The 72,089-nt window shown below is 38.1% G+C and overlaps 2 pseudogenes; one reads left to right on the forward strand and one right to left on the reverse strand.

Annotated features, from left to right (window-relative positions):
- The first annotated feature begins 14,130 nt into the window (after positions 1-14,130).
- Positions 14,131-15,371, forward strand: LOC112923435 (dnaJ homolog subfamily A member 1 pseudogene; annotated as a pseudogene).
- A 10,941-nt stretch (positions 15,372-26,312) lies between these two features.
- On the reverse strand, positions 26,313-27,349 carry LOC112923424 (uncharacterized; annotated as a pseudogene).
- Between the last annotated feature and the right edge of the window lie 44,740 nt (positions 27,350-72,089).

Genomic DNA, 72,089 nt, shown 5'->3' on the forward strand with positions numbered 1-72,089 from the left:
GGATTTTAGGCAGGGAGAATGGAAAGGGAGAGATTTTAAAAAGGTACAATGTCTGTTGAGTTGGATCTTACCACCAAGCCCTACTCAATGGTTTATTTTGATACTTTATGGCCAAGAACTTTGTCCCTTGGCATCTCTATATGTAAAGAATACTAATAAATGTAGTTTTTTTAACTGGGAACTTGACTATCAGAAACAAATTCAGGGTTCTTTTAGATAGAAGAAAGAGGGGGAATGGAAACCAAGTAGACAACTAGAATTGTTGCTACATTATGTTCTTTGCCAAGGGCCCTGATTTACTAAGGTATTTGAATGAGCATCCAATTAAACAGCCTAGTGTCTGGAGGAAGCAACTGGAGCTGGTGATTTTCAGGAGAGACTGTCAAGGATCACAAAAATGTATTTCCAGATTTCCAAACACCTTAAAAAGCTGTAGGGTCAACTGTTGGGAAAGCTATTAGTGGTGGGACAAAAGTGTGCATATTCCCAGATGCTTTCGATTCAGAGTAAGGAGGCAAAAAGACTGTCATGGCTGAGAGTATGTAGGAATGTTTCTGAGAATGTAGTGAAATATTGAAGATAGCACAAAATGGTTAAATTTGGAATAGGTTTCCATTTTATTTATTGTTAAATTCATATTCTAATATCCTTAGTAGCTTTATAGTCTATAAAGGTTATCAGTACTTGGGGAAGTAGTTCTATAAATTAGTTTTATTTACAAAAACACTCCTGGCATTTAAAAGAAATCCAGAGGATTCCTCAATAATCTTTGTCAAAAGATACCTTTTGCAAGAGGGCTCTGAAACTTGTAGTGCCATCTAGTGGTGATTATCTTGATCTGTAGACACCAGATCCTTGGGATTGGGAAATCTGGTGGTGACAGAGTCCATGTTAATATCCACAAAGGGTGCAGTTGCAAGGATCCCAAGCAGGGTTGGTTTTCTTTTTTCCTTCCCCTGATCCTTTTTCTTCCTTATGCTCCCCAATTATGGACTTTTTTTTTTTTTTTAAAGAAGCGTAATTGTTTGCTCTTCCTTCTTTCTCAATGACTGTATCTTTCACATTTGGCTTCTTGATGGGTATGCCATCTAGGAAATACAGGAGTTGAAAGGTTACTTTCTAAGACCACTTACAAAAGTTAAAATCTCATGATTTTTATTATTATGACTTCACAATTTTTATATATCTGGGCCTGTTATCATTACTGAATTCTGATCCCAAATTTCCAAATTTCTAGTAGGTAGGTCCGCTTGAGGGTTCTGTGGTTATAAATACCAGTCCCAAAGATGAGCTTAACCCAAAGACTAATAAAAAGTCTTTGTTATTTATGTTAGTGTTGTTCATGTCTTTCTTTCTATCCAATTAAAATTAGTCTCCAAATCCTCATGATTCCTCTTTTGTATTGTCTCTTAACGTTAACTGGAAAGAGCATGGGCATTGCAACCAGCCTGATGAATATTTGAATACTGGCTTTGCCAATGTATGATCTTGGGAAATACTCTTGACTGGAATAAGAAACTACCATATAACAAAGTGAAAATGCAAAAAACAGATAACTTAGTATCTCATAAGCAAAACAAAACAAAATTCATAAGAACACAGAATGCAAGTTATTCCCTCCTGGACTTCATGAGCAGCTTTGCAATTTAAATTTAGAAGCTTGGCAAGGATAAAGGAATGACATAGAGAGGAGAGATGATAGGTTGGATGAGGGGACTATCATGAATGAAGCTCTGGAGATAGAGGACTTTATACAAAATAGGAGGGAACAATGAGCCCCGATGGCTAAACTGCAAGAAATTATCTTGAAATATCATTGGAAATTTGAGTTGTCTTAGATTATAAAGAGCCTCAAACTCCAGGCTCAGATCCTTGCATCTTGATTTAAAGTTGAGGATTCAGGACGCCTGGGTGGCTCAGTGGTTGAGCATCTGCCTTTGGCTCAGGGCATGGTCCCAGTTTGGGGACCCAGTCCCATGTCGGGCTCCCTGCAGGGTGCCTGCTTCTCTCTCTGCCTGTGTCTCTGCTTTTCTGTGTGTCTCTCATGAATAAAAAACAAAATCTTTAAATAAATAAATAAATAAATAAATAAATAAATAAATAAATAAAGTTGAGGATTCTGGGTAACAGAATAACATGACAAATGCAATGTATTATTACACATGCATGATGGCTGGGTAAAAGTCTTTTGTGATTAAAAAAATGTAAAGGAGAAATTGAAAGCAAAAGCTGGAGAGAATGGGATGCAAAAGAAAGTGAGAGGAACAGAACAATGGAAAGTGACTAGAAAGCGGGAATAAGAAAAGTAGAAGAATCCTGTAAAAATAGAAGATTTGAATTACATTGAGCTAGTTTAGACTGGGAGTCACTAACTTAACTAATTCAGAACTATTTTATGCCCTGAGAAGGGTAATAACTAATGGGCTGTCTATATGTGGACTGCAGGGATGTGATGATAAAGTTCAATAAGCCATTGTTGATTTAAATGAATGGGCTATTCAGGCCACAATCAAATCCAATCAAGCTGAGCTCAGCAATGTGCTGAATACGCATCCCCATACACCCAAAAGGTAGTTAATATGACACTTTAAAAACAAAGTTTTGAAGAGTGAGTTAGCAAAATAAAACGAGTACACCCACTGAGAAGTGGTCCGCAAGTGGAAAACAGAAATAATGGCAGAAAGACTTTATCAGGTTATACAAATCATCAAAATCAGGAAAGTTTGGGAGAAGGCAGCTTGCTTCTAGAAGCCTTAGGGAGACTTGACTTCTCTAAGAATGACTGGGGCCATCTGCTTCAGTAATCTTTAAAAAATTTCCATGAAACATTAATACATTATGATTCCATTTTGCTTTGCTTTTCAAATCAGGAAAGATCTGAGCTATATCCAGTTTAGTACCTTACCACAATGTGATTTCTCAGTAAACACTTAAACTGACATTTGATAAGAACTTGAAGAGAGCTTGGCAATCAGCTAGTCCACCTTGAGGAAACCTAAACTGAGAAAACTATGAGACTCAGTGATGTATTGGGTGTTAAGATCTATCCGCTAAACAACGCTCTCCCTGAAGAGATTTGTTGGCTATTTATCTTACATTTGAATGATTCAGCACATTTATAACAAGTTACTTATTTTCCCTACAACATTTTCCATAATATTACAATCCACACGATTGTAGGAATCTTGAGTGCAGGAACCATGATTGCAGAAGGCCTTTCAATAAGTTTTTGTTGAATGAAGTTCTCATTGAATGAACACTCTTTTTAATTTATAGATGCAAAGACTCAAATGAAGCAGTGCTAAGAAGTATTCATAAAGTAGATCATGGAATCTTTGCTGCTTGGAAACTGTTTGTCCATATATTACATCCCCTTCTAAATGGCAAATGGCTTTTGCAATTGATTACTTAGCCTATTTTCTTAAATACCCAGTGACTCAGATGATGAAATTAATGAGATTTAATGATTATATGTACATTTACCAAGCTCTTATCAGAAGGCAAACTCTTTTGGGTTATTAAGCTAAAAACATTCCTGTGCCTTTGGAATTTAAAGTTGTTTATCATTTTCCTTCTGGAACAATAAAGGCCATTTTTACTAACTCAAGGATGAATCATCTTTAGGGTTACTATCCGTCTTTACTTTGCCATGTTTCAAGAATTTCAGAAGAATTCTGATTCTTGCCCTAACATGGAAGGTAGGTGAGCTTTTTCCTTCCCGGACAGAGAGGGGATTAGATATGGCTGTTACTGATCTTTCAAGGAAGGCCTTTCCATGCTCCATGCCGCTGAATGAGCTTCTTCCTGAAGATTTAGGAGATAATGCATCTGGAATAACATGAGCTCATCCAGGTTTGTGATTTATCTGAAAATCAAATCCCAGTAATCCCATATTCTATCTAGCTGCACATACATTTGGGTAAAGTTTGAATATCCCTACGGTGCCACAGGGCGAATGAGTTTCAAAACAGGAGGGGAAAGGAAAGTCCCATTTTTTAAGTTGAGGCGAAACATTTCTTTGCCTTTGGTGGTATGTTTTTCTTCCAGCAGCCCAGAGAGCGTTGTTGGCAGAAGCCTCTTCAGTGTGTTTGTTTCTCCCGTGGTCATGTGTACTCAGCAGGTCCTTGGAAGCATGAACAGAACCCAGACATAGCCTGTGCCCTGGCTGAAGCAAAAATGTAAAAGGTGTGAAAACATGAATCTACAGATTGAGTAGATTAGCCTTTCAACATTCTTCTAGAAAGAGCATCTTTGTCCTGGTTATGAGCCAGTTTGTGGAAAAGCCGAAGAGAGTGGTAGAGCAAGATCCTTGGTATTTGGTTAATGGGTAGTTATCAGAAGGAGACAGAAGCAGGCAGTTTAGTACTAGTTAAGAGCTTGGAGTTTGAAGTAAAACAGATCATGGTTCAAGGTCAGGCTTTGATATGTGGTATATGTGTGACATTAAGCAGGCGGTTTACCCTCTCACATCTTAGAGCCTGGGGATGAGGACAGGGTATATGACATGGGGTTCTTGTCTGTATCACATGCAGTGATGTATATGAAGTAAATGGGCAACATAAATGGACAACTCTATCAAAACATAAACATGCAATAAATAACTATTGATCAAATTTAATTGACAGCCTATTCTCTTGAGAAGATATTTCTCAAGCTTTTGTAGGTTTCTTACTGAACATACAGATTTTTAAAAAGCCCTATGTGGACCAAAATGCATTCCCAGACATTGCTGATGAGCATGAAAATTGGTGCAGTGCCACATTTCTGAAGGACGATTTGTCAAAAGGATTCAAAAGCCTTAAGCAAGTGCATATACTTTACCTGAAAATTCAAATTTTTATACTTATCCTTAGGAGACAATTAGGAGTATAAATAAAGATTAAATGTAAAGTACCTGTACAATGTGTTTTCCCATTACATGGTATTATTTTATAATCGCGAAAATCTAAAAAACAAAGTCCAACACAGTATGATGGATTTCCTACATAAACGGAATAGCTTTTGGTTATTAGAAGTTCTAATTCAGAAGAATCTTTTGCGATAAGGCAGAGTACTTTTGATACATCATTAAATTACAAGGAGCACAAACTCTTAACAGAAGCATATACTTCACGAAAGCAATAGCTTTAAAATCCAGAAAAACATATACCAAAATGGCAGTTCTCTGGGTGGTGGGGTTACAAGTTATTTCTATCTTCTTTGTTTGTCTTTTTAAAAGAGTTAGCAAATTCTATATAGAGGCCCTTTAAAATGGAACATAAAAAATATTATTTTTTAATTTTGAAGGTTTAATCACCTTCCTAACTCCCACCTTCTACTCCCCCACACACACCCCTACTCACAGAAAATTAAGTTACGACATGAACAGTTTTTGAAATAGCTACATTAAAATATAAAAATACAGAATTCTTCACAGCTGGGTTACCTAGTTCATGGTACAGTTGTTGAAATGACAAAAAATAATAATTATTACAAAGCTCTCAATTTTGTTTTTCAGTTTTGTAATGAACAGCTTGGATTTATATTTCAGCTAAATGAAATCTCATAGAGGCACCAAGTTCAACACAGATAAAGTCTTGGCAAGTATCTTAAAAATGTTTCCAGAAATATGAATGATCAAAAAAACATTCCACAGGATATTCTGGGACTTTTCCTGGTACTTGAAAGGAACTTCCAGCAGCCAGATCCTTTAGTTAGTATGAAGTAAAATGGACATCTGATAATTTTCTCATTTAGGTAATTGTATTCTTCATGTTATCTGTGGTAAGTATTATAATGCCCAAAATTGCTTTCTAGGATTTTATTTTTTTCACTAAAAGTCACAAACAATTTAACAGGGAAATATAAAAGCCATAATAATCTGATTCTTTAACCATGAGTTAGAAATTAGATTTTCATGAATTTATGAAAGGTGATGATTTATTAGTTTTATATAACCAGAAGGTAAATTATTTGGTTTTAGTATAGAATAGGAGAAACCAAAAATGAAAACCTCTTAATCTTCTCTCTCACCCCAATACAACATTAAAATGAAATGAAACAAATCATTTTCAGTCAAGAATTACAGAAAGTAATCCTGTGCCTTCAGTGGCCTATCTATGTATGTGTTAAATATTTATTTCTTCTAGTATTGGCTCAGGTTTTTAAAAATGAGGCTCTGAGGCTTGGTCACCCCAGTAGAGGCTCTCAATTGGTTGTTTATTATGTTTTTTGGCCAATTAGCAAAGAAATACTTGCTGGGTGTGCAGAATAACCTTTAATTAAGTTTCAACCACAGTATAGAATCCCATGCAGCTAAAATATAAACAAACACAAGTGCTAAGATTCTGTGTACTGCAGTCTATATCACACTCCACCAGCTGGGGCAAAAAAGATAAAAGGGAATGGTAAAGTCCAAATGATCACAAAACATTTGTATACCTACAGGACAGCAAAGGGCTGCTGTTTTTCAGGTACAACACGGACAATACAATGTGATAAATGGACTGTGTCACCTTTTGCTGATGTTATGGTCAAGTCTCACTAGTGCTCAGCAAGTAAACTACAACCCATTAAATGTAGGCTACTTTCTATAATTGTAGAGATTTTGTGACTCTAGACAGATTCAAGTGCCTGATCTCAACCATCTCTTCCAGTTAACATTGCATTCATTTGGTGCAGATTTCACTTCTAATGCTGTAACAATGCCCAGCTTCAATTCCAGAGTATTCAAGATCTAAACTGCTCTAGGTTTGCCTGGTCTGTTTCTGGGTTACATAGTGATGCCCTTGATGCTCTACAGAGACACACTGTGGGCTCGTCTTTAGGAGATTAGTTTGATTTGGGAGATTTTGTATAGTTTCTCACCTTGTTGACCTTAGTGAGGTTAGAGCAGATTTGGGACTCTGAGCAGGGTTTGAACTCCTGACCTTGCCACACTGCTTTCCTACATCAAGTGCTGCCTTATCACAATATAAATACATAAGCTGTCTAGTGCAATGCATGAGGTGTAGACCACAGAAATCCTGACTCCAAAGAGGAATACAAATGCTATGGAACATTAGAAGGTTATTTATCTAACGCAACCGCATGACCTGAAATCTTAAGTGTTGAAGGAAACAAGTCTAGACATCATCTTACAGGCACAAATCGGAAGAGAATCAATGCTGGTACATGCAAATGTACAACATTTGAGCATCCTGTGAACATCTGAGACACCATTCAATCTGCACGCACACCTAGGGACCATATGTTTGTGCTTGGTGGGTGAGTTGCATGCATGTCAGGAGTCAATTTTCTGGGACCCTCTCCTTTGGGGATACAATGTGATCATCACTAGTTCACAGAGCTTGTACTCCATTCTGTAGTCCTGTTGGCCTTTAAAAGCCTGGCATCTCTGCCATAAAGTGGGAGAGCTGGCATTCTTTAGGACCTGGGGGAGTAGTTGTGTTCCACTGGAATGTGTTGAATGGCTTGTAAATTAGAGTCCCTAATGAAAACTCGCTGGTGTCCAACTGCAGCAATCATCTGGTTAAAATCAGGCAGTAATTCCACTAATTTTACTGCCCTTCTCCCAGCCCTCAACGCCTCATTTAGGAAAAAATGTTTATGTTCTCCTCAAAACACCTGCGTTTTAACTTCAGTGCCCAAAGCAATTATGGTTTTTATTTTATTTTATTTTATTTTATTTTATTTTATTTTATTTTATTTTATTTTATTTTACTTTATTTCATATTTCATTTCTCTCTCTCTCTCTCTCTTTTTGGGGGGGTCCCTCTGTTATGAATGAAGCATTCCTTCCTTTTATAAAATATAAGCAAAAAAGCCAACCCAGAAACCTTTAACTCTGGGCATTCTAAGTAGTCATTTTTTTTTTTTTTTTGGTGTGTGCAAAGAGACCAGTTTTGCAGCTGTTGCCCAGACTCCTTTAGATATTTTTCAGAAAACAACAGAGAAGTTTACATTGTGACTAAAAATGAGCTCAGTTTTGAAGACAAGAATGGTGTGACTGCCACTTATCCAATTAAAAACCTTCCAAGCAGACTGTCACTTTTAGAAAAATTTAGTCCCACTGAGACCCTCCACACTTTAGCATCACTAATGAAAAAGAAAAAGAAGAAAGAAAGAAAGAAAGAAAGAAAGAAAGAAAGAAAGAAAGAAAGAGAAAAAAAGAAAAAAGGAAAGAAAGAAAGAAAGAAAGAAAGAAGAAAGAAAGAAAGAAAGAAAGAAAGAAAGAAAGAAAGAAAGAAAGAAAGAAAAAGAAAGAAAGAGGAAAAAAAGGTGCTTTGATCTCCAAGGAAAAAAGAATTCTACAGCAAATATTGAAATGTGTTATCCTCTCTTCTTTTATCTTTATAAATTAAGAGACCATTACCTGGTGGTTAGTTTTTCTGGTTTCCATTTGTTTAAATTTCCTGAAAATAAGGTGAGAATTTTCTTTCAAAGCTAGGTAAAAACTCATAACTTTGTATTACATTTTTGTTTCTTGATACAAAACAGAGGGAAAAGAATTTTGAGTAACATATACACAAATCTCTCTGTTTGTTTCCAAACCATCACCTTTCCCCCCTCTCTCCTTCCACCCCACGTCTGGGAAACATCTGTGGGCTGGGTAGGCATTCTGGGTAATGACATGCAAATGAGCCCGCCAGTTAACAGAATTTCCTTGTCCAATAATGGAATTGGACCAACATGTAGGTTTTTAAATTGGAGCCAGGCTTGCCCAGGCCAGATGTGCAAACAAGAGCACGTGTTCCTGGTTTTAGGGACCCGAGCAGCAATGCCCCATGGGGGAGGGGAGGAAGACAGAACCATGTGACAGGCTATGAAGTGAAGAACAAGAAATGGCTGGAAAGGCAATCTTGGAATGCCTGCCTACCAGACATGTTTAGGCATTCGTCAATATCTACTAACTGGGGAACTTTGTCCATGATGTGCCTCAAGCCTGCCAGCTTGACTGGCTCCTGGTGGCTGCCCTAGCTCTGGCCATAAGCTTGTCTGCTTCTCAGGGTCCTGATTGATGCACTCACTTTGAGATGCAATCTGAGGGTTCTCAAGTAATTCAAAAGGTTCCTCTTTGCCCTCATTTACCCTAAGTATTAGTCCTCCTGAGTTTAAAAGAAAAATGGACTCCCACATCCTACACTCAGAGAGAGGTGGTTGCCTCCACCAGGAGTGACAGCCTCAAATCACAACTGTAGCCCCTACTACATGAGAGGCAAGCCCATGCCCGGAGCTTCCTCCTTAGAAAACAAAATTGATACATTAATTCTGTAACAGCAAAAACTAAAGTGGCTGTTGAAAGAATCTTAAGAAATTGAACGAGAGAAAGCAAAGGAGCATAAGTCAAATTTTGGAAAATGACTTGAAGGAAGATTTCAGAAAGCTTTCTTTCTTTCTTTCTTTCTTTCTTTCTTTCTTTCTTTCTTTCTTTCTTTCTTTCTTTCTGAAGTGAAAAGATCTACCTTACCATTCTTTCTAAAAATGAAAGCCACAAAGTATTACATTTGAGATGTCACAATTAATAATCATCATGTGACCAAGGCTCACTGAGGATCAGAAAATGAGCAAACATTTGGATACACTTCTCAAGGATGATGGATATACTTAAGTGATGGCTATTGAATTTATCAGGGTCAGTTAGCATAATGAAAACATATTTTATGAGGCTGTTAAAGGGATAAATTGTTTTCATATTTATTCATCTGTTCCCAAGGCTAATTTTGGGGTTTTTAAAACATGCTTTTCATGTTCCTAAAATGAACAGCTAAATAAATAAAGCATTAGTTTCAGAACAGAAGTATCTACCATAGATATAACATCGTATTTCTCAGTACCGGCCTCAGTAATGATTTTCTGATTTCATGTTCATCAGTCACAGTAAACAGTCACCAGAATTCCCAAGCTAAGAACAAATAAATAAAAGAAGAACTACACATCAGTAAGAAAAAAAAAAAAAAAGGCCAACAACGGAGATCAGGTTGATGTTTGTTAAATGAAACACAAAACCAATATAATTATATTTCTTCTTTAGGCTGAGAATGCTGTTGCTTCAATTCATTGCCAAGCACATTCTCAAGGACTGAATAACATGGACGGGCTGGAAAGTCCCCACTTAAATTTGCTTATTTAAAAAGCAGCAACCATCCCAATTTAAACGGGAACTTTTAAATACTGACTCCCGAAGCCTGTTTTGGGCTACAGTAGCTTTCAGAGAGGAAAAAACTGTTAGAAGAGGTAAATGCTCTCATTGCTGTTTAGCTGTGGAATCTGCACACTCATTTGCAGCCGGTGCTCCCATCCCTCAGCTGGCAAGTTCACTCTTTGGATGTTAGACCAACCATCTTGCCCCGATTTTCTCTTTAATTAGTTTCTTCTCTGATTCAAACACTGGTACCCCTTCTTCCCACCCCAGCTTCTTAAGTGCTGGTGGTTTTGATGGTTCTGTTTCCAGTTCTGCTCCTCTTGCACTGTCTTTATAGGCCATTCCAATAACTCCTTTTTTTTTTTTTTAAAGATATTATTTGTTTTTTTCATGAGAGACACACAGAGAGAGACATAGGCAGAGGGAGAGGCAGGCTCCCTATAGGGAGCCCGATGTGGGACTTGATCCTTGGGACCCAGGATCATACCCGAGCCAAAGGCAGGCACTCAACCACCGGGTTACTCAGATGCCCCCAGTAACTCTTTTTTTTTTTTTTTTTAAGATTTTATTTGTTTGAGAGCGAGCAAGAGAATGAGATTAGCATGAGTGGGAGGAGAGGCAGAGGGAGAGAGAGAAAAGCAGATTCCCTGCTGAGAAGGCTCCATCCTAGGACCCTGAGAAGCAGATGCTTAGCCACTGAGCCACCCAGGCACCCCCACCATTTGCCCCCTGCAATAACTCTTGATGGTCACCAAACGTTTTTCTTCAGCCCTGACTCTACTATGTCAAACTAGGCTGTATTTTCAACCATCCACAGGCATCTTGTCTTGGAGGATCCTTAAGTATTGCAGATTCATTGTAACTCAAATAAAATTTGGATACTGTTTGGCAACATCTGTTCTTTTTCTTGTCCTCCTTTGGTGAGGGAAGTCATTATCCATTCCCTTTAATCCCTTCTCTATTGTCCTTCATAGGAACAGAATGCTAAGTACCAGCATCCCTTTGCCTCAGAAATGTTACCAAAATCAGGCCCCTCCTTTCCATTCACATGCTTCCAGTACCTTGAACTAGGTCATATCATCGCTTGTTCTGGTGGTTGCAACAGCTTTCCTCTCTTCCCTGGTTAATTTTCTGCAATACCATCAGAACTTGATATTTTTTTCTTCTTAAAAAAACGAGTGGGTAATATCTCTTGACAAAAATTTCCATTGATTCCTTCCTGCTGCTTACTGGATGAAATCCAAATTCTTAGTGCCTAAGAGCCATCGTAATTGGAACATAATCTTCCTTTTTAGCTCATCTCCTGCCGCTCCTTATCCTACACAGTCATTTACCACAGTGACCTCCTCGTCATTCTCCGTGCACACTGGGCCCGAGCAGCTGTGCCTTGGCACATGTTCCTCTTTCTTTCTTGAGTTCAGAATAACTCAACCACTTCTTTGATAGAAAGCTCTCAGAAGGCAGGGATGGAAGTTCATTTAGTACGTAATTACAGTCAGTTATACCTTAACAATTTGAGGATGACACAGTAAGATAGAATGATCATTGCCGGCGGGGAAATGTTGCCTAGATTATCCTTCATGCTGTATAGTGGGAAGGAAAAGAAGGAAATTTTGATGCAAAGTAAGTTGGCTTGGAGGTCTTGAGCATAGAGGCGTTCTCTTCTATGCCAAGAAAAATGCATGCAAATTAGCATGGGAAATGTACACAATTGGCCAAAGAACAAAACTGGATAAGAAACTGAAGAGGAAAGTGATGGATAAGAGAAGAGTTTGTCAACATACAAGGATGCGGAAGTTGATCTCCGGCACATCTAGGCTATTACAGAACCTGGAGTCTCTCTCCACACTCTGGTAGTAACAATCTAGGCCGCAATTTACATTTTACATTTGTGTTAGTGCTTGGAATTGGGTAGTGGAAGTGTTAGGGGCGGTAGATCAGAGAGAAACAGACCGAGCACCAGCAGTAGAGGAACAGGCAGGCATGCAAAATGTGCAACAAAGGGCAGATAGAAGCATTTCCTTCAGCTTTAAACCAATGTGTGTGTAATTAACAGCTCCAATTCATGATTTAATTTCCCCAACATATTACTCTTTATTGCAAACCCTTCATGGAACATTGTGAATCGGCTGTGAATCAGAAAGATGCTTCGAGATGGGCCTGACATAGTTTCCTTTGGTTTCTTGGGACTAAATTTGGTGCTAGTGATAGACAGCACCCCAAGAGCAAAGACTGAATCCCCTCTTTGCCTCAGCAGTAGGTATAGAGAGGAAATTAGCTGAACAACCCAGTGCATTCTTGTTATGATGACGCTGCTCAGGGACTGGCAGGTCCACTTTGGGAATTGTGACTTCTTTCCTATTCAATTATTAGTCTCTCTACCAAGACCACCTAAAATTGACAATTAGCAGGAGTTGTAAAGGGATTCATGGTAAGTGGATTGGATATCTATTTGGCTTCACTTTTCTAGTCTTAAGTTCAGACTTTCACATGGTAACAGCTTCCAGTCCCTTCAAAAGAAACTAGATGTGAAAAAGAAAGAATCATTAAATTCTCCATTTCTCAGAAGGAAAACAAGAAGCATACATACCAAATCCCCAAATTCTGAGTTTTAAAAAATTCCATCAGTTTGGTTGCACAGAATACGATGCAGGCTGAGAGAGAATATACCACGTGGAGGGAAGAATAAAAATATTGGGTTATTATGAAATTCATTGAATGAGCCTTCCTTTTTCACAGGTTGTAGGTTCAGGTTCTATAATCATCTGTAAAGTACATATGAGCAAAGGAAGAAAACTTGGTCATAAGGAAACATGAATTATTTAAAAGATAACTCAACCCACACAAAAATGAAATTAACAGCACACATTTCTCTTAATAATTCAAACAAAATTCTCCACTTTCCCTTAATCAATTATATGTTTTAAATAAAGTATTTTTCTGCCTGAGATATTCAAGTGATTTCTTCAAATGTCCATTTTGTGTGCACACAGGCAGAGTGTACACATTTGAGTATGTTCCATAATTAATTTTGAAATGAAAGAACAATGTGCCGACAAGTAAAGTAGTGAGTCCATTATCTGAACAATTGGAACCTCGCTTACAAATGTGGGTAAACTATTTTCCCCTCTTCTTAAACACACATATATTGTGTCAGCAGAAAAAGATATTTCCATTTGTAAAAGAACTTTTTTTCATTTTGTACATCTGCAGACACAAAAGAAGCCATACTCAACCACAAATTAGGTCAGGGAGCTGAAATAAGCTCAGATTATAACAGGCCACAGGTCTGTGAAAAATATACTGTCATTTGGGGTTGGATTTTTTTTAACATAAAGCAAAGGAAAAGTCATTTTATGATAAAATATCATACCATCTGTTCTCATATGTAAGAAAATTTGGCTGAACTGATCCAATTTACAACAAAGTTAAAATGAGTAGGTCTGGAATTCCTTTATCCTTAACCTTCAGTGGTTCAGTGTTGTAAGAAAAATACAGTTAGGGAAAGAGGAGAAAACATAGCAATTCTATGTTAAATTCTTGGCCCAATTTCTACCATCTTGTGTCACGGACTTGGTATGTTTTGGGGAAATTGGGGAAACCTCCTATGTTTGCATGCTTCTAAAAGAAATCACCTTGTATTTCAAATTAAGTGGATACTGAAGCCAAATGGTACAAAGATACCTTAATTTTGAATCTAGAAAGTAAGTCTGACCTGGAAATACTTACAAGCACAACTTTGAAATGGCAAAGGGTTGTCCAAAGTTCCAAATAATTGTGATTCTAAAATTGAATAGTGCTTTTTTAAGATCGTAGGAAATCATACTTTTATTTTGCACAAGATAAATATTGGTTATAGTGTCTTCCCACCTTTGATTATAGCTCTACTCAATTCTTGAAGGATACCGGGAACTTTCCAGAAAGCTCGGTGAGAAGCAGAGTGGCAGCTGCCCGAGCTGTGCCCAGCAATGCGCTCCTTCCTGCTCCCCCACACCGGCCTTGGCCCTCTCACCGGCTGTAGAAAATGGTGAAAGAAACCACTTACTATGATGTTTTGGGGGTCAAACCCAATGCCAACCAGGAGGAATTGAAAAAGGCTTACAGGAAACTGGTCTTGAAGTACCACCCTGATAAGAATCCAAATGAAGGAGAGAAGTTTAAACAGATTTCTCAAGCTTATGGAGTGCTCTCTGATGCAAAGAAAAGGGAATTATTTGACAAAGGAGGAGAACAGGCAATTAAAGAAGGTGGAGCTGGTGGTGGTTTTGGCTCCCCCATGGACATCTTTGATATGTTTTCTGGAGAAGGCAGGATGCAGAGAGAACGGAGAGGTAAAAATGTTGTACATCAGCTCTCAGTAACCTTAGAAGATTTATATAATGGCGCAACAAGAAAACTAGCTCTGCAAAAGAAATGTGTTTTGTGATAAATGTGAAGGCCGAGGTGGTAAGAAAGGAACAGTCGAATGTTGTCCCAATTGCAGAGGTACTGGAATGCAAATAAGAATTCATCAGATAGGACCTGGAATGGTTCAGCAAATTCAATCTGTGTGCATGGAGTGCCAGGGCCATGGGGAACGGATCAGTCCTAAAGATAGATGTAAAAGCTGCAAGGAAGGAAGATAGTTCGAGAGAAGAAGATTCTAGAAGTGCATATTGACAAAGACATGAAAGATGGCCAGAAGATAACATTCCATGGTGAGGGGACCAAGAACCAGGACTGGAATCAGGAGATATTATCATTGTTTTAGGTCAGAAGGACCATGCTGTTTTTACTCAGAGAAGATGATCTTTTCATGTGTATGGATATACAGCTGGTTGAAGTCCTGTGTGGCTTTCAAAAGCCAATATCTACTCTTGACAACTGAATCATCATCATCACCTCTCATCCAGGTCAGATTGTCAAGCATGGGGATATCAAGTGTGTGCTAAAGGAAGGCATGCCAATTTATCGTAGACCACATGAGAAGGGTTGCCTAATCATCAAATTTAAGGTTAACTTCCCTGAGAATGGCTTTCTGTCTCCTGATAAACTTTCTTTGCTGGAAAAACTCCTACCTGAGAGGAAGGAAGTAGAAGAGACTGATGAAATGGACCAGGTAGAACTGGTGGACTTTGATCCCAATCAGGAAAGATGGCGCCATTACAATGGGGAAGCATATGAGGATGATGAACATCATCCTAGGAGTGGTGTTCAGTGTCAGACCTCTTAATGGGGCCAGTGAATAACACTGCTGCTGGCATTTTATATGCAGTAGTGAATGAGTGAAGGACTATAATCATAGTTCACTACTTGCTATGGTTTTTGTTTTAATATTCAACTATAGTAGTGTTTTAAAAGTTAAATGAATAAACTCAAATATAAAAGCTCAAAAAAATTCTTGAAGGATACCATATATATGAAATCCCCACTGTATTTATGCATGTATTTTGATATTATGCCACAAGTTTTTCAGTTCAAGGGAATATTAACATCCATGTATATGTTACTTTTATATTAAATATAGTATATACCAATAATGAGAAAAATATCTAAACCATTAAAGATTTTAGTGGGAGAATATGGGAGTGATGATGAGTCTATAGAGAATTATTTAAATTTTTATAGCTTTAGAACTACTTTGTTTTTTCTCTTCTATAGTTGTATTATGACACTTAGCTTTAAAAGAAACCTCAACTTTGCAAAGTCATCCAAAATAGAAGATTCTGCTTATATTTTAGGTGGATGCCCCTTCATTCTTATATGTGCACACATCTACCCCAATTTTTCAGTATAACTACAAAACACATTTCACTAAAGTTTTCAGTTTTTTTTTAGAATCCTGAAATAATCCTACATCTAAACCTACAGAAAGTCCTTTGGTTCAAAGCCCTGAAATATCTGATGTTGCATATCACTCACCAAGGCCACTGATCTAGTTTTTAAAACTAGAAAACTTTGTTTTACCTCCTTCCAACTCCAAGATGGGACAGGCCAGGCAGAGCATACACTACCACTTTTATGGCAAGCAGGTTGTCCTGATGCAGATAAAACCCCATGCATAAAGGCAAATGGAAGTGGGAATATCCTTTTAATGTTGGGATAATTTGAAAGATAATGTGAATAATTTAGATCTGAATTATCTGGTTGGGCTGTAATGCCAATTAAGGTAACCAAATAAATTATCCTAGGCTGATAATTTACAGTGAAGTAAAAGAAGCCAGGAATTAAGATAAATACCTGAAGGATTCATTTATAAACTCAGTTAATAATGTTTTCAGTCCTAATTACTGAGTTTGGCTATATAAATAGTTGATCTATTTGCTGTATAATTATATAACTGCTTAATTCTCCATTCTGGGTGTTGAAAGAAATAAATGAAATTATATATAAATGGTTTTAAAGATTTATTTATTTATTTTAGCAAGGGAAGGGCAGAAGGAGAAGGAGAGAGGGAATCTCAAGCCAATTCCTTGCTGAGCATGGAGCCTGATGTGGGGCTCAATCCCAGGACCATGAGATCACAACCCAAATGGAATCAAAAGTCAGATGCCCAACTGACTGAGCCACCCAGGCAACCCTGAAACAGGATATTTAAGAATTTAGTAGTATTTGCTCCACATATTTACCTTTTTCCCCCAACATTGCATCCTAACCATGACCCACTAGTAGGTGGGCAGGTCTCCTGTAGGAAAAAAACAAACAAACAAGCAAGTTGCATCACAGCATTACCCAACATTATGTCATTTTATTCCATGCAAATTACGCTATAATTAATTTGGTCACAGACAATTCCACAGATACAGCTACAGGCCAGAACTACATCTGGAAAACCAAAGCTGGACAATGAGCTTCTGAAACATCAATGAGTTAAAATATTTGGAACAGCATTTAACCAAGGGGCTAACATTTTATGGATGTATTGCATTGTGTGGTCTAATTTAATCCTCATAAGAATCTTCTAAGATTAAATGCACAGTTTCATGGAAGACACAAAGTTTCAGTGAGGTGAAATAACATGCTCAAAGTCACAAAACTGTTCAGTGGTAGAAACAGATACTAACCCAGGCTTTTCTTGTCTCAAAGCCTTTATTCTTTCCAGTAAAGCTGTGCTTTCTTCAGATGCATTGCTATTCACCAAGGGGGCAAAGCATACATTTTAACAGATAAAATACATGTCATGAAGGAAGATATATATCTGGCTACATTTTACAGGTTGGCTTACTTTGAATTTTTGTGACAGCAACAAAAGATGCCATTAGCCCGCATTTTTCATGTTGGCCTTTAAATTAGATAATTTGCTTTTCTGAGTTTGAAAAAAAATACTGATCAGTGAATTTAGAGCTTTAAATTTCTACAGAAAGGTGGGTCAGCCTCAGATTAATTGTTTGCTGTGGCATATCCAGTCAGGTCCCACATTAGTCTAGTGGTCCTCTGGGGGAGACTCACAGGATCCTGTGTGATTGTGGGGAGGACCAGTGGGAGTCCTACAGAGAAGACTGGAGGGGAGTGAGAAAGAGGATTTAGTGCAGTTATTCCACATTTGAATCCCAATGAGAACTTTCTTGGTTTTAAGGGATAGAAAAGTAGGTTTAAATTTCTTTTTTTTCTTTAGTTTTTATTTTATTTTTTTTAATTCATGAGAGGCACACAGAGAGAGGCAGAGACATAGGCAGAGGGAGAAGCAGGCTCCTCACGAGGAACCTGATGCAGGACTTGGTCCCAGGACCCCAGAATCATGACCTGAGCCAAAGGCAGATGCTCAACCACTGAGCCACCCAGATACCCCAAATTTCAACAGCAATCTTCGTTAAGTATGTCTGTCACCTCTCTTAATTTGGTTTCATCATCAAGAAAACCAAAGCAGCTCAGTGTACCAGGCTCGTGATGAGGATAGAATGGAAGGATATATATGAAATTTCCCTGAAACATAAAATAAGAAAACACTGTACAAAAGTGAGGATTATTAGCGCCTGTCTGTTCCATTCCTGTTGCCAGGCAAAATCCTTGGCCTCCTGCCCTGACCACAACATCCTCCAAGACAGGCATGGTGCAGGGCAGAAACCGGAAACAGGCCACTTTCACATTATTTTAAAATTTGTTATGAAATTTTGCCAAAACTTTATAAATACCAGCCAGGGCAATGGGGTGTTGTACAGCATTCTTTCCACCTCATGAACCATTGTTTTTTGTTCTCAACGCGTAAGTTAAAATGCATTGAGTTGCAGTTGCTTAGCTGGGTCAGCTAGTGAAATGCCTGCTATGTAATGCTTGATTCTAGCCAATTATCTTTAGTTCCTCTCGTTTATTAGTGTTAAATTTGAATTACAAGGGGAAGGGTGGGAGTGGAGTGTGGACTATGCTTTAAATCTTGAAGACAGTGAATTCACTTATATTATTTTATTGTCCCTCTCTGTAACTACCATTGGTGTGAGGCCGTTGGTGACACTTTTGGCTGACTTGGAACCCATCCTTCTCTTTCTTGTGATCTACATTGTTTCCTAACAGCAGAAGATGAGCTTTCCTATTGCAAAGTTTGAAAGGAAAGAAGAAAAAAACGCCACAACAATCTAAAACTTGTAGTTAACAAAATAAACTGCAGATAAAACCCCCGAAGGTCTTGGCAGCAAATGTTTCCCACTAAAATGGGACTCTGCGCTCCTAGTCTGAAACAAATTATGAAGGAGGGGGGAAAATCAACAGCTCTGGGGTGAAACTGGGGTTGGTGCTGCCTCATCATTTTTTAACCAAAAATAAAACAAGCAAATTTTGTTTAACTGCAGGTCAGAATAAAAAAAAATTAAAAAGTCCCTCATCTGTTCAGTGTAATTACTAACAGAGTGCAGTGTTACCAGCTGCAGGGTTCATGGATAAATGGAGAGAACCATAATTTTCTCTCCCTGGGGTTAAACCTCCAAACTTTGAGCCTGTGCCTCTATAGTATGCTTTTAATATACCATGAGAAGCCAAGTCAGAATGTTTTTAGTGTATGTCTCTATCCTTTTTCACCAGAATGAAATAATTGCATGTACATACAAGAGTACAAGTTCTGGAAGAAAAAAAATGTATTTATTTCTCCAACATCCTCCATCACGACACTCTCCCCTTTCCCTAATGATGACAGTAGGGTTCCCAAGAAATGGGTAAAATTGGCTACACTTTAAACTTGTCAAATGTTGGCAGTTTCTTTCAAAATGTTCTTATTTCAGCACAACTAGAGAGGTTTTTTTTTCCTAGTACATTTCCCTTAATTTTTAAGCCCAAGTGTATATTAAGGAAAATTCGACTCATATGTTTCTGATTCATTTAAACTGAACTCATTGAACTTTTTTTTAAATAAAACATTTTGGTGTCCAAAAAAGCCCAGTGACTGTTCTTTAAAACTGTCTTTAAACCTTATTTTTATCTGCAGAAGGATGTCAGATTTGGGCTGAAAGGAAATGGAATTTGAGCTTAAAAGTCTCAACTTTGGTTTGAGATTGAACTCATCAGGTTCATGTGGGGTCTGAAATAGAAGTAGGAAAGCTGTTTTTTCACCTCTAGCTAGGCTTTTCTTACTGGGTAATATCACCTTGTCATCAGGGTATAATCAGAGAAACACAGATTAAGTGAGGGGTGTAAGTATTCATTTCATAGTAATGGGAATGGTAGGCTGGAATTGTGAAGTAACAGAAGCTGTCCAAAACTCTTAAGAGTGTGTCCTGGATCTGCTTAACCTCCTCACTATCTCTACACTTGACCCAGATAGAAGGATAGATGTTCAAAAAAAAAAAAAAGGACAGTTTGCTAGAGGCTTGATATAGGTGAGTCAAATATACGTGATTCCACAACAGGAGAACTTCATGAAAGATCCACACCTGGACACACTATGTTTATCCCTTTCTGAAGATGAACTACTGGGGAATGTGTTCTTGGCATCTGGACCAAGGTCATCTTCTTGACAGCAATAAGAAGAGGATTTCTCCTTCTCTAATTCTTTATCATCATTGCAACAATTCCCACTGAGAAAAAATCAAGCATATTTACCAGCTCAAAACATACTCCCTCTGGGGAATGTTTCAAATCGAGACCTGAAATGTAGATGACAATTAATTATATATAAACACAGATTTGGTTTGCATCTATATAGACCAAGTGAAAAAAAAATGAACAAAATCGCCAGTTTTTTTCCAATTAGAGTAGACAAAATCCCTGAGTAGCCTTGAGTTTTGCTTTGTCAAAATTTCTCCCTTCAAAATTTCTCCCTTCAACCATGTCTTAGAATGCTTGAGAGCTGGAAGTATCAGGGTGCAGATCACAGTTTTGCACCAAGATCCATGATTTGGACAAGGTGTTAAAGTCTTCCTTCCCCTCTAGGAGTTAGAGGTAGAAATAACACCTACCTGGGCTTATTACAAAGTTTAAATTTAAATGAGTTAATATGCACTGATTAATTCAATAGCTGGCCCAGGTAAGGACTCAGGAAATATTACTACTGTATTTATTCTGTTCTGAGATTTCCCCACATTTTAATACTCTTGAAATCAGACCATGTTTTACAATAGATAGTATTTTTTTTATTGCTGTTGTCCAAGTGGCAGTGTGGTATACTTGCCACTTGCCTGCACACGTGTAAACATCAAATATTCCAGCATCAAAACTAGCAAAATGGTTGTTAAGGATTGGAAAAAAAAATCAGAAACTGTAGCGAGCCTCTCTTAATCATTAGGAGCCAAGTAGGCACAGAGAGAGAGCTCAGGGAGGTGACAAAGCAGGCATGTGTAGTAACTTTGGTGAAATAGGGGTCAAGAGGAGGCTAACTCTTCTTGTTGCAGAGCTGGCCTAGACATTCAGCACCATGGCTTTTAGTTATTTTCTTAAAAGATGATGTCACCATCTGTCTTGATGACATAGAGGACAATGCTGGAAATGAAAGCTCAGACATCTACTTCAATGATTTGGAGTAAAACATTGATTCAGTAGAGTCAGGCTCTGAATGCAAGAAGTTTTGGCATTCTTCAACTCTTTTATTTTGCATATATATATATATGTTTATACACACACACACACACACACAGACACATGCAAAAACAACAGACGGTAAAAATTGGTCTGCATAGGTCTGAAAGTGCCCTCTTAGTAAATATAAAATAAATAGCCCAAGTGATAAGACAGGGCTTGGTGAGGATTGAGGGCAGTACTGAATGAAGTGACCGGAATGGGACCTGGCACACTAAGATATCTCTTGAAGACTTGTTAATTGTGGTAAACACAGTAGGATGAGCTCTGAATGGCCTGACTCGACCTGCTGCTCCAAACCAATCTTCTACTCTGCTCTACCATCCTTTCCACGCACCATCCACATGCAAGTTCTTTGCACCTGAGGACACCCATGTCTGGATTATTCTTCCCTTCTGAACTTGGCCTACAGTGGTAGATGTTGCTGATGCTTGCTCATGTTTCTGTTTCTCCTCCAGTCTTTAACCACACAAAGGGCTTTCACTCAAAGTTAGCCATGGCATGTGATTGGCTTTGGCTTTGTTAGGAAGCAACATGCTTTGCTTTCAAGTGAAAGCATTCTCTTTTCTATTTATTCCTGCCCACCACAGCAAAACAGGAATCATTGTGTTGAGATTGGGATTTGAGATAGATGAAGTATCCTGGAATGCCAAACCACCAGGTGGAGGATGGCTGCTCTCATAAAAAGGTCTGGACCTGCCACAAATTGTTCAAGGAATACACTTTTACATTTGGGGGATGCTTGATAGCACAGCATAACCTTACCTATGTTGGTTTAGCCCTTTCAAAGTTTGGATCTTGACTTGACAGTCTCTGTGTCAGCTTTCTCATCTCTAGAGCAGGAATAATACTAGATAATCTCTGTCTCTCATAGGGCCAAAGAGAAAAAAAAATGCTTCTAACTGCTTTGAATAATAGTCCATAGTGAGTTTTTGATAAGTATTATTTTTACTATTTCTTGAGAAGTCTTTCTTTGACTAGATCATATATCCTATTTTAGATGCTCATAGCCAGCCCCTTGTACTCTTCATGGCACCTGCATCAGTTAGAATTTTATATTTTTCTGTGTGCTGATGCAATGAAAGTGTGTTTCACTCAGCTTGATTTGAACTCTGTGAGGGCAGGCACCAAACTCACTTTCACTCAGTATTTTATCCTCAGAAAACAGTCCAGTGCCTATAGATGGGACATGTTCAGTAAGTATTTGTTGAGGGAATGATACTGAAAATTCAAACACAGCTTCTTGTAACAGAGGGTTTTAAATCTGAATCCATAAAAAAAATGGATATGGACACATTCTAGAGATATTTGGGAGAAAAACGTGGGAAGAGTAGCATCTGTAATCACCCAAACAGCATTTCCATGGAGTAAGGCAAAGTTAGAATTATAAGGGCCAGAATTAGGAACTAGATGTCTTCCCTACTGGTTAATAAATTCATCTTGCTTTCTTTAATTTGTTCCAAATGTATAGTTTTATGCTCTTGAGTTAAGGTGAACTACAACCTTTCTCAAACAAAGCCAAGCTGTAGCACCCCAAATAATTATATCCTGTAAAACTGTTGACATAAAGACTTGAAAATGAAAATCAAAACAACATAAACAACAACAACAACAACAACAACAACCAAACCTCCTGGATTCTTCTCATATTTTTTTCATCCTCTGTGCCTCTGACTCTGCTGAACCTTTGCCATGAATAGCTTTGCTCTGTCCTTTTAACAATAATATCTTAAACTTTTATAGTGCCTTATAGCTAAGCATCTCTAGACATTTTACAATAGCATTAAAATGAAAGCCAGTTCTTCTCTCAGAATTGCCATGGGGTCCACACTAAAAGCCGGCAGTTTGTGCCTTTATCCTGAAAACAAGAGGAGGCTGGTGGGCTGATAGAATAGAGGACAACCCTTGCCTCTTGCATCTTGGCTGGAACTTGCCCTTCATTTTGTGATGGTGGAAGACAGGAGAGGGGATGAGCATTCATCGGTATGGTAGGCTAAAAACTGGAGGATCTATTGCAAAACAGCTAAGGCTAAATCTGAGCTCTCAGCTCTCATACCCAAATCCTTCAGTCTTAGCTTTTTTTATTTTTTTGAAAAAGCAGAATCATGGTGGAACATTAGATTATTTGTAAGTGCAATCAAATATTTACATAACAGAAAACTAATTTCCTTCTTTAAGCAATTTCAAAATTTATGCTTGCAAATGTGAGAATATTTCTCTCTCCCAAAGCTGTTTTTACTTCATGTGTATGATTGAATATAGATGTAAAATATATATATATATTTCATATAAATTTTACATAACTGTACATATGCATTGAATATATATATATTATATGTATATAACATATATAATGTTACTGTTAAAAAAGGCTAGGCTAGGATTCATTGGGTCATAACCTAGTTTTCTTTTTTTTCCAATTACAATGATCTAATGGATAAAGCATAAGATTCAAAGCCAGAGCTACATTAGCAAAGTGAGGAGAGAATTAAGGCAATTATCTCCAGTAATTAAGGGGACCGGCCAAACCTTTTTTGGCAGAGATGTCTAAATAAGTTGAGGAAAATCTGGGCTGGGGGAGGCAGAAACACTCGCATTTTCTGAATAAAAGCCTCATTTGGCCAACTTACTTTGACAATTGAACCAAAGTCACAAATTTTAACTTTTTCCTCTTAGCCAAAGGGATGCAGTGGTTTCCGTCATTAATAATTGATCACTTAGGATCACTTAGCATCTCTTTCTGCGCAGCTGTAGACGAGGGAGGGGAGTAAAATTGTTCAACAACCCCTCGTCTTCAGGAACACACCAGCACATTCCATGAAGGCTTCGCCATACGGGATAATGAAGCTTACCTTTGGGATCCCTGGGTGGCGCAGCGGTTTGGCGCCTGCCTTTGGCCCAGGGCGCGATCCTGGAGACCCGGGATCGAATCCCACATCGGGCTCCCGGTGCATGGAGCCTGCTTCTCCCTCTGCCTATGTCTCTGCCTCTCTCTCTCTCTCTCTCTCTGTGACTATCATAAATTAAAAAAAAAAAAAAAATGAAGCTTACCTTTGCGGTGGGGCCGCATGCAGCCGATCCCCACCCAGGGATGGTGATGCGCGCTGGAGCATCCCCGCCCCAGGGAAGGATCCAACGGGATTTCTTAAATCCCTTTTACGATGCCTCTTCCGCCAGGGCGCCCCCGGGGCTTCAACCCAGACTCGAGGCCAGGATGCTCTCCTTCCTGGCTGGTGCCACGTTGGAGAGGGCAGGCCCGGGGCACAACTGTTTGCTTTGCCTCCGCTTTTACTGCTGAGCTCGTTTAGTTGTGGCTGCCTTTAAAAACGACAAATGTGTTCTAATTTTAGAGCATCATCGCAATAATTGTTTTTATTTCGGTGGTGAGGAAAAGTGAAGGAAAAACAGCTTGGGACTTAATAACCACCTTAGCCTGCAGCCTTCGGCTTTATTCATGCGATTTTTTATTTTCTCTCTCCCTCCCGGTGCACTCACCATCTTCTTTAAGGCATGGCCTTAAATTACCTTTGCAAAGGTTATATGTTTATTTACAAAGAGCTGGCTATGAACGGGCCTCGCCAGGCAAGAAGGGTGGCTTCTGGCAATAAACATCTTCCGCTCTCCTAACACTGCTGAGGCCAACTGGATAAGGGAATTGTTAGTACTTCAGACATAGTATAGTTTATGGCTTCATTAACCATCTGACCTGTATTGTGTGCAAATTTCATGAAATTATGATGCATATTTTATTCTCGGAGCTATGCTGCTCGGCAGCATTTTATTCTTACAGGGAATTGTAATAATTATCTTTCAAGGTAAGAGTTTTCACTTTCATTCAACAAATGAGGAATTCAGTCACATACAGGCAATGCATTTATGGAGCACACACCTAGGCACAGATTATGTCCATGGTGAGGTCAGAAATCGCAATCCCAGGCCGGCTCACAGAGGTGTCTAAGTGAAATAGAAACAAAACAAAATGGCAACAACAAACCACAGAAAAAGCTGACATGACAAGCTGGCTCACCAAGTAATACTATCATTGGGGTCTCAGATGTCTGGACATTAAAAAACAAAATAAAACAAAACAAAACTGGATATGTTTTTTTTAAATATAAAATTTTCAGATAAGCACTTGAGTTTACTTAACTAAAAATAAGGGGGGAAATGGACAATAATATTAGTTATATCTTGGAGTGCCTGAGTGGTTCAGTTGGTTAAGCATTTGTCTGCCTTCTGCTCAGGTCATGATCCCAGGGTCCTGGGAGCCAGCACTGCATTCTGCACCCTGCTCCACTGGGAGTCTGCTTCTCCCTCTCCCTCTGCTGCTTCCCCTACTTGTGTGCTCTTTCTCTCTCAAATAAATAAATAAATAAATAAATAAATAAATAAATAAAATCTTTAAAAATATTAGTTGTATCTTTATTCATAGCCAAATGTGGAAAACAAAATAAAGCAAAATCCTGGTTTTCTTTTTTGGGAAGTGGGGAGTCAAAATAAATCCACATGTCACTAAAAAGTAATATATATATATATATATATATATATATATATATATATATATATATATATATGAATCGTGTGTGTGTGTGTGTGTGTGTGTGTGAAAGTAGGAAAAACATGAAAAGTTTAAATCTGTGATCTGGGTTTTGTTCACATGGATAAATATGTATATGAAATGAGCATCCTAAAGATAAGTACTGGCCTTTTCCCTCGTCCTGACCTTCCATAATTACATCAGCCTTCCAGAGGCAGCACGCTTTCCCAAATGGATGCTCACTACAGCTAGCTGACTTAAGTTCCTTCCAGAGTTCTCAAATGTGGAAGATGCTCTAGACTGGCAGGGCCATCCTTCCAGATCCCAACCTCTGTCTTTGCCATCATTATCACTCTGTAATATGTTAATTTGTATTTTTCTCCTGTGTGTGTGCTTGCACATCTTATTTCCTTAGTAATGCCCAGAAGCTTTGTGGGAGCTTAAAGGGTATCTTTATTGTATTCCTTTTTAGCATTTAGCATTTATCTACCTTTCTCATAGTAGGGTCTCAATACCTAATGTTTATTTGGCTGATATTTTTGTGTGTGTGTGTATGTTATGAACACTTTAGTTAAAGTATGAACAGATACCATATCTACAAAATTTAAGTTTCTGTTCCAATAAACACTCTATTTTCTTAAAGCTAGAGAGGTACAGAATGTCATGACCTGCACACCAACCTGCGAGATTCTGGTGTTTACACGGGGCAATCATAGACGTGGATTTCCTGGTCATCACCCATGGACACAATCTTTAAGCCATTTCCATTGTATTTTACTCTCCAGACCTGATCCTGGTGATCGAAGAAGGTGTGAACACAGGTTCTTGTTCCAACATTCCAAACTTTCACACTTTTATCAGATGAACTGGACACAAAGTGGGTGTCGTCAGGACAAAACGCAACATTCAGCACCCATGATGTATGGCCACTCAGCATGCCAGCCAAATTGGCATGTTGTACATCATAGATCTTGATGTAGCCATCATCTGATGCAGTGACCACGAGCTGAGAATCTGGGGAGAATGTCAGGGAACTGGCTGGAAGGCATAGCATGGCCTTCCAGCGTGTGCAGAAGTTTTCCAGTTGCAATATCAAAATATTGATGATCCTATTCATGGACCCACTGGCCAGATACTTCCCATCAGGGCTATATGCAATACTAAGAATGAATTTTCCTCTTGTGTCCAGAGAATATTCCTTTTTCCCACTTTCCACACCAAAAATGTTCATTTTCCCCACATGAGTTCCTGTGGCCAGATACTAGGGATCAGGAGAAAAGGCCAAAGTCCAGGCAGCCACTGGTCCTGCATCTATAGATTTTATCTGTTTGCCATTATCCAAGTCCCAGAGATGAATATGAGCATCAAGAGAACTGGATGCAGCGATGGGCAGCATGTGGCTGATGTCCACAGACATTGATGTCCCTCTAGACTCCGTTCTAGGTCCAGCCTCTCATCACACCACTTCCAGACCTTCACTAGGTCATCCAGCCTCTCATCACACCACTTCCAGACCTTCACTAGGTCATCCAGGGACTCCGTTCTAGGTCCAGCCTCTCATCACACCACTTCCAGACCTTCACTAGGTCATCCAGGGACCCTGTAACCACTGTCTCAGAGTTTTCTTTCTTGTTTGTTCCCCAGGCAACCGACCAAATGGCATCATCATGGGCTTGCTCTTGTTTGAAGAGAATACTGTACTGGTCGGTCATTTCCTCAACCAAGGAGGAAGGCTACAGGCCAGACAGTTCGCTGCCCTGCCGGCTGCCCAGCCACCACACTTGTCCATTTGACTGATATTAAGTCAAATAATGATTAACAAAGGCCCAGTGCAATGTCTGGTGCTTAGTAAGTGTTCAATAAATGTTAGCAGTGTAGTCAGATACTTAACAAAGCAGAGGAAAGAGAAATATTTCAGTACCCTGCTTGCTTATAACATGCATAAATGAACATTTGACAGAAAGCCTGGTTTGTCCTCTTCAAATAAAATGATCACTTAATCTTTCTAATGCATTTACTTTCTTTCCTTTATTATTAAACACTGAATACTTCTTTACCTAGCGGAAGCCTCAGCAATCCACCCAGTTCTTTCTAGTGATCTCTGAGGACAGATTATACATTTTCCAGATTGCTGTCGAGAAACCTGTCACTTTTTCAATCTCCCACAGCTGTGCATGGTGCTGGAGCATCTCAATGGGAGCTGCTGCTCCCTGATGCTTCCCAGCTGCAGGAGGCCCAGTCTGACGACTCTTTTTGAGACTTTTATAGCTCATATTCTCCCTTAGTGGGGTTCTGCTTAACTATACCTTCCTAATCATCACAATTAAAAAAATCATTAGAACCTTTCAACTTATGTTGGAATATATAAAATGCTTGTTTGTGCAGTGCCTTGAACAAAATGCTAACCTGACAGATTTTATTTATTTATTTTTCTGTGTGGATAGATTTTCCTCCCCTCAACTCTCAATTCATTGCAAATGGGGCATGGCCATAATGCCCTGAGGATCATTATGACCAATGGGAAAACTTCCAGAAATTTAGTAATGGACCAAGTCTGCACAGGACAGTTGGAAAGTCGGTTTCCTTAGAACATGAGGTGATGTAACACAGATAAATCATGCCTCAGTTTGTTTCTTTCTTTTTCTTTTCTTTTCTTTCTTTTTTTTTTTTGGATAATTGAATGGAGACAAGTTTGCTTTTAAAATTTTCATTGTGCTTTTCTCCTGCAAGCTCTGCTGTCTTTAACAGATCATTAATAGGTTATATCAGAGTTATTAATAAACCCCCTAATGAGATCTTTGCTTTAGAGAAACAGAAAATAATTTTTATGGCTGGAAAACGGGGAAATCCCATTTCCCAGTGAATTATAGGCTTTTAAAGTGGCATGGTAGAACTGATCTAGCAACCCAGTGGTAAATAGTCTCCATGGTGGCAAGAGGATTGTGCCCCAAAGCTCATTAAAGGGATTGAAACTTCCCAAGGAGTGAGAGATTCCAGGAAATAAAAAGCAGAGAAAGATTGTCAGGAACTGAAGATTGAAAAGATATCATGAGGGAGAAACCAATTTTCTCTTGATACTGCCTATCAATTTACATTTGGTTTGTGTAGGTTGTACACTGAGCAAATTTAGAGAGTGTTATTCACATATGAATATGTGTGATTGTGCCTCCTGAAGATTTGCAGTGCACAACCCTTTACCTTTCTCCATTCTGTTACACTGATCTTAAAATGATAATCATGAGGATCCTGAAATGACCAGTGAAAGTGGCCAGAACAGAGCAAGGACTTTAAAAAGTCATTTCCCTCTGTGTGGCATGACAGATGTAAGTCATCAAGGTGAGTACCTGGCAATGCTTCTGACCCTGGTCAGAAGAGGAGAGTCTAGAGTTGTTCAGATCCAGATGCCCCTGAGCCTCAAGCCCTCAGGTGGTATTGAAGTGGGAAAAGGTAAGGAAGATAGTGGGGTAACTTTCTTAGTTAAGGTGATGGTGGCTGCTATAAATAGTTCTCCTACACGTCAGTGGCTTTATACAATATATGTTATTTCACCAAGATGGTGTCCTTCCAGAAGTAAGTCAGAGGCCCAGGTTCCTTCCATCTTGTGGCTCTAGCTTCTTCCACATGTGGCTACTGTGGTTGTTGCAGGAGGGGAAAGGGACATGAGGATTATTCCTGAAAGCTTTCTCTTGATCAGCCTGGCAGAGGTTCACATTACTATGCTGATGCTCCTTTGGTGGTCTAGCAGTCAGATTTCCACAAATGCCTTCAAGGGAGGTAGACAAATGTGGAAGAGCTATGGGTCCAGGAGGAAGAAGAAAGCAGTCTCTTCCCTACTTTTATCAGAACCACCTGGATTTCATCTTTTTCTGTGCGTAGAAGACCATACCAATGTTATCCCCAGATTAAGCCTTCTGGATTTAGAAGTTGAACTTCATTCATATAGAAATCTTTGCTTCTTCTCAAATGACAAAAAAAAAAAAAGTAGCAAGAAGAGAAGAGATGGCATAGGCATAGGTGCTCTTGCATATGTGCATATGCGTGTGCACACATGTGCTTTAAACCTGAAAGGGAAGTGTATTTTTAATTAAATAATTTAAAATCATAGTATTTGTACCTATTTTTTTTTTGTGTACCTAATTTTGAGTGTTCATTCCTTATATACTTTGTGATTCTACTCCTTTAATGGAAACAAACCTATTCGAAAGAACTTTGATGAATACTGGTTTTTCAACCAGACTTGGAAGAAAGAATGCCATTTCACTTTTTTTTTTTTTTAATTCCTGATCCCATTGAAATTTATGGAAAATGTCCATTGGATTCTTTCTCTTCTGAACTTTCACTCTTTAAGAACTACATTGGGGACAAAGCAGAAGGTAAGTTACCTCTCAGCTGTCTTTGTATTTGCAAAGAATTTCCTTTACCTTTTGTTCAGTTTTGTTCACTAGTAACTATAAAATTTAAATTCCTTTTCTGTCTCATTGTACTCATCACATTAAATTAATACTCTGAAAATACACACAGCTTTATAGAAACGTACCTGACAACTTTATGTTCTGCCCCTACTTCATTCACCTCCTCCCTTGGAAATACTAGCAAAAGGATCCTTGTGAGGAGGCAGTAAATCCAGTAAATTAATCTGGCGAGTGTTTTAATCAATCTCTCTTTCTCTCTCTATCTTGTCCTCCATCCTGCCTTCCTTCCCTCTCTCTCTCTCTCTCTCTCTCTCTCTCTCTCTTCCAGCCTCCCTCCTTTCTTCCTTTCCTCACTTGTTCCTAACTTAAGATCTTGAGAAACTAGATCTCTTGCTCATGGGCTCATGTTTTATATTTCCATTTATGGCTTACTTAAGCTGTGATTTCCATATGCAACACTTATGTTCAACCACACCATGCCAGTAGACGCGTGGTGTTTTTTCAGCAGGCACTGTACTCATTGTATTGTTCAGCATGATGATGTGCTTCCATTTCTGCTTGTCCTGCACATCATCTCTCCCAATGTCAGCTTGAATGTTTTTGTTTATATTCCATAGGCTTCCCTTCTCCTTCTCAGGAACTTTCTTAAAGAAATATGGTTTGATAAAAAAAAAAAAATCAAAGACCTTGCCAGGAAGCTCCCAGTTTAAAGGCCCTGCTCACACCTTGGAAAGCTTTATACCTTACAAAGCACTGAAACATGTTACACCTTTAATTAAATGTGGTGGTTTCTGTCATTTCTGTAAGTCATCAAGCAACAGGCCCTTGGAAAGACGCATTGCTGCAATGGGAAAATCAGATTCCCCTTCCATTATTTTGGATTGCAATGCCTTTTCCAGGGATGTGAGTTATGGTAAATACAAGGACTGCCTGTAAACGTAGTGAGTTCTTTCTATCCTTTTAGTGGTGAAGTTTAAAGCACTGGACATGGCTTTCAGGGAGGAACTTCCAATGTACATGTTGGAAGTTCCTCTAGCAGGCAAGCCCCAGGCTACTTTGAAGGGATATCACTGGAAAAACTGCACCCTTCCTTGTCCTATTGATTTGTGGCCTGATCCTGAATTGGCCTACCTGAAAAATGCTTTACCAACATTATGGGCACATGTTCTCACTTTAGTAATAGCCTGCAAGTGTCAGCCAAGCACTTGCCAAGCATGAACCTTCTGGGGACTGGTAAGTTGCAGAATAACTTTGTGAATATAGACCTATCTTTTGGCTTGATTCAATTTGAAAGGCATGACCTATGCTCCATTTTTGTTCTACAAATACTCCTAAAACCAGCTCCAGTCTGAAATCATCATAGGTAGTTAAGCCAGTTATAAAGCTGTGTTCTACTTCCTCTGGGGCATATTCCATTAAAAATATTGACCTCTTCTCATCAATACATGCTAAGATTCAAGGATTGCAAGGACAATAAGACAGTTCTGTTCTGAACCAGCTCATATACCTAAATGTGACTTATTAAAGGAGAAAAACACAGATGTGAACATATTTGTGTAAAGTGAGAAAAGCGGCTAAGAAAGGATATGTAAAGTATAATTCAGAAAGTTCTCTAAAAATCCAAATGCACTACAGATAACACCTGCTTGGACAAAACGGACCCCATCCTCATCATTCTGTATCACTAGGGCTACTCACAGGAAAATTTGAACCATAAGATGGAGAGAAAATTTTCCCACTATTACACTGGATTATGAAAATGTATCCAGTGGGTGGAAATGCCTTCATTGTGTAACTGAGCCATGGCTCGATGGATTATCCTAAGCTGGGGAGTGGCCACTGGCTGCTCTTGGTCTAAGCACAAGTAGAAGTTTAGCATAGCTAATAACATCTGGTGTTCAAACCTGTACATGTACACACCTAGGCCACAGTTGAATCCTGTGCAATTCCTTTCTGTATCCGGAATCCGGGCAATTCCTTTCTGTATCCTTCTTAACCTGAAGAGTGTTCAAGCAATACTTCTTTACAGCTCAGTTTTACACAACTTAAAAAAGTAAACTTTCTTTGAAATTTAGGATCCATTTCCACTCGACTGGCTGAAGATAAATCCTCTTCTTATTTTCATTCAGGCTCCAAGGGCTCTTTCATTTTTGGATGCCACATTTTGTACCTGGCACTATGTCTTACACATTTGGGGGCCTCATTTAGTAGTCATGGAGTGAATGGAGAGGTGAGTGAATGCGTGACTGCATCCATCACCCCCAAATTCCCATGTTCTCGTCTCTGCAGGAACCTGTCGGCTTCCCATTTCCCTATCTAGACTGGGGCTTCCTTGTAATTGATCAGCTAGGTATTTTCCATTCAAAGTCATAGGCAGGATATCTGATCATTGGAAAAGAGACTCAGCAAAGTTTTCTTTCCCCTTTGCCAAAATCTAGAGGCAAATAAGAGAAAAAAGACTCACGTATGAAAGCAGAATGCTTCATATATGCTGTTGATCTGCCTGGTATATGCCTGGTAACTTTTCTTCTCCTTCTGGATACATAGACATATAAAGAATCACATTTGAGTCTTTTATATGGATGAGTAACATCTGTTTAACCTGAATGGTTCAATGTGTTTCTTAAGAATTGTGTTTACAGAATTAATTTGGTTATAAATATGAGAACAAATTTAGGCTACAAATTTAACTTGGGTTTTCCCTAAGGCAAGCTAATTCATAAAATCTGAAATATTGTTTTGCCCATGAAGTAATGTTTCCTCTAACTTAATAAGTAAATGGAAGGAGAAAATGTAATAAAGCTCAAATCCCCAGCAGCTAAAAAGTTAACACCTTAGTGGTGAAGAGCCAAAATAGAAAGAAGTGACTATTGCCAGCAGGCAAAAGGTCTCAAACACTGTTAAACCTCTTTCTTAAAGCTGTAACCCTGTTCTTTCAAGTTCTTCACCTTTCACCCACTAGGCCCCTTTCTCTGACCTCAGAACTATAGTTATTTGTTTAGCATTGTGGTAATAGAGTTTGGAAATCTGAAAAACATTAAGTTAAATGCAAGGGTGTTGAGACGGTGGAATTCTTGAAATGAGCTGAAGAAATTCTATCTGGAAGATTTAAACATTTTTTTTTCCTCATTGGAGTAAGGGATAAGGAAAATATTGGGAGGCTTTGGACTTACCAAAGTTTGTTGTTTTTTTTTTTTTCCTAAGTAAAGGAGAGAAAAGATGGTGTTAATGGCATGTATGAGTAAAGAGTGAAGGCAAGTAATGTCCTTTTTAGCAGCTAATTGTTTTAAGATTGTTACAAAAGTAAAGATTTAATAGGCCAATCAAACTTTTGATTAAAGTTGGATATATTTGCCAAGGCCACAAAATCTGAAAAATATGATGTATTGATTCATATGAACGTATTTTTCAGTCTGTAAGGTTACTTGGGGAAGACACAAGATTCCTACAACAGTTTATTTCTCTTTGCTGTGCTTAGTTTAATGAATTTGTGTCTCTACTCCTTCAAATGTATTAATTAGAAGCAAATGAAGACTCTATCTTGTGAGTCCTTTGAAATACTATTAACAGTTTGTGAGACTTGTGTATGTGTTTAATTTAATAATATTTTAATAGACTAATATTAAAAGTATGTGTTGGCTATGCCATAATATCATCATTAAAAATTATAAAACACAAGTTGATTTCAGTAACTTTTTCTTTATAATAATTATAATCACATAGAATATTGCCCTTTCATCCACAATGCATTAGCTTTAAACTCTCTTCTACCAAAGAGTTTTTGTGCTAAGACTTTTCTGGATAACTCTCTGGAGTTTAATTCCTGAGTGATGAGAGAGGGCCTCTAACAGTTCAGTTGGGCAATGGGTTTGGCAACATGGTTAAAAATTACTGGTATATGGTAATCTTAAGTGAAATAAAATAAAATAAAATAAAATAAAATAAAATAAAATAAAATAAAATAAAATATCACAACACCTCTACTTGCATCAACTTCAGAACTGTTTTTCTGGAATAATTTGAGAGATACTGAAAAGTGTTTCTGGTCTCTAACTATATATCTTTCTATCCATCTACCTTTTCATAGCCTTGCTTTGTGCTTACATTACTCAGTCCATTTATTTATTTATTTATTCATTCATTCCTTCATTCATTCAATAAACATTTACTGAGCAAGTATTTTATGACTGGTACTATGCAAGACGGAAAGACAAATCTCAAAGAACTTTGGGATAAGGCATGATAGACTTTGGTTAAGTACACAATCAGATAGATATGGTGCTAAATACTCGAAGTCATTTTGTATCTATGTCGTTTAGATCCAAAATATCACTGCATCTGATGTCAAGATGCCTGGGTTTTGGGGCCTATGTGTTAGTCTACTTTTGTCACTAACTACCCTGTGAAATATCTAGGATGAGTCAGTCTCTCCACTACCTTCCCTTCCACCATACACTCCAGTCATTAACTCTATGTTCATAGAGTATTAGTTCTGCAAGGACCTCCACGAGCATAAAGGCATTCTACACCTCCCTGGCACTGTAAATTTTCTCCCCTGGATTTCCATCATGTCCTTCGTGAACCTCCAATATAGTGGGCACCATTTTGGTTAGTATGTGTCAATAAATATTTGAATGAGTGATGAAATTAACTATAATAGAAAGGAACTGTGGAAATATAGAAGCAATATAAATCTGGTAGTTATTATAAACTCATATAAAGAATATGTATTATGTATTGTTCATATTTTATTATATAATAGAATCTTCTGTATAGGGGGTACTTAGAAGGTGGCTTTCATCTGCCATATGACATTATTAAAGTATGTTGTACAAATGATTGGAGGACATATCAAAACAGAGAACCAATGTATGCCTTCACAGTCACCAATGGCATATATTCAAGAACAAATGTCTTCTTTCCAGGTCACTACTCTACAGTTGATTTATTGGCATATTACATCAGTTGCCTTTAGGACAACAAATAATCTGAAACTTGTTTGATCATCTGGATAAAACTCCCAGATCATTATGTCCACTGACATTAAACATCCAGGTCTTTTCAGATATTGATTACAATGCTGTTTCTACACACATAATTAGTTTAACCATTTTTACAAATCCCTCCAGTGAGTTTGGTCAAACAACCAGGTAAGTCATCTAAGAGATTAATTTGTCTGATGTGCTTTGAATAACGTGTGCCCAATAAATATTTGTTGAGTTAGTGTTTTTACAGAGTAAATGAAATTGAATAACTAGTAAGTGTCTGAATATCACAAATTCCATGAGAAGGAGTGACTGGATTGTCAACTGGCTGCATAGATACTCTTTAAAGAACAACATCTATGCATAAGCATGGGGCAAATGGTCATATGTTGAACAAATGCAGTGTGAATTTAGTAATCCATGAATGCAAATGTACAGAAATAGAACCTACCAACACTTTTGAGATATATGCAGTACTCAGGAAGCTCTTTGCTTACCTAGGGAGATATAATCCTTATTTTCAAGTTTTCATTTGTTTTAGGAGCTTCTTATTGAGTAGGATTCTGTAGGATTGGTAAAACAGATTTTTTTTTTTTAAACTCTGTCCCAGATTCAGGAGTTAATAATGCTTTTGGAATGCTACATATTCTCATGCTTCCAGTCACCACAATCAGCATAAGGAAGCTTCTCTATATATCATATTTACTGACTACAAAGGTTTTATGTTCGTGCTTAAGAGAAATACACGCGCAAGCACACAGTGTTATCAAGTAAACACCATTCATTATTATTGGGAAAAAGCTTTACTAACCAAGGTACTTTTATACTTTTTGTTCAAATCAGTCAGGGAGCAGTATCAGATGAATTGATGTGTTTGTTGTTTTAGGATGATAAATCAAGAAATGAAAATTTAAATATTACCATGTTAGTTTAGGAAAAGGCATGTGTCATTCTATTTATGAATTTATTGAGGGTAAATTAAGGGCAAGTGTAGTTTTTCTTCCTTAGATGAAAAAAGAAAGTTTATCCTAAGCTTTAAAGAACCATCTGTCTATCTCATTTTCCCCTTGGGGTTTTAAAAATGTAGTACCAAGGAATTTCATTGATCCTATTTTATATCCCCAAGGATTTGCTTCTCTATGTTCTTTCCCAAGTATTGGCCATTTCCCATGACTATATCCAACTGTTAAGTACGGAGTGTCCCTTTCTTGCTTAATCCCACCAAGAGCCTGGAACTATTCTTAGCCATAGTTGGGTTTTCTTCTAATGACTGTGGTTATATTTTCCTCCCTAAATCAGCATCATTATAGAAGATGACCAAGATCATATCAAAGGATTCTACAGCTCACTGATCTCTAGGTTAGTTCTTTGTTGTAATTTATTAGTGTTCACTCCCAACCAAAGAGATGTATGACCTCTCTGTTGGAACCTCTTGGTTTTCTTATCTGGTAATATTTTTACCTCCATTCCATGGGTATGTAGTCTCAGAGGTCCTCTTTGTTCCCTTCATATCTCAGCCCCAATATTTACTTTGTCATCGATGCCCATCAGTAACACCTTGGTAACTTGTTTTCATTTGTCATGAACTTTTTCTTTCCATCAAGATGACCTGGGTTTGGATTCACATGGTTGCTCTACTGTTCAGACTAATCTCTTAATTGAATCCACAAACCCTCACTTCTCTAAGCAACTCCACACACAGCTACCTAACATGCAGTTCGGAAATTCTCATTTTCTCAGGCACAATTCAAAAAACCTTTTGGGTTTCACAGCATATATACTAAAAACCATGTTCATCACTCAATCTCTCCATGCAATTCCACTTGTATGCATGCCTTCAACTGTACTACATCCTTCTTCCTGCTGCTCACCCAGCACTCCCCACTGCCACAATGAAGACCATTATGTTGGAAAACTCAACTATAGAGGAAAGATTAAAGGCCTTGGGTCAAACAAACCTGGATATGAATCCCATGTCCTGTCATTTTCAGCTTGTGCCAGTTCAAATACTTCAACTGGAAAATGGAGATATTCCAACCTTTGACAGATGAAATAAATGTATATGTGAAAGTACATTCTGGAAGGATGGAAGAATTTATTATTGAGTATTATGTGTATAATAATCAGCTTGAAAAGAAGGTTCCCAGTTCTGTTATTGACTCTGATGTTATAGTCCAACTGTGTTCAATGGGCTGGGTTTTGCAGGTGAGATTTCTACCAGGAGCCACCCACGCAATGGGCTTAGTTTGGTAGCTGTTAAGGCCCCTCTGCAAAGAGGCTCAAAGTCCTTGTCCCTTCTTCCCTAAGGGTTTCTGACTAGCAGGAGTCTTGCTTGTAGGTCGGGTTTCCATGCCCTGCAAATGATTTTCACTGGCAAATATCTTCTCATTAGTTTCCTCTTCTAAATAATGTCTCACTTTAGATTTGCTCAAAAAAGCAGATCAAAGAAAGTGTGTGAACTTTGGCTAGGGTATGAAGCAACAGAAGGAAGGGCAGTGACAAAGTGGAACTTTTTTTTTCCAAAGCGAATTTGTCAGGCCTGAAGATTTGTGTAAAAAAAAATCTTGCCCATCCTTTTATTTGCTTTCCATTCATTAAAGTCTGCTGCAACCTGAAAAGAAACTAATGAAAAATCGAAAAGGGGTAACATTTTATTTTAATGCTTCTCATGAATGTAGGAAAATCTATTGAAATTAATCAGTGAGGGGGGTAGTTTAATCAGAATGCATAATAAATATGTAAATCTGATTGGTTGAGAATGCATAGAGAAATACATTAGAGTCTCCACCTACAGTGAATGTACAATAATAATAATATGTAATGTTTTTCTTTTCAAAACAACTGATATGTTCACCACATTTGGTCCTCATGAGCAATGCTTACCCATGAAATGGGGCAGGGATCATATTTTTAAAAATATAAAAAGGTATTTTCTCCAAACACTAGTTTTTTCATTGTAGATTGACAAAATGATTTGTGATATTGCAACTACATAGGAGAGCCCTAAGTTTGATAATTACTTTCTTTTGAGTAAATGTGATTTTAAAAAATTATAATGAATATGTTTTTTAGAAGTATGTAAACTTTTTATTATGGAGAAAATTTAAGATTGTTCTTGTTCAAGAGCAAAGGCTTAGGAAATATGTTACATATGAAAATATGAGCTAAAAATTTGCTCATTGTCCATAGACCATTGTTCAGTTATTGGTGCATTTTCTTCTATACTGTGTGTGTATGTTCATCTGTGTGTGAAGTCAAAGTGTATGTGTTTACTGTTTCCATTTAACATCGTGTCTTGGAATATCATTCCTTAAATGTTCTTTGAAAAAATATTATTATGGACTTCTTGATATAGCATAGCAATAATAAAATTAATTTCTTCATGTTGAAAATTCAGGCCTTAAAAATATTTTTTTTTTGATTATCAAGTCTTCTAGTTGTATTAAGTATATGCCCTTGATTCCAGAGGATATATTTTTTAGGTCTCTTACTTGTGTATGTATAAACTTTTCTTTAAAAAGTGTACATATTACCTCTAAGAACATTTTTATTTAATAAATTAATAATATAAGGGGTCGCCTGGGTGGCTCAGTTGGTTGAGTGTCTGACTCTTGATTTTGGCTCAGGTCATGCTCTTGGGTTGTGAGATTGAGCCCTGTATGAGGTTCTGGGCTGGGCATGGCATCTGCTTAAGATTTTATCTCTTCCCTTCTGCATCCCCCTCAAAAAATAAAAAAAAAAACTAATTGAGAACGGGAGAAGATATTTGCAAATGACGTATCAGATAAAGGGCTAGTTTCCAAGATCTATAAAGAACGTATTAAACTCAACACCAAAGAAACAAACAATCCAATCATGAAATGGGCAAAAGACATGAAGAGAAATCTCACAGAGGAAGACATAGACGTGGCCAACATGCACATGAGAAAATGCTCTGCATCACTTGCCATCAGGAAAATACAAATCAAAACCACAATGAGATACCACCTCACACCAGTGAGAATGGGGAAAATTAAGAAGGCAGGAAACCACAAATGTTGGAGAGGATGCAGAGAAAAGGGAACCCTCTACACTGTTGGTGGGAATGTGAACTGGTGCAGCCACTCTGGAAAACTGTGTGGAGGTTCCTCAAAGAGTTAAAAATAGACCTGCCCTACGACCCAGCAATTGCACTGTTGGGGATTTACCCCAAAGGTACAGATGCAATGAAACGCTGGGACACCTGCACCCCGATGTTTCTAGCAGCAATGTCCACAATAGCCAAACTGTGGAAGGAGCCTCCGTGTCCATCGAAAGATGAATAGATTAAGAAGATGTGGTTTATGTATAGAATGGAATAGTACTCGGCCATTAGAAATGACAAATACCCACCATTTTCTTCAGCGTGGATGGAGCTGGAGGGTATTATGCTTAGTGAAGTGAGTCAATCGGAGAAGGACAAACATTGTATGTTCTCATTCTTTTGGGGAATATAAATAATAGTGAAGGGGAATAGAAGGGAAGGGAGAAGATATGGGTGGGAAATATCAGAGAGGGAGACAGAACATGAAGACTCCTAATTCTGGGAAACGAACTAGGGGTGGTGGCAGGGGAGGGAGACGGGGGTTGGGGGTGAATGGGTGATGGGCACTGAATGGGGGCACTTGACGGGATGAGCACTAGGTGTTATTCTATATGTTGGCAAATTGAACACCAATAAAAAATAAATTTATTATTAAAAAAAATTAAAAAATAAAAAGACAAAAAACTAATTGATAATGTCATATTTAATATTTACATTTATCATTGAGAAGATATACCTATAGAAAAAGAAAAAACAGGACTGAGAAAATAAATAGATGTCTTTGATCATCACTGGTATCTGAGGACCAAGAGCTCCTTTAGGTGACCCTTGGCATCATTAGAACCCAAACCAGGAGAAGAAATGCCAGACAAATTTCAGGGAATATTCATGAGCACAAAATATATTGTTACTGCAAAAGAGGATGTTGAACACTGTGTAAAGTAGGGGGGTGATATCATGCAATTTGAGAGCCCTCTTCTATCCTCCCCCTCTCTCAGCTTCCTCAATTAACCAAAGAGCCCTTCCTCCTTCAGGCTTATCACTTTCTTTGGACCTGGGTTTGGTCCCCTTTTCTGTGCATATATGAATGGATTATACTCAGGAACTTTTTGAGATCAAGACATTTCTCAGGTTCAATTTTTTAAATACTAGGATCAAACTACAGTGCCCTGAACATAATGAATGTTCAGGAAAATGTATTTTCTGAGTCATTAGTGACTGCATAAATTTCCAATGACCGGAGTGAGTTGAAAATTTCTAATCTCCAGTACAGCCCCTAGTAATCTGTGTTATTCCTGAAAAGGGGTAGTGGGCACAAAAGCAGACTAGATACAGTGTAATAATGCTTTCTAATATGTTTATAGCATTTCTTTTTCTTTCTTTTTATTTTTAGTGTGGTAGTTGAGGCATTTTTTAAAAGTGTTTTAAAAGTAAACTTTACCCCCAAATGGGGCTCGAACTCATGACCCCAAAATCAAGAGTCGCATGCTCCACTGACTGGGTCAGTCAGGCGCCCTTGGCAATTGAATTTTAATTAAAGAAAGTAGTGTGTTTGAATCTCAACTTCCCTCCTTTTGGTTATAATAAAAAATAGAATCTATTGAAGAGGAAAACTTCATACAAGACTTTCTGAATAAAAATAAGAAATATATCATTTAGGAAATCAGCTGAGTGTTCAGGAACAATATCTTGATTGGGTAACCCAGCTAAGGGTCAGGCTATTAATAATTTTTTTAGAAATTAATTTTTTATTAATTCAGTAGAGAAAAAAATAAATTGGGTGTTTCACAAGCTTAGCCAAAGGAAAAAGCACAAATTAATTTAATCTCTTACTTGGAGAGAGTACCTCCTCATCAATTTTCTTTTAATATTTAGAATAGAAATCTATAGAAAAAATGAAAAGGTTATATAGAGTTCCCATGTACCCTGCATCCAGTTTCCTCTATGACTCACATGTTACTTTCCTATGGTACATTTGTCACACTTAATGAACCAATATTGATACATTATTATTGGCTAATATTACATTTTTAAAATTTTTGGAATATTTTCCCTAATACCCTTTTATATCAAGCTATGGACATTTTCTCAGGTTTCCTTCAGTTTAATGATCTTATAAGTTTGATGAATACTGATCTGATATTTTACAGAATGCCTCTCAGTTGTGATTTGTCTGTTTTTTTTTTTTTTTCTTATGATTAAAGTGGTGTTACAGGTTTTTGGGGAAGAAGACAGCAAAGGGTAAGAGACATCCTTATTTCATTTTATCAAAGGTGTCTGTATGAATAGGACTTGTCAGGTGTCTCCAGTGTAAAGTTACTATTTTCTCCCTTTTTCTACCCTGTACTCTAAGGAAGAAAATCTTTATGCATAGCACACAGTAAAGGGGTGGAGAGTTATATCCTTCTCATTCAGAGCAGAGTAGCACATAAATTTGTGGAATTCTTCTGCATGGGAGGCTTGTCTATTCTCCTCTGTTTGTGTGTTTACCTTTTTTTTTCTTTTCTGTATATAGACCTCCAATTATTCCCATGCTATTTGTTGAAAAAAATAATCCTCTTTCCATCAAATTTTCTCTGCACCTTTGTAAAAAAATCCATTGATTATATCTGTGTGGGTCCGTATCTGGGCCCTTTCACTAATACTGTGCTTTCTTAAATATGTATACTATATTAAGTTTTGAAATTAGTCTGAATCCTCCAACTTTGTTTTTCTTATTCAGAATTGTGTTGATTTTTGTGTTATTATCATTGTTTTAGTCCTTTGCCTTTCCATATAAACTTTAATAGCAGTTTGGCAATATCTATAAAATCATTTGTTCAGATTTTGATTGTTGACTGGGATCTGTGGAATCTCTAGATCAAATTGGGTAGAACTGACATTCTTTTTTTTTTTTTAAGATTTATTTATTCATGAGAGACACACACACACACACACAGAGAGAGAGAGAGAGAGTGAGAGAGACATAGGCAGAGGGAGAAGCAGGCTCCCTACAGGGAGCCCAATGTGGAACTCCATCTCAGGACCCCAGGATCACACCCTGAGCCAAAGGCAGATGCTCGACTACTGAGCCACCCAGGTGTTCCCTTACATTCTTGACATTATTGAATCTTTCATCCATGAATATATAATTTTGTTAGACTTATTTAGATCTTTGATTTCCTATATTATGTTTTGTCATTCATATATAGATCCTGTGACTATTTTGCTAGCCTAAGTATTTTTTTCTTTGTTGTTGCTATGGTGCTATCATAAATGGTTTGTATATATATATTATACATATATGTAATATATATACAATTTCAAATTTGATTATTCATGGTTAATATATAGGAAAGAGATTGACTTGTATATTGACTTAGATAACCTATTACCTTGTAGTTTACTATCCTCACCTATTAGCCCTTGGAGTTTCTTTCTTATTTTTTTTAATTCTTTGCGATTTTATACACAGACAATTCTGTCATCTACAAATAAAAGCAGTTTTATTTCTTCTTTTAATACTTGTATACTGTTAATTTATTTTCCATGTCATATTGCACTAGCTAGAACTTCTAGTGTGAAGTTAGGTAGGAGTGATGAGAGAGTATATTCTTCTCTTATTCTGATCTCAAGGGGAAAGTATTTAGTCTCACACCAGGAAGTATTATGTTAATTGTGGGTTTTTGTGGATTTATTTTTATTAAGTTAAGAAAATTTCCTTCTAATCCTAGTTTACAGAGAGTTCTTATCTAGGTTTTGGGCTAGATTTTGAAAAAGATTTTTCTGAATCAGTTGATATGATCATGACTTTCCTTCTGTAGCCAATTGATGTCATAAATTACATTGATTTTAGAATGTTGAACCAGACTTGCATAACTAGAATAAATCCCACTTGGTTGTGGTGTATAATCATTTTCATACATTATTGGATTTTACTTGCTAGTATATTGCTGGATTTTTATGCCCATGTTCATAAGAGATATTGGTCTATAGTTTTCCTACATTGTAGTATCTTTTTGGTATTAGGGTAATTACCTAATTAGAATAATTTTTAGACCATATAATGAGGTAGAATATGTTCTTTTTGTTTCAATTTTCCGGAAAGGATTCTGGAGAATTGGTATCATTGTCATGCCAAATATTTGGTGGAACTCACTATATTTATTGTCTTGTTTCATATTTATCTGTTTATTGCTTGGTCTATTCAGATAATCTTATGTTATATCTATCTCTGTGTCCCTTAAATAACTAATAGGCACTGTGTGATTTTTTTGTGTATTGTAGAGTAAGTACATAAATGATTAACTATATGGTGTAGTTAAATATAGAGTTTAAGATATGATATTTCTTTATCTTCCAGAGGGGAGAGGGTCAATATTAATAGCAGAGTGAGAGTCATATCCAACTTAGGAAATTTTAGAGAAACTATGGGTACAGAAAGGATGAGAGGGAAAAAAAAACAGAGGAAGGTGGTACAGCCATGGCACATGTTGATGGAAAATGGAACTTTGGGTCAGGACACCTGAATGGGAGCACATTTGCTTAAGAAAAAGAAAGGTAAAATGGTGGCATTCTTTCAGCAAAATGCAGTCGAGAATATGGCTAATGGTAAGAGTCTTTAAAAAGTTTGTATTCAAATAAATAAATAAATAAATAAATAAAAAGTTTGTGTTCAATCAGTTGATTTAGGAAAATCAGAGGCATAGGTCTTTAAGGAATGGAATTTTGGTGGGCTGGTATACCACCTACCACCACCTAGCAGTGGTCCTGTTAGTCATCCCTGTCAGTGGGACCATCTTGGTGGCAGTAGCTGGCTTATCTGAGTAGACATTATTTTCTGGAGTTTTTCATCTTCTGTAGAAGGGAAAGCCATGAAGAAAAATAGGAATTTGTCCCCAGTCAGCTCTTCAGACTCAAGACAAAGGGGGGATGCGATCAGATCTTTATTTTTCTGTATTGCATCAAGGAAATCTCTTGGAGTTAGAGAAATAGAAATTCTGTGGAAGGATTTGAGCTAACTATGGAAATCCTAAGTGATATTTCAGTCCTTACCTTGTGACTCCAGAAAGTTTAGCCAAATATAAGGGAAACTTTCTAGATAGAGTCTACCCTGAGGGGAAAAACAAAAAAAAGTATCATTCTGCAGTCATGACAGTATGCTGTTCTTCTTTTTTTTTTTTTTTTTTTAATTTTTACTTATTCATTATAGTCACACAGAGAGAGAGAGAGAGAGAGAGAGAGAGGCAGAGACACAGGCAGAGGGAGAAGCAGGCTCCATGCGCTGGGAGCCCGATGTGGGATTCCATCCTGGGTCTCCAGGATCGCGCCCTGGGCCAAAGGCAGGCGCCAAACCGCTGCGCCACTCAGGGATCCCGTGCTGTTCTTCTTTGAAGGCAATTTCAAACTTAGCTGATGGTAAGAATCACCTGGATAATGTATTAACTACACCTGTTCCCTAGAAAAATCCACAGACATTCTTATTTAGCAGAAATGGAATCTGGCTGAGGAATCTGCATGTTTAAAGGATGTTCAAGTGTTTCTGATCATCAGCTAAATTTCGGAACTCTTGAATCAGTGAACATTCCTGCGTGAAGAACCATCAGAGAAGCAAAGGAATTAAATCTTCAGCGGTCTCATGTTTGGAGGTGAACTCCTATGAGCTTAGGTGGAGACATTGTAAAGTTTCAATAGGAACAAAGATGAGGTACCATCATGGGCTGCCTTGTCTAGTCATAGACACTCCAAGCATAACTGGTTTTTCACTTTCTCAGTTTATATTTTTGTGTGTTCGGAATTGGAAAACAATAGGCCCAGCCTTTTGTCAGTCCTCATGTTTCCCTGCCAAAAAAGAGGAGAAGAAATACTAGAAAAGAACAAAAAAGGGAATGAAGGAAGGAGAAAGTAAGCAAGTGAGCAAGAACATATTTATGCACATTAGCATGTTTCTAAGCAAAGATGGAAATACAATATCTGTTTTTTTATTTTATATTTTAATGAAAACACATTAATTTGAAAAATTTGATTACACAAAGACTGATGTGAGGGCATTTTTAAAAACCTTTGATAAAGACAAATTGGACCAAATGTTTTTCTGAACACACGTTATGTTGGGTACCATAGCTTGGTCTGTAGTTACTCTTTGAGTTTCTTGACATGGCCTAAAGAATCATACCAGTTAATTCTTTGACAGTGTATATGTTGGGGGACCCCAGTCCAAGTAACGTTATTCCCACAGAGCTCCCCTTAGGAACCACCTTTGGATTCCTACCCTTTGAGGGGCCCTAAGAGTCAGCTGGGTCAGCCCTACCTCCAGGACTTCATAGTCTTCAGTAATATTTCCAAACCTTGCCTTCCTGTAAGGCTACCAAAGACTTCTCAAAGGACTTCAGGTAAAATACACACTGCTTATAGGCGAAAAGTGAAAACTTGAGATTTACAGCAAGAATAGGGCAGTGAAAAATGAAATAGCTTTGAGATAACGAGCTATCCCAGCTGCCAACCCCATCCCTCCCTCCCAACCTCATGTGGGGTTGCCTTAAGGAAGAAATATATCATTTCTTTTATAAACATTAGACCATTTATACTTTTCTAAGTAATAAGAGAATTCTGAGTCATTCAGCAAAGTCCTGTTGACCAAGTTCTCAATTCAGTGGGGAAAAACACACACATGTTCTTTTTATATGGTTTTGTGCTAAGTGACTCCAATCCCACTGAAATTTGGCCATGTGAGAATTTGTGTGTGTGTGTGTGTGTGTGTGTGTAATAGTGCTCTCATTTCTCTCTCCTCTCTCTTTCTCTCTCCCCCCGCTCCCTTTTTTTTCTGGACAGTCCCAGTACACAATTCTGAAGACTGGCTTCAGGTTCTTGGTCTTTCATTCTTATTTATTCCATCCCAGTCAGTTAGACCTCTCTGTCCCCTCCCCTGGTCCCTTCTTTCTGTGGTTCCCAGAGAGGAACGTGAGTTTTGAAAGTGTCAGAAGAGTGTAAATGCTGATGTATAGGCCACAGTTGTTTGTCTCAAAAGGCCTGCAGAGCCCTGCCCTCTCCTCTGTTCCCTTCAAGTTGGGAATGATTCATCAGCTGGCCTTTGGCAAGAAAAGAGGCTGGCCTGAGGTCTTGGGCCTTTGACCTCTGTGAAGAGAAGGGTCACAGTGAGCTCAACTGTGCAAGCCCCAGGGCAGGAGCCACAGGCATAGAAAGCAGAGCCAGGGGCGCCCAGCAGGGCAGAGGGGGATGGTGGGAAAGAGTGGGGATTTAGAAAAGTGAAGAGTATATTTCTAAGAGACTCAGTGGATCAGCTGACAGCTGGGGGCAGGGGTCATATTTATGCTTGATTCCCTGAGCATGTTACAGTAACATCTGCTTGTTAAGGGTCTTTAGGAAATAGGCATAGGGACCTACTGCTTCTGACCTCCTCCTACAAAAAGGGACAGGCAAAGAGATTAGGGGTTCCGATTAACATTTGTTTGAGACTTAATGACCACCTCCCCTCTCTTGGGCATGATGTGTCCACTTCACCCCATTTCTCTTTAATCAGCTTGCTAGGTATTTAAATGATCCCCTGCGCTGGTCAGTGAGATAGTTTGAAATGGCAGAAAAGAAAGATTTCCATTAGGAGAAAAGAATGGAATGGAAAAGATAAAAAACAAAAACAAAAACAAAAACAAAAACAAAAACAAAACCACCACCACCCAGGGAATTCTTTACATGCTCGAATTGAATCATTTCACAGAGACTTTTCAACTTTTGACATCATAGAAAAAAGTCACCCAGAAGTTGTAACTTCATAGGATATTTGCTGCAGAAATTGGTGTCTGTAGTTCAAACTAAGGACAGAACTCACAATTGAGGGGAGATTGAAGACTAAACTTTGGTTACACTCTTCCACTAACCTTTTTTTTTTTTAATTTTACTCACTTTTATGTCCTTTCCACAAATTCCCTTAAAAATAACTCTAGTTTTTCTCCTCCAAATACCAAAGAATTGAAGCTCTCTCTTAAAAAAAAAGATTTTATTTATTTATTTGAGAGAGAGAGAAAGCAATAGAGAGAGCATGGGTGAGAGTGAGGGGCAGAGGGAGAAGCAGACTCCCCACTGAACAGGGAGCCTGACATGGGGCTCCATCCAGGGTCTCCAGGATCATGACCTGAGCCAAAGGCAGACACTTAACAGACTGAGCCACCCAGGTGCCCAGAATTGGAGCTCTTATATGTGACTATCCCCCACCTTCAATTTCTTTGGCCAAATTAATAGTCAATGGAAACATAAAGCAATTTCTGAAAAATGGGTTGGAGAAAGAAGAAAATGTGCCAAGGTGAGAAATTCTTTTTCTTATTTTTTTCCTGAAAGAACTCTGGCTGTATGTCTATTGGCTTCCAAAGTGCACATTTTGCATGAGTTACAATTATCAAGAATTTGGTGTTCACATTTCCTGTGATTTTTCTTCAGACATTTCTGGAAGGACTCTGGTTTTGTGAAAAATCTCTCGGTACCACTGCAGCCAGGCACATGCATCGTTGGTGTTTTGTGATGCCTTAACTGCTTCCATGGCAGTTTGTTTTAGCCTAAAGCCTTTAGTGAATGGAATAAAATTCAGAAGTTGGGGGAAGAGACTGGAGATAGAGGATATTAATTTTACCTAGGGAAAAAGAGTTAAAATAAACAAATGAGTGATATCATGGAAAGCAGGCTCGTTTTGGGTTCCACTTTCACAGCAAAGTTCACACAGTCCAACCTTCCATGTAACTGTATGAAAACAACATGTTTGCTATTTGTAGGGGATTGCTTTGAGGAGATCAGCTCTGCAGAGCAGAATAGATTGTTCTGAAGCAAACTGGATGTGCATGGATGGGTTATCTTCAAAGGTAAGGGCTTGGGTGTGTGCGTGTGTGCATGTGCGTGTGCGTGTGTGTGTGTGTGTATAGTTGTTGGTGGGATGGCTGATAGGAGCTGTTCATTACCACTTTGTGATTATAAATAATAAAAAAAATTCAATCGGAAGTGCGTTCTGCCAAACTTGACAATAAACCTGCTAGCAGGGCTTTGAGATTTTCTTAATCAGGGTCAGACCCACAAGCATAAGGCCAATGAGTTCAGTGGGAAAAACGACTCTTCTTCTCCATTTTTTTTAGCCCTTTCCTTTTTTCTTTCATTTGGAAGGGACCCCCTCATAAACATGCAGAGCAATTTTCCAGTACATTAACCCAGGAGGAATCCTCTCTCTGTCTGCTCAAGAGACGGAAAAGTTGAGAAGCAGGGGGAGGGGAAGATGGATGGGTCTGGGATATAAGAGGGGGCAGTTTTTCCACTGTCCTGCCCTGTACACCTAGGACAAAGACTTCATTGACTGCAATGCTTGACATCAGCCTCATAAACTAGTAGTCAGGCACAAAAGGTCTGACACTTGAAAGTACAAGTCCCTGCCTCCTTTCTATTACAGCTGTTCAGGGGGGTTGGGCCTAACAGTGGTGTCCCTTTGTCAGCCCATAGGACAAGAGGTGAAGATAAATAGTGTTGACTTTAATGTAGTCACACAATTTTGCTATTTCCCCAAAGACAACATTTCCTCCCAGTCCTCACATCATGGCCCCAGGAGATATAACTGAGTTCCCTTTTGCCGGAGAGCAAGGGTAGAAGCAACCTGGGAGAGCAAGGAGGGTGCAGAGTGGCCATGTGGCTGGAGGGAAGAGGAGGAGACAGGCATGAGTAGTCGTGGGATCTGTCCCTTGTCCTCTGTGAGGAGTGGTATGGTTTTCATGCATTCCTGCTTGGTCGGTCACAGTGGTTTCTTTCATTTTCTTGAGATCCTGGAAATGGTCCTAGAGCAGAAAAAAAAAAGGATGCAGGAAGTAAGACTGAGAATCATGCACAATGATATGATTTAAAAGATGTTTAAAAACCACTCTGGTGTCTTTCTGATTGTCACAAGGCCAGAGAGTAAAAAGCTTTCCTGGGAACATTTTGTAACAACACTAATACAAGCACTTGAGTAGGATGGGAGACTTCAAGAATTCTATGTGCAGAAGGAAGGACCACATTAGCTGTGTGGTCTGTTGCACTGGGCTGTCATTACCATTAGTTTTGATTTGGGCATCAGGATAGGTAAACCTTCTGTATTATTTTTTTTCTGATAGGGATGAGAGAATTTGAGCTAAAGAATGTAGAACCCATTTGGATTTGATGGCTTATGACCAAGTTCAATAGGCTAGAGAAGATCATCTTACCATCCTGAACCTCCCAGCTGCATAGTGCCATTTTGGATCTGTCTAAAGAGGCTCTTTGGAAGATCATGTTTGAGCCACCCTCAGTTATAAGCACCTGTCTCCAGTCATACCTCCTTGTCTTTAGAGTGGACTCTAGGGGCCTTAGAAGATCCAGGTTCTAAAGAGCTCTCTAAGAGTATTCCATGTACAGAGAAAGAAATGTGGGATAGTCAAAATACCTACTGGTCCCTTGTGTTCAAGCTGAAGAAAAGTTAGAGAGCCATGAATGCCAGAAGAAAGTTCTATTTAAACACTAACAGAGGGACTCAGATCAATCACACATTAGTTCAGTTTTAACATCTGGCTGAGTTTTCTATCCCAGTTCCCTATCAAGTTTCTGAGTTTAGGGACTTCTACTTACAACATTTCTTTGCATCATTTGAGCAATATATTTTGAAGATTATTCATCTGAGTTATTTCACAAATTTTATACAACTCTGCTATAATCATGTTTTAGAGAACACTGCTTGAGGCTAATATTTAAAGATATCTTCATTGATAGGAAAATATTTGAGGTTAGATCCTTTCTTTGAATCTTTTGGGTATATACATTTACTCTAAAACTGCTGGTTGCAAGTTGGAAAACAAGTATCTTGAAAATAGAACACGTGCTAACTGGCTTTCTGTTCACACTGGTTTAATCTCTTCTTTAGGTGAAGCTTGTAGCTTAGGCATTTCCATGTGAATTTAACAGTATCTGTTTTGAACTTACCAGGGTTTGCTTTCGAATGGTATGTGGCAATAATTTTGACTTATTGGCAAATGAGTCATGTTTTGAAAAAGGTGAAATTCTCCAACAGCCTTTTGTCTTTACTTTTGGAGTCCCTGAATTCAGTATTTTTAGTGTATACTTATGCTTATTTATACTTCAGTAGTGCCTTGATTGTTTCCTGGCACCATAAGTTATGTCAGACTGCCACTTCCATTGTCACCTCCCAGATTTGGCTTCTGGGAAAATAGCAGTGGGAACCTAATGATGTCCCCTGCCTGGTCAATTGTCCCATTCCTCTTCCCAGAGCCTTTGGGCCCTTCATTCCCCTGGACTCTTAGATATTCCTCTGGGCTTCACCCTTTACCCCCTGGGCTGTCAAAAAGAGAATGTCATTTGGCAGCTTTCAGATGTGAAGTGTTGAACTCCTTTGTAACAAGAAAAAGAAAAAAAAAAGCTGAATAGGAGCAAACAGAAACCTAGTTTGTAGCTGTAGGAAAGAGAAGAGTTCAGGCTGTATCTAGAGTGTTTTCATGTGATGATGAGATATGAACTACTGGAAAATTTGCTCTGCTTTTCTGTGCCCATGGATGCTTCTCCTAGCCCATTCTCTTCGAGATGCTTTGTGGTCCTGCAGGTGGTCAGTGCCATGAGATGTCTAAAATAGCAGATCTTCTCAAAAACAGGAAGTAACTGGACTTGTTTCTCATCTTTCCCTATTTGATTTCACTTTTATCTCTTGACTCAAAACACAGGAAGAACTTTCCACCAGGAACTTTCTGGCAAAACTTGGCATTAAGAATGCCAAGTTTCTTTTGCTCTTCTTCCTGAGAGAAATCAACAAGGCAATTAAGAAAAATCATGGGTTGGGGCCTGGGAAGACCTCATTGCTAGTCTGTGCTCTCTTAATTGAGCTTGGACAACCCTTTTACCCTCTCAGTTTTCTGATCTATAAAATGGGTAAAGTACACATCTCTGTATGACTCTTTTTTCTTTCTCTCTTGCTCCCTTTGTTCCAACAGTGAGCTGCATTGTAAGTAATCCTGGCAGGGGTGGGGGGGGGGGTGGGGGGGATGGGAAGACAATGGTTAAGAAAACAACTAGACATGGAAGAAAATAATATCAATTTAAGGTGCTGTTGGTATCACATCTAAAAAAAAATCAGTGAACTTGATGGATTTCATGACCAAGCATTTCTTCTCCATATTTAGGCCTGGGGCATATTAGAATTGATATATCTTTGAAGTTTTCTTAGTCCTACTTGAAGGACACAAAGTTTTGTAAACACACCATTACAAAAGGACTTTCCAGGCAGAGACCTCTGCATGTGGATGCCCCCATGGGATTCAGCCACTGGCCTGGCTCTCTTAGTCTGAGTCAGAGTTTAAGAATTCTTTTAAAATAAACATTTGTGTTCTGGCTTATCGAAGGTTTTACTTTCTGACAAAACCCTGTTTTCCTTTGCAGGCTCTAAAACCTTTCTTTTAGGTAAAATGAGTATGTCAATCCATTTGTATTTATGCTGAGACAGGCTGTGGTCCACATTGTGAAACTGGTGTGTGTATTGGGAGCAGGATTGAGTCAGCAAGGCCTTCCTTTGTCCCTCATCCACTTTGTCTCCCAGAGCTAGACCAACCCTGTGGATGAAAGGGAGAGATGTTGTTTTTGATCCAAAGACTATAAGAACTCCCTCTGTGCAAAGCACAGCAGCAGTCCCCATGCCCTGGGTCCTTGTAGAACCAAGGCCACAGAAACATAATCAGAAAAAGAATGGCTGTGTTTGTTTTGTCCCTCTTCTCATTGATGTTGGCACCGAAGAGTTCTGTTGAGGGCATGCGATTACTTGGGCACCTTGATGCCAAATTTACAAGGACACGGATCCGTTGAATTAAGGAGTTTACTGTTGTTTCTAGTACTCTAGTTTTGTTTTTTCCTTCAGTGATTCAGCCTCACATGATAGTAACTTAGTAAACATATTCACGTCAGTAACCTGTGAATCTGAAACTTGGCGTATCTCAAACTCAATTTCTGTCTCCTTTTAGAAAAATGAGCTCTGTTTTTTCTTTCATTTTCCCATTTGTATGATTATCATTGTCTTTGTTGTCTAGACCCAGAAGTTTACTTGAACCTCTGAATTGTCTTCCCTTTCTCTTTTGCTTCCTATGTGCTAACTGTGATCCAGTCCCAATGAATCTTTCTCGCTTCCATGTCCCAATGCTATCCTCTCTATTTCTGTGCTATCTTCTCAAATATTCCTGTCTGAATTACTGCCATAATGCTCTGAGTTCTTTTTTCATCACTTACCCAATATGATTCTCTGCTCCAACCACCTCTCTTCTACTTATGCTCCCATGGCTGGTGCCTCACTTTTGTTTTCCCAACCAGAACAAGATAGCTTTTACTTTTCATACATTTCGACTCTCATTCTTTAGCAAACCTGCCTCAACTTCAGTGAATGCTTTCCCTCTGGATGTTAATTATCATTTACCATATCCTTCATTATTCTCATTTGAGAAAACAAAGTACCTAATTCAGCCTTCTAGAGCTCTTAAGATTATGGACATGATTGTAAGAAGTTTTTAAATCTGATCAGGAAGTTAGGTATCAAGGTAGGTAGTAACAGTAATAATGATAATAATAACAATCATATTGATGCTAGTAATTATTGATTGAGTCACTTTTATGTGCCAGGAAATATTCTGAACATTTTGTTGTTATTGGGACTCTTTAATGTTGACAATAACCCTATTAAATTGTTATTCAGTATCTCACTTCTCAGATATGAAATTTGAGGTACAAACAGGCTCAGTCCAATGAAGAACAAGTTTTAAAAGAGTTCCGAAGGATTATGAGAGCCCAGCAGGAGAAATGACTGTCATCTGGTTGGGAAAAGTTTTATGAAATAGCTTTAAAAAGAAAAGGAAAGTGATTTGGTGTTTTCCACTTAATTGATTAGAAATGCTACCTCTTTCAGCCTTATATTGTTGTAGTTCTATGAGTTCATGTTTGTGCTGGACGGTAAACTCTTTTCCAGTGGGTCAGTGGCTTCCTCATAGGTTTGTTGAGAGGATTTAATGGGATAAAAAAAGTGAAATAATTAGAGAAGAACTTGGAACACGGTAGTTTTATATGTGTTAAATGTCACCATCATAATCCTCACCACCATCATCACCACCATCTTCACCATGACCACCACCATCATTCATAACCATGCATTACATGTCACTGTATACCAGTGACCAAAATAATGACCAAGGTTCCAATACTAACATCAATAGTACACTTGGTTGTGTGGCCTTAGTTGAAGATTTTTAATACTAGACTCAGTTAATCTTTCCAGAGCAAAGACATTTTTGTGCTTCATTAATAGACAACTGGGAATCATCACTTCTCATATTTGCCATTCTTCCAGGGGAGGGAAGCTGCAGTATCCTGTGCTTGGGGAAAGTATCTATGACTCCCTGAACACACCTTTCTGTGCCTCTAATTGCCTTTAACTTTTCCGTATCCTTGTTGCCTAAGTGGATTCCATTTACATGCTCTTCTATAAAAACACTTATTTTAAAGTTCATTATCAAGTTTATTAACAAGTAATAGTTCTGAAACATCTAAACTAAAATTGAATTTATGGTTGACCAACAACTTTTTCACAAATCATTTGTCTTTTAAATTAAATGCATTTTAGAACTATATAAAAATCATTTGTGATTTAACTGACAAAGTTAAGGTAAAACATATGCTTCTGGTGACTCATTGGCTCTTGGAATAAAACAAATGATGAAGAGTGCTGGTCATGTGAAAAACAATCATTGAAATATTTCTGTCCAGAAAGCTGCTTGTCCAGAAATATTGACTATTTTTTTTTCCTGAGTACTTCTGAAGTAAAAATTATGTAAAGAGTTTTGTGTATAGGCATTATTATCAAGGACATGTCCCTTCTTATTTGACTTTCCCAAAATTCACATTCTTTTTGGTAAAATATGTTTGGTAAAATAAAGGGAATTTTCCTAAAATGTATATATAAATGTATGTGTTGCTAACACTCTATTTGTTCATTTTTTTAAAGATTGATATATTTTACAGATAGAGAGAATGGGGGTTGGAGGAGGGGCAGAGGGAGAGGGAGAGAGAGAATCTCAAGCAGACTTCCTGCTAAGCCCAGAGCCTGACCTGGGGTTCCATACCAGGACCCTGAGATCAGGACCTGAGCCAAAGCCAAGAATTGACTGCTTAACTAACTGAACCAACCAGGTGCTCTTGTATTTGTTTATTTTTATATTTGATCCACACCAATGTTCTACAGCATAAATGTACTCCATATATAATCTGAATGAAAAAGATTTGTCCACATAATTGGTTACCTGAGTTAAAAGAAAGGTTAAAAAAAAAAAATATATATATATATTTAACTTTATATATAACTTTTTATATATTAATATATATATATATTTAACTTTTTTTTTTTTTTTTTTACCATTTAGAGCTCTCCCCCCTCTTGGCCACCTCCTTTCAAGACAGTTAAAAAAAAAAAAATCCCTAAACACACCTTGAAGTTTCCAAAAGTAAAAAAAAATCCAGTCTGAAGGGTAACATGAATTTTCTTATCCCATTATTTATGGCAAATTTTTAATTGAAAAATTGGGAAAAGGTAAAAGAAACATAACTTCTAAATGAAGTTTAAAATGGTCAGATACATTTTGCTTTTTAATTCATTATCCTCATTTCTCTCATACTGCTGCTGAGTTTGGGGATCCCTGGGATAGAAGATCACCACTTTAGTTTCTTCTTTTTCTTTCTTTCTTTCTTTCTTTCTTTCTTTCTTTCTTTCTTTCTTTCTTTCTTCTTTCTTCTTTCTTTCTTTTCTTTCTTCTTTCTTTCTTCTTTTTTTTTTTTCTTTCCTTCCTAGAGATGGAGGGGTGGGCAGAGGAAGAGGGAGAGACAATTGTAAGTAGTCTCCACACCTAGTACAGAGCCTATTGCAGGGCTCAGTCTCACCATCCTGAAATCATGACTGAGCTGAAATCCAGAGTTGGTCACTTAACTGACTGAGCCACCCAAGCACCCCCCTTTAGAGCTTTCTTAAACAAGAATACTGAAACACAAATGAATATTCAAGTGATTTTAATGGGAATTTCTGATTGTGTGGTGGGTTTTCCTTAAAGACAGTGAATTTTTTTAAAAAAATGATCATTTTCAAGCTATTTTATGGATTAATTGATATAACGAATTGATTTGTTATTTCTAATCTGAATCAATGTGTGATTGAGTTTTCTGTGACACGCAGAGAAATCATAAACAAGGCCTACACCAACTAGAACGAAGTCTCAGAAAAACATGAATTCAATAGTAAGTTTGAAGTAGGTTAGAGTACTTTAACACTCAAATTTGTTTCTGTTTGCAGTTTTAAAATGCAGATTTTCTCAGTACTTAAAAAACATTAAGTCCTCAAAGCAGAATTATAAAATTTGGAAAAACTGTATAAAGAAGATTACTTTCTTATAACTACTCAAGGACACTCTTTATTAACATTAGGTTTTAATTTCTTATACATGATGTGTAGAGGTGATGCACAGATATATAATAATCAGTTCTGCAGAGACATCAACCAACAAGAAACATTGCTATATGAAAGCAATCAATTGGGCAGCCCAGGTGGCTCAGCGGTTTAGCACAGCCTTTGGCCCAGGGTGTGATCCTAGAGACCCAGGATCGAATCCCAGATAGGGCTCCCTGCATGGAGCCTGCTTCTCCCTTTACTTATGTCTCTGCCTCTTTCTCTCTGTGTGTCTCTCATGAATAAATAAATAAAATCTTAAAAAAAGAAAAAAAAAGAAAGCAATCGATCTGGGTGAATGATGTTTTGCTGAATATCATGGCTGTTTTGTGTATACAAATATATGTCTATACATAATGTATACAGTTATAAGTTTGTATATTAGTTGGGTATGGTTATACAATATATGATCTCATAAGTTTATGTTTTGAATATAATTGCAATATTGATGTTTATATTATCTTATTGTTTATTTCTGATTAATCTGTGAAAAAACAGAATAGTTACCAGTCGTATTAGAAATGTAAATTTATTTTCAGGGAAGGATGGATTTTCAAACTACTTAACAAAGACTTTCAAAACACCTATCTATTAGCAATGACTATATAAAGTGTAAATCATTCTCAGCAAGACCATAGAGAAGCTGATGGAGGAACTTTTGTGGGGCAATATTTTCCTATCAATGACAGAGTTACAGCATGGAATTTTAAATAATCATGGCTTTTTAAGCTATTTGTTTGCACTTTTTTCACCAATTAATTAATTTTTTAGCACCATCTCCCAGCATTTAGCCCTTAGAAATAAATATTTCACTCTATTAAAATATCATTTGACTATCCAACTTCAGAAAACAAGTTGAGCATATCTAGAATGAATTTAAGAAAGTTTCTTTAAGAGGCAAAATTGTATTTTGGATACATCGTGATTGTGTTGGTACTAAGTAACAACAGACATTTTACAGAGTCTCAATGAAGGATTAAGTTTACCTTGCAGCTCACATATTAAGATATCCTTCCCCAAATGAGTAATCATTAACTTTTAAACCCACAAGGGAGTTTTAAGGTATTTTTGAGACATGAGGGGAAAGGAAAGGTGCTCCATCTTTCTGCTTAAAACTCCAGGGTGCCTTGGGAAATCAGAAAGGATTCATATAAGATTAGGATGATAGATAAATGATAGATAGATAGATAGATAGATAGATAGATAGATAGATAGATAAAGGACTTATGCCATCAAGAGTCGGCTGTTTGATATTAGGTTAACCAGTGTGCTCAACTGATTGTGAAGAGGGATTTCTTTGTTATAACACATCTACCTACACTGGTTGGTTATTACAAAAGTACACTTACCTGAGCAGCCATTGAGATGTGGAAAGCCTAATAAAGAATCAACTGAAAATTAGATTTTACAGCAAACGTGCACTTCATCACACATGGTTAAGATCACAGACTACATTACAGAATAGCCTCACCTCCCATTGGATGTGAAGCTGATACAGAAGCCCACACTTTTGCATTTATTCACACCCCAAAATGTCCTGTATCAGGGAATTCACTCCATCAGAGAAGAACGATTTCTAGCCTCATTTGTGTTTGAAACATGAAAACAACATAACAGCTGCATGCTGCATTGAATAAGGAAGATACACATGCATTTAAATCACTTATATCTTACTTTTTTATGATGCAATTGTGAATTATGTTCTTTTTGCATCTGTAATTAGAGGGCAGAACAGATGGTGAAAGCTTCGTTTAAAGTGATGTGTCCATTAAAATAACCTATGCTGCCAAATGATTGTTCACTCTAACAGGGTATTCATTCACTATGGCAGGCACTTTGCTGTACTGAAATATGTTGCAAAGGCCCCTGGACTATACATGACGCTTATTATTTTTAAGGGCTTTCCAATAAAAGGGTTCACTGTAGCACAGCTAGCTTTGTACCTCATTTATCTTCTGAGCATATGTTTTACTATATTGTTCTAATTAAAAAGTGACCTTGTATATAATGATCAGAACTCAGTGCTCAAAATGATTCATATAGGTAGCTGGGGATATGAGAAGACAGTCCAAGCCATATTAAAATGGGCAGTGAAGTAGGGGTGAGAGCCATGTCTCCGATGGAGAAAATCTTTTCCCAAGATCATAGTGCAAAGAGTTTCAAAGATTCTGTTCATCTCAGAGATGGATTAATTACACATTTTGTGGAGAAGGTTTCTGATGGGAAAAAAAAAAACACATAAAGGTAAAGGTCATCATGAAATTTGATTCAAAGATGCCCATATAAAATTTAGTTATTTTACATTTGGCCAAAGCCAAATACTGACTTCTACATTGTTGGAAGATATTATAGATACATTTTGTTTTGCTTTGCTTGGCCAAGATATGTTGGGACTTTTTGGCATGTCAGATTCATCAGTGCTAATAATAAATATTATTGAACTTTTATTTTTATCAACTTCTGAGGACAGAGAGCTTTCAAATGTCATTTCATAGAATGTCTTGAACTCTGCAAAATAGTCACGATTTTCATACTATGGAACCAGTTTTAGAGAGATTAGGAAAATGATCCTACTCATCCAGCTGGTAATGCAATTTTTAAAAAAATATGGAAAACAATTGACGAAAACATAAATGAGTTTTTCATGGAGCTTTTTAATGTAATTTCTTAGGAAAGGATTTTCTGAGTCAAAATTGAAAAAAAAATTAAAAGCATACCATTAAAATGCAAATATCTAACTGGGAAAAAATTTGCAACTGATATGAAAGGAAAAGTGTTATCCTTAATATGTGAAGAGCTCATACAAATCAAAAAGAAAAGTACTGAGATTCCTAGAAGGAAAATATTGCAAGGGCAAATCAGCTTACAGGAAGGAATGTAAATTGCTAATCAAAATAATAAACTGTTCAACTTTATTTGTAGTCAGATTATTTTCAAATAAATAACAAGAAGTAATATTTTCAACTAAACATTGGGAGCCATTCTTAATATGTTCATACTCATTCCTGGTGAAGGTTCAGTAATAAAGCCATTGTGGTAAAGGGAACAGATGTTGGAATTATCTTTCTTTCTTTCTTTCTTTCTTTCTTTCTTTCTTTCTTTCTTTCTTCTTCTTTCTTTCTTTCCTTTTCTTTTTTTAAGATTTTATTTATTTATTCATGAAAGACACAGAGAGAGGCAGAGACACAGGGCTCCCAATGGGGAGCCCAATGTGGGACTCGATCCCAGGACCCCAGGATCACACCCTGAGCCGAAGGCAGACGCTCAATCACTGAGCCACCCAGGCACCCCTGGAACTGTCTTTCTGAAAAGTACTTGAACCGTTTAAATTCGGAACATTAAAAATTGTGTATGTTGTAGTCATTAATTCTACTTTTACAAGTCAAAAGTAAAGAATCTCACGGAAACATGGATAAAACTCTGCACCTGGATATTAATAATATTATTTATTGAATTAAAACCTTGACAACCACATAAATACCAACACCTGGTAACAGTTTGGTAAATTTTAATATTTTTATATAATGCTCAAATACTTTACCATTAAAGATAGTGCTCTATGCTGGGGATTTACTCCGAAGATACTGATGCAATGAAACGCTGGGACACCTGCACCCCGATGATTATAGCAGCAATGTCCACAATAGCCAAACTGTGGAAGGAGCCTCGGTGTCCATCAACAGATGAATGGATAAAGAAGATGTGGTCTATGTATACAATGGAATATTACTCAGCCATTAGAAACGGCAAATACCCATCATTTGCTTCGACGTGGATGGAACTGGAGGGTACTATACTGAGTGAAATAAGTCAATCGGAGAAGGACAAACATTATATGGTCTCATTCATTTGGGTAATATAAATAATAGTGAAAGGAAATAAAGGGGAAAGGAGGAAAAATAAGTGGGAAATATCAGAAAGGGAGATAGAACATGGAAGGCTCCTAACTCTGGGAAACGAACTAGGGGTGGTGGAAGGGGAGGTGGGCGGGGGGTTGGGGTGACTGGGTGGCGGGCACTGAGGTGGGCACTTGACGGGATGAGCACTGGGTGTTATTCTGTATGTTGGCAAATTGAACACCAATAAAAAAATAAATTTATTATTAAAAAAAATAGTATTCTAGAGGAAACAAACTAATGATTGCCAGAGGGAACCTCGAGGGATGGGCAAAATGGGTGAGGGGAGTGGGAGGTCCAGGCTTCCAGTTATGGAATGAATAAGTCAAGGGGATAAAAGATACAGCATAGAGCATATAGTCAGTCAATGGTATTTTAATATCTTTGTGCAGTGACAGATGGTAGCTATACTTGTGAACATAGCATAACATATAGACTTGCCAAATCACTATGTTGTACACCTGAAAACTAGTGTAACATTGTGTGTCAACCAAACTTTAGTAAAAAATATATATATTTTTTATTTACATATAAAAATATATAAAATAAAAAATAAATAAAATGTTCTTAACATTTGGATTCTGTTTGCATGCAAGGAAGAAATCTTATGGAAGAATGACTTACTCACAAACACGTGTTCATTATGAAAATTCATTTCTGGCAAACTGAATTCCATCTCTCAGGCAGCCTTCCCTTAAATTTTGGTTAATCAATGAGAGATTCTCATACTTGGGCAGTTTTTCTGCACCAGCCTTTTTGTAAGTAGTTAATGATCTGTAAACACCGTTTAAATGCACCAAGGGAGTTCACCATTTAGAAGTATTCTGTAGGGAGCCCTTTGTAAAGGGAAAGTCTTGGGATAATACAAATATTCACCTCTCCACAGTTTTTGATTGGTTTCAACATTTATTTTAAAATCTTTTTGGTGGAGTTTCCAGTCATTATTAAAGATGTTTTTATTTTTGAAAAAGAAATCACTTTCATTTTACCAGAGTAAATGTTTTCCCCACCTTCTCTGGTAAACTCAAATTTGCATTTGTAGTACAAGGGTGTGCTGTGCATGTCAAAAAAAAAATTGAATGATAGTGGTGTGGTCTTTGGATTTTTTGAATTGGGATTTATGGGATCCCATAAATATTCTTCCAGCTTTTTGATGAGCATTGTCAAGCTGGTGTCCGGCTGATGGGTGTGGGAGCAAACACAAGTTAAACTAAGCAGCTTTGCATTCTTCTGAGAGGGTCTTAGAAATATCCATGGACTCAACATTCCTGTGGAATTGCTGGGGAGAATTAACAGCTCTCCCTGATGTTGGATGGTAGGAGTTCCATGAGGTTCCATGCCTACACTTCCTACCTGACTCTCACACAATCTCCCAATGTCCCCAAATATCCTGATGTGGACTGATGATAATTAACACCAGGTTCATAGGGAGATCATGAGGATTGTGGAGATGGTAAAATTGTAATGATTCTCAATCCTGCACAGGGAAATCAAGCACTTATTGCATTCTGGGTGTCTTGATTGCTTTCCTGTCAAACTCCACTATGGATTGTAAACTTCCCAAGTGCAGGTGGAAGGTCTTTTCTCCATTTCTTCCCCAGAGCTTACTCCAGACTCTGGCATAGAGTCCGTACATCCTGGTTTTAGCAATCTGTGTTTTCTTCTCTTTCACTGGACTCCACTGAAAGCAGAAGTTTCTGCTATATTTTAAAGTCTTAGAAGGCTGCCTGTGTATTCCAAGGATCAATAATTCTGCCAGGACTTCTCTTATTTTTATTTATCAGCATCTCTTCCATCACCATTAGCTACTTCACACAAGGCCCTGGACAAAATTTAAAGGTACTTTACCTGTCATTAGGACCTCAGAACCTAGTTTCTTCATGACAAAATGTGGTTAATCAGCAATGAAGACATTAAGTATTTGGCATTCAAGATTCAGATTTTTCACAAATGTAAAAATATTCTAGACATATTCTTTATTGATTTAAAATAAAAGCAGGATGTAAAAGGAGTATAGAACTAATATCAAATGAAGAATAGCTGACTCTACATTAAAATATGGTTGCCCAACATACCAGTAGAAAATGGTTCTTTTGTGTTTTTTCTTTTATTATGAAAACTCAATTTTAAAATATCAATATTTTATGCTTTAATTTTTGATCTCTGACCAAGCTATTTGTCATTGTTGGAATGGTGTTCTGCAGCCACTACTTATACGCTTTTTCATTGGAAAATGGGTCTTTGGTGATCATTCTTTTTCACCAAGTGCATCTATCTTTCTAGGTTAAGACTTTCGGGCTTTACTTCCCCAAAGGTTACATCTATAATAATTGTGTTACCCTACCTGACAGTGGCCATTTCTCAATTATTCGAACTCCAGTATTTGTGGTTTCCAGAATGAGTACATGTCTTATTTCTTCCCATACACAGATGTTTGCTTAATGAATGCCTGTGGTTTGTTTCCTCTGCCCCAGAAAATTAAGAGGCCATAGATCAGAGGAGAAAATGCTAATTCAAAGGCCAGGCATGGTTTGGTTTAAAGTTTTGTCAGCCTGGTAAAATGGTTGAGAATTCTATGGTTTGTTCAAAGGATTTCTTGAGCCTAGGCAGGTTTCAATTCATTAAGGTCAATTCAAGAAGATTTGCAGCTTTACCTACCTGCCAAGCTAGGTGAATCCTGAGTGTGTGTGTGTGTGTGTGTGTGCACGTGCATACACTCCCTGAAACCTTGAGCATTGCTAATTCTGATTATGAAGGAAGGTGATGATTAACATGTTCCCACAGAGGACAGTTTTCAGGTCTTGAAGAGACATGTTGGGGTAAACACTTACAAGATCATAGAGTCAGGCAGGACCAAAGCAGCATCATCGTGAAAGTGCCTTCAACCTGAAGTGTTCTCATGGATCTATGCACCAGCATGTGACACAAACTGCCTAATGCGGTATGTCAAGATAGCAATAACCTTTAATGGCAAACTGTAAAATGAAGCATTATGTTAGCCAGCAGAAAAGAAAATGCAAATTGATTCTCTTTTTGTTTAGATATAAGTGCTTATCAAGGTTAGTAGGTATTCAAGGTCTGTGACACCAGAATAATTTGTTTCATTGTAACACATGGAAAAGGAGGGCCCTCGGGGCTTTCTGAGTAACTCAGGTGGCCAGAGAGAATTCTGCAGTCTGAGCTCTCGACAGCCTCATCTCCAGGTATCTCCTACCCTATTCAGGGAGAATGGAGGTTCAGAACTGAGCCCTTTTCAAAAATGAGATGATAGAATTAGTAGTTATGGTGGATGAGAGCTAGTCCTATCTTGCTCCTTGGTGAGATAGCAGAATTGAAACTTGTATTTTGTCTTGAACTGTTTTACAGTTGCCTATTAGGCAAAGGCTTCCCAAGTGCTTCATCGGAGGCTTTTGGATGCTACAAGTCATTCGCCGTCCAGTCTTGCCAGTCACAAATTCTTATTGGACAGCAGAGTAGTTAAGATATCTGTGAATCGATTTAGCTGGCATAAAAACCACACCCTACCCAACCACCAGGTCTCTAATCTAAAAAGTCCAGAGGACCCTTTTATGCTGATCTTGTCACTACCCTGAGGTAACAGCTTCATCTTGGGGTGCTGTCATATAGGGATACTTATTGTTTGGTGAAGCAATTTTTTGGCAATGCCTTCATGCATCTCTACCCAGATGGTGGCTCAGGAAGAGGGAAGGTAGGAGGACAGAAGGAATCATACTGAGGAGCAAACCTTTTCATTTGCAATACTGTGTCACAGTGAGAGATACTGAATATCTTTTTCCAGTACAGGTAATCTCTAATGACAAGGCTATTTTGTGGAGATTTTAGCAATGGTAAAGATGGCTGCTCAGAATCCTCTTTTAATTGGTAAGTAGATGCAAAATGCAACTGATCATTCTCAAGCACATTAATGAAACAGATGCAGTCAGCTCCATATAAGTAGAATTGAGTGTAAAAATGGCTCCATTTCTCTAATTCTTTGGTAGGATTTTGGTATTTGGATCTTCCTTCCAGTAGGTTTCTGAGTGATGTGATCTTAACTGAAAACATGGAGCCTTTTATTTGGTGGGTTGTTAAGTGATGGGAATAACTAGCAAGTTGCTACTCTGGGGAATTGTATGAGTGCAATACCAAAAATATGTAAGACACAATCACTTTCCTCAGGGAACTTTCAGCTGCATGTTTGCTGGTCTCTCATGCTACTGCTCTGAAAATAAATGGAGCATTTTCCCCCTTGGGAATAGATCATTATCTGTTAAGGGAAAAAGCACGAAGAAGGTTTATACTAATTAAGAATAATAAAATATTAAAAATGAAGCCATGTGAGTGGTTTCTTTGGTTTGTAATCAGCAAAAACAACTGGAGCTACCTTATTGGGGAAAAAAAGTATTCATTGGGAGGACATGGAAGTTGTCACGAAAAGACAGAATCCAGTGGCTTCAGAATGCATGGAAACACATCAGTGCTGAAGTCCTCAAATAGCAGTTGCTTTGGGGTCTTTTCTCTTGAGTCCTAGAATTAGCTAACTCAGCTCCTGGCTCTCTGCAACTGAGAAGAAGCTCATGTAAGAAGAAAGCCACTTTCTTCCAGGGGTCTGCTGGGGGTCTGACAATGCTGCTGCCCAGGAGGAAGATATACCCCTTCCAGCTTTGTATCCTCCACAGCACCTACACCAAATGTTGGCATAAAAAATGGAGTGTTTGCAAGAAGGCACAAGCAGGGTAAATGTGAATCCACATGTGCTGACTCTGGGACACCCTTTCCTTTCTGCTACTTCCCCGAGCTTTGTGGCTGGACCTGGACCTTCCTCTTGCAGCCTATAGGTGGCAATGAGACTTTTCTCTCTCTGGCTTTTCTTTTCTTCAGGTCTGATGGTAATGACAGATCATTCAGAAACATGCTGTGTTTGGAATGAAACCAACACAGCAACGGTGTTATATACACTTCAGTCCCTATCAATCTTGACAGAACTTTTATATGGGGATTTTATGACGAAAGACTTCATATCCCATCACACCTTCCCTCAGCCAGCCACTCCCAGGGGAATATTTGTCTACAATTGCAAAAAAAAAAAAAAAAAAGAAAAGTCAAGAAAACCTGCAACATATAACATATTGCCATTTCTCAAAGTAGGTAGCATCCATTGTTTCTCTTATGGACAGCACAGAGCTACATGCTTTTCGGGTGTATGATGCATTCATAATACATACAATTTGATATATTTAGATATTCACTTACATATATTGTACAAGCACATTCATGTATACAGCAACATTTCCTGGATATAAAGTGATAGGTCACACACACACACACACACACACACACACACACACACACACGAAGGAAAGGAAAAAGAAAGGGAAAATATTATTGCTTTCACTCCTTTATAGATAAACATCATTTGTATGTCAGCTTGGTGTGCGGGGGAAGAATTTGAAATGAGGTGTGATTAGGGCCTTTCGAAATTTTTAAAATCTTTCCTTTTTTCACTGTCCATTTTGCTAACTCTGCTTACCAACAATCAAGGCCAGTGTGCTAATTTGCCTAATTTGGAATTGGAGAGGATGTGGAATGATTTTCAACTTCTCTCGGAATACAGGGGAAGGGCCATCTGTTAGGATTAACTGGGTGTGTAAATCCCTTTTGACTCATCTTCTCTGACAACAGGGTGGAAGAGTAACTGGTCGACCACAGTGTTCTCTCACTTCACAGTAAGAACTACATTCTCCCTCAGAGAAGTCCATCAGGTAATATTACCAAGGAGAAAGAGAAAGAATAACTTGGCTGGAAGCTCTGAATTTCCCCCAGACTCGAGTCAAGAGATCATCAAGGAAGGGGTCTAGTTGTAAAGTATACCTCTCTTCCTCTGATGAGAGTGACAACCAGGGTGGCTGGAATCAGAGGGCAGCCTGCTCTCCTTTGGCAAACAAACACCCACTCTGCTAAGTGCCTTTTAATGTGCATCGAGTCTGTGTCTAGGAAGAGGATGCACAGTTGGCAAGTACAGAGCTGTAAGGGGATAGCTTTGACATGCTGATAAAGCTTCTTGGTTTACTTTGGACTTGACTTTATCATTTACTGAAGGATATTATTAGCATGGAGATGATAGCCACTCTCTGACTTCTCCAGCAAGAGCCAGTGAAATGTATATGAACAAAAGGTCTGTTATAGAGAATCCTACCTTGTTTGTTCAGTGACTTGGGGATTCTAATCATACAACTTTAACAGAGATAAAACCTGAAGCAGAGTAAAAGAGCCCACCCAGTTCGGGGCCCCCAGGAAGATGAATGAAAGTCAGTCGTGTTAAAAATGGAAGCTCATCCAACTCTGAGCATGTGTGTTGTTTTCCCTTATTGCAAATTTGATATTATAAAAATAGATTTGCTCTTTGGAGCCAGATGGCATGCAATACTTCTCAAGTTAAATTCAGCCTTATGACAATGGCCATCGCCAACAAGGAACCACTTGGACTCTGGTGCCAAACTATGTAGCTCTTTATGAACCCTTTTCATGAAGCAAGCACTTCTAAACCTTTCTGAGTGCAAAGATACACACATACCCTTTGGTGACAACGTGACTACTATTTTGGTGGAGTATATGTTTTGTTTGTTTTATGTTTGCTTTTCATCTGCCTCATTCTTGTTTGAAAAAATAATAATAATTAAGAACACATAAATAATAACCTTGGGACTGATCATCAATTAACTGGTTGCTTTACAACATGATTTTACAGCTTGTTTTCCAATAGTTTCATTGACTGATGGATTGGTGTATCCATTTATTCAAGAAAGTACAGTTGCATACAAACAAGATGGTAGGGTCTGGAGTCAAAAGATGCATGCTGACTTATTAAAACACAATTAAAAATATTTATTTATTTATTTGAGCGAGAGAGCATGTGAGAGAAAGAGAGAGTGTGCACATGCATGAGTGCAAGCAGGGGAGGGGCAGATGGAGAGGGAGAAGCAGATTCCCAGCTAAGCAGGGAGCCCAATGCGAGGCTCGATCTCAGGACCCTGGGATCATGACCCAAGCCAAAGCAGATGCCCAATCCACTGAGCCACCCAGGCACCCCAAGATACAATTTTTAAAAGCCATGTCTACTTGGGAAACTTTACAGGTTTTTTTAGTTCTAGCTTCTATGCTTCATATGAGAGATAATCACAGTAATTGTACTTGAAAATGTCATTTATAAAAGTGATTTATAAATTGTTAAACACTATGCAAATACTTTTTATTCTCAGAGGCTAAAACTGGGAGTGGGATATTATTTAAGTGAATAAGCATATTTTAAGCATCTATTTTTTGCTCAGAAATGTGTGAGGAGTTTTGTAGATAAAAAGACTAATCTGACAGAACTTCTGTATTTAAGAAGTTTAAAGTCTATGAGAAGAGAATATTTTAGTTTTGGAGAAAACACGTATTTGGCCATAGATTTTTCTTAGAATTTTCTTTTCTTTTCTTTTTTTTTTTTTTCTTTTTTAGAATTTTCTTTAGGTAATTTATTTGCCAGACAAGGCCATCAACATTGTGATTCTTTATGGTCCTCACCTTGATTTAGCTATAATCCACATTTAAAGATAATATAAGTTATTTTACAACATGCCCGTTACACATAATAAATTACTCATTTTTCCCCCTCATTTCATGGCAGTTTGAAAACTTAATGATGAACGCTGAATTAGTCTACTTTTTATTCTGTCTTTTTGAAAAACCAAAATGATTTTCAATAATAACTAGAAATATTTATTTATATTTATTTTTAAGAGAAATGTCCAATTGTTTACGCAAATTTTCCAAACGTAGGCTTGTCAAAAAAAGGGTCCTTAAACATGGACTATTCTGTGTAACAGTTTTGTGAATTAAGAATGCAATTTGACCTTTTCAAATTCAGTTTTCTGATGTGTAAATGGGATAATAAGACCCTATTTTAAAGACAAAGGATATGGCAAATCGAACTCCAATAAAAAAAAGACAAAAAAAAAAAGACAAAAGATAAAGTATGTGTGGAACACCAGTGTTAATTCAATGCGTGTTAAGTTATGATAACAAAGATATCGTAAAGGCAGTAGCCCAGACAAACAGAAGGTTCTCCCTTCTTCACTAGTCACTTGGGTGGTGTCTTGGCTGCTCAGTGGCCTGAGGGCCCAGCAAAGTTCCATCGTGACTGTGACTTGTAACAGCTCTACTTCTGCTATGGAAGTCAGCGGCACAGGTAAATCAGACAGAAAAGAGACACTACCTAGTGACATGAAGGGCTGATCAAGGGTATCAGGGCATCCAGGAACCTCCGTGTGCCCCATTGCCACAAGGATCCTCTGACACATCATCACACATAACCTTGGGGACCATCTCATGACCTTCTGGTGCTGCAGGGCTCCTCACATCACATCTCTCAGGCCACCTTATTGCATTTTTGTTATAACACCAATCAGAATTTGGATGATTCTGAGTGACTTTCTCTCCATGAAGATGCACTCTATGCTGAAGGGAGGGGGTCTCACGATATTGTGAAATTCAGGCCTTAATTTATGGAGGCATTATACATGGAGTGCGTATGCATGGGTGTGTAAATGTTAATGTGGGTGTGGGTGTGGAGTAATTCATTCAACCAGGCAAAAGAGGCAGTTGTTTGAGAGGTTTTTACACAAGTATAGCAATCAGAGTCGGCTGGAGGATTCTTGCAAGTCTTCTTGGGCCCAGTAGGTTTTGATGAACCAGGAACTGTGACTGCTCTTCCAGAGTCTTCTCGGGGTCTGTGGGGTTGTGGCAGAGAGCTCTCATTTCTCCCAGAGGCCATGGGACTTCCCGTATCAGAGTAGATATTCCAGATGGTGCTGCAGGTAAGCGTCAGATGGGGAACCAGCATGTTTCCTTGTCACCTTCCCTTCCCCAGGAGCTACTTCCATGCTGCCAGCCCAGGCTCAGGTGCCTGGCTCTCTGCCCTGTTCCTGGAGTTCTCTTTGACATTGCAGTTTGTGCACCCTACCCCGTGCAGTGTGAGAAATCAGAGGCAACAGAGGCTGTTGGAAGTGCCCCCAGACAGGGGTTCTGGCCCTAAATCTGATTTACATCTCTTCTCCCTCTGCTTTACATATAGCTCAAGAGTTGCAAAGTATCACACTGTGCTATGTTCACACAAAGATGGTGGAACCACCTCTTGTCCCTAGTCCAGGCAAGGGAACCTGTCTTAGGTGTTTTGAGTGTTGAATTTGAGGAGACACTGGCTGGAGAGTGCCCAGAGAGTTTCAGCCCTACAGTAGACAGAACTGCTTTGATCTTGCACTGGAAGATCACATCGAGAGCTATGGAGAGAGCTTCTCTGAGGATCAGAGAATTCTAGACTATTCCCAGAATTCTCATAAAAAACAATTTTAATTGGCATGAAAAAATAAAAGAAAACAGGCTTAGACATTTTGTGGCATATTTAACATTTTTGCATTTATCAAAATAACACTTTCAGTACACACAAACAATCCAACTGTGTCTGTTTTTTTTTTTTTAAATCAGGATATAGTTCCTAAAATATATTGGTGCATGGAGGATGAAGTAGTATGGTTTTATGATGGGGTATATGTGGAATGATCATTCCTTTTACTTGCCTGGGACAGTCCTGATTTACACCTGCTGCCCTAGCATCATCATTAGTAACACTCAAAAATGTCGTAGTTTGGATGATAAATTGTTTGGCCAATTTAGGAATGCATTTAAACCTGTGCACTGAATGCATTTTTTCCATACTCTGCAAGCGGTTCAGTGACTATGTGAGGCCTATTCACAGAAACATGGAAAAGCTTGGTAGGAGGCAAAGTGGAGATGGGATTTTGGGAAGGAACCTGGATATCATCTATACTGAGAGGACACTAGATGTTGTGCTGAATGGATGTGAGGTTCTGGACCGTCTAGGCCCAGAGGATGGGTGATGAGACCCTCCCAATGCCTGCATTTGTTTTAGACTTGGTATTTTCCATACCACAGGCCCATGTAATATTTCAGCTGATCCTCCAAATCTACTATGAGGTAGGCAGGCCCTGAAACATTGTTCCTGGTTTATCCTTGATGGAAAAAAAAAATCAGGTCAATAGGAAATACACAAATGTACCCCCGGTGGGGAGAGGCAGAACTGGTTCTAATTCAGAGTGCTTCCCCCACTGAGGTACATAAAGGAAAAGTTACCCGATGCTTAAGTTCATGTTGTTAATGCTTGGAGAAGGTTGTGACACAGGTGCCCACTGTGACACTTGCCATGACCAGAGACACACTTGAATGCTGGACCTTGAGGAACCAGGTTTCCAGCCAGTTTCTGCCCTTTTCTGAGATCACATGCAATCTAGGATGTTTCTCAGAACCTGTCTTTCATCGCTTGCATCATTTGGAAGGATAGAAATTCTTACTCTGGCTGTGGTCTAGTTGTATCAAATGAGATTAGCATAACGTGTCTCAGGCACATTGTGCAGGAGGCACAAAACAATCCATTTCTTCCTTAAAGTACATGTAAAAATACTTATGTTTTTAGTGTATCTTTAAATTCCAGGTGTGATTTTTTAGGACGGAGACAAGACACTTGAGGCTATACCACATTTTTGTGAGTTAAGTCCCTTCTAACCTTAGGGACCCAGTTAAACCAGCAGCTGAATTTGCTGGCAGATAATAATGCATGAGTCCCATCCCCACTCCTTATAAACACTGAATAAATCTGAAATCCCCAACCACTAGAAAGAAATTTAATATTTAAAGGTAATTTGACCTGTACATGTGTGTACCATGAATATTTAATGAAACCTATAGCAAATGTATTTATATAGCATTAATCTGAGGATATTTATTTCTTATTCATTTTCTAGAATATTTCCTCAGCAAATGTGAAGTTGCCCGGTGCAAAAATGCTCAGTTCTAAAGATGTCTGAAACATTGTGGAGTAGAGCTATTTCTTTTCCTGCTACAACCATCCATGCTACCTCTCTCTGCCCCCTTAAAAACAAGACCTAGTCTAAGTGGACAAAATGTATCCCAAAGACATGGCCACAGGGTTACTCCTGCATGTCATTCTTTGGACTCTTCATTCTACTTTATATAATCTTTACAGATATAGGAAATAGAAAAGCCAAGTCCATTTTTTTCACTTTCCTTTGATAGAGATAATTTCATTCCTTTATCCTACTTCAACATGTTATTGCTCTCAATTGAGATGGTATGCATGATTTGATGTAGTTGATAGTTTATATAATTCAGGGATTTATTTAAGTAAATAAATAAAAAAATAAGTACTTACTTATTTTTTGTACAGGTTAAGGTACCTTCATGGAAGGCAGGAGTTTTTCTCTGATGTAGCTTCAACTTTGGGATTTTTTTTTTTTTTAAAGAAAACCAAATGGACAAATAACATCAACAATAAAAACACCCAACAAAAGGTGCAACTGGGCATTATTTTGTTATGTTTAACTAAATCAGATGTGGTAGATTTGAAGGAAGAAGATACCAGGTGCTCCTTGATCACTTTTTATAACTTAAAACCCCAACATGTTTGAAAAGAAAAAATTACAGAAAAATGAGTATCAAGTATTTTCTGATTCTGGCGGGTAACTCTACAAGCTGGAAAAAAGCAGTCTAGCCCATTGGTCAAGGGTACTGGGCAGAGCTTCCAAGAAAGTTCATGCTGACACTAAGTGAGTCACATCACAAACTTTTTCCATGTCTTGAATTGTTTTCTTTATTTTTTTTTAACCAGGTTCCTCTTTAAAATGTTGCTCCAGTAGGGAAAACAATACCAATATTAATAATCAGTATACTCTTTTAACATGAGTAAGATGTCATGTTTTGCTATCTAATGGAATGAAAATAAAACTTAAGCATTTTCGGTATTTTAAAGCACAGAAGTCTGAAGGAATGTCTTTCAACACTGTGTGTTTAAGAATTGTAGCCCAGAGGAATCAATAATGTATTCCCTCTACAAGAAGTGTTTATAGTTAACCTGGAAGTTAAATTCACATGTGACTTCATTCTAATGGTCACGAAACTCTGCCCTGACTTTCCCTGACCTTCACAGTCCACTGCATCTTAGCCATTAAGCTTGGAGATGCATTGCTTGCTGCTTAAGAATGTTTCAAAAGCTCAGGGTTGTACCTACTTGTCATAAGTGCCTTTGTGTCTTAGGAGACACCCCCCTTTTCCTTTACCAATGGGGATGGTCAGTGTGTGATGTAGTCAGTGGCCGTATCCATTAGTATGGCCATAGGCTTTGAGACCTGGTGGAAACTGTGGAAAAGAACAACAGCCAGTACTTATGGCTGAGTTCGGCTCCATCTGCTGTTACCCTCCCTGGGCTTACCATAGTGTGATCCAATACACATGCACAGATATATAATGGAAACAAAACTTTCACTAAATATTTACTCTTACTGCATTAAATTATAAGATGGCATTTTCTGTTCCAGTCTATCCCATTTCCTTGAAGAAAAAAAAATATGGGTCATGATCCTCTAAATTGATTTCTCAGCCCTCTAGCAAATCATGATCTGCAGAGTGAAAAGCACTGACCTCAGCAGTAGCAAGGCACATCACACAGAGTATTTGA

Source organism: Vulpes vulpes, chromosome 14 (assembly GCF_048418805.1).
Source record: "Vulpes vulpes isolate BD-2025 chromosome 14, VulVul3, whole genome shotgun sequence".
NCBI classification, from domain to species: domain Eukaryota; kingdom Metazoa; phylum Chordata; class Mammalia; order Carnivora; family Canidae; genus Vulpes; species Vulpes vulpes.